General features: G+C 33.0%; 1 long non-coding RNA gene and 3 pseudogenes across 1 annotated transcript; 2 read left to right on the top strand and 2 right to left on the bottom strand.

The window, feature by feature from the left end:
• The first annotated feature begins 18,277 nt into the window (after window positions 1-18,277).
• Window positions 18,278-18,396, top strand: LOC120612643 (uncharacterized; annotated as a pseudogene).
• A 9,711-nt stretch (window positions 18,397-28,107) lies between these two features.
• Window positions 28,108-28,226, top strand: LOC120612732 (uncharacterized; annotated as a pseudogene).
• A 14,109-nt stretch (window positions 28,227-42,335) lies between these two features.
• Window positions 42,336-45,063, bottom strand: LOC120612535 (uncharacterized). The gene is made up of 2 exons (XR_005655477.1): window positions 43,524-45,063; window positions 42,336-42,445 (listed from the first exon to the last, which is right to left on the bottom strand). It is a non-coding gene; the product is annotated as an uncharacterized LOC120612535 (long non-coding RNA).
• A 6,233-nt stretch (window positions 45,064-51,296) lies between these two features.
• LOC120612533 (tubulin alpha-1D chain-like) lies at window positions 51,297-56,997 on the bottom strand (annotated as a pseudogene).
• Between the last annotated feature and the right edge of the window lie 15,092 nt (window positions 56,998-72,089).

The following is a 72,089-nucleotide window of genomic DNA, read 5'->3' on the forward strand; positions in this document are numbered from 1 at the left end:
AAATATAAGACCTGAAACAATAAATTGCATAGAAGAAACAGGTACTAAACTCATGAACCTTGGTTTTAGAGAGGATTTTATAAATTTAACTTCAAAGGCAAAGGAAATAAAAACAAAAATAAATGAATAGGACCGTATTGAACTAAAAAGCTTATGCATAGCAAAAGAAATCGTCAACAAGACGAAGAGGCAACCAACTGAATGGGAAAAGATATTTGGAAACAATGCCTCTGATAAGGAGCTAATATCCAAAATACATAAAGAACTCATACAACTCAACAACAAAAACACAAACAATCCAATTAAAAATGGGCAGAGGACCTGAACAGACACTTCTCCCAAGAAGACATACCAATGGCCAATAGTCATTTGAAAAGCTGTTCAACTTCACTAGCTATTAGGGAAATGCAAATCAAAGCCACAATGTAATACTGCCTCACATCCATAAGAATGGCTATTAACAAGACAAGTGACAAGTGTTGAAGAGGTTGTAGGGGAAAAGAAACCTTCATACACTGCTTATGGGAATGTAAGTTGCTATAGCCCTACTAAACAATATGGAGGTTCAGCATTATTCCAGTGGCTAAGACATGGAAACAACCAAATACCCTTTGTTAGATGATTGGATAACAAGGATCTGGTACATGAATACAGTAGAATATTGCTCAGCTTTAAAAAAGATGGAATATTGCCATTTGCGACAACATGGATGGACCTTGAGATTGAGATATTCATGTTAAGCGAAGTAAGTCAGACAGCAAAAGTTGAGAACTATATGATTTTGCTCATATGTGGGATATAAAACTGAAGCAATAAATGAACAAGACAAACAAACAAAAACTCATAGGCACACACAACAGTTACCAGAGGAAAGGAGGTAGAGGAGAAGGTAGATAAGGGTAAAGGGAGTCAAATATATGGTGACAGAAGGAAATTTGACTTTGGGTGGCGAACACACAATGCAATACACATATGATGTATCATTGAATTGTACACTTGAAATCTATATAATTTTGTTAACCAGTGTCACCCCCAATAAACTTAATTTTTTAAAAATAATAAATTACAAAAAAAAAAGTCTTAACACACCCAAAATAATGTTTGACCAAATATCTGGGCACCTCATAGCCCAGTCAAATTAAAACATAAAACTAACTATCACAGCAGGCAAGCAGCTAAAAACCAAACATTCTATCAAGTAGAAAATATAGGACTCTCATATACACATGTAATATTCTTTAAAAACTTTTTATTGCTGCTACATAAATTGATATAAAAATCAGGGTTTTAAAAACTACTTACACAAAATATATAAGAGAGCTATTCTTACACTAGAAAACTAGAATTCAGTGTTAGGATTAGTATTTCCTGAAGCTACAAATACAAATATGTAAACAAATATATGTATGTCGGAAGGCAAAATTTACATAGGGCTTCTTGAAAACAATAGGTTACATACTAGGTTACACTCTTTTCTTGAAGGTATCATAAAGTTGACCACACCAAAACCCATTAAATTCAAATGGAGTCTACTATTTAATAAATTATTATTTTGTTTTCAACTAACACTCCAAACACTTTGCATAATTATTAAGGCCTAGATATAGCTACAGTATAGATCGTCTTACTTTTCTCCTTTACTATAAAATCTTAGTAGGAAAACATGTTTTAACCTTGTAAAATATCAACACCAGACTATTCATTAACTGTTTCCTTAATGTTCACCTTTTAATGTGTTTATTAAACCAATTCTTCACCTTTGAATACTTTAGAGATAATACTAAGGTACTATGATTATAGAAACTAATGAATTATAGACAATTTACTGTAAATCTTACCACTTGATAAAAGATTCTATTGTAAATCTTACTTTATTAAAAGAGTGTTTTTACAGTATTACAATATTTTCTGCTCTACTTCTTTGAATCCAGCAGAGTAAATACAAGCTAGGAAATTCTATTTCCAGAGACCTGCTAACATCACTGATCACTGTTTTATATTAAAAAAAAATACCTATTAGAGTTGTATACTAAGACCAAATATCAAATAGTTGGAGGCGCCTAATAAACACAACTTTTTAAAGACTCTGCTTCATCTCTGTTCATCACAATAACAACAACAACAACAACAACAACAACAACAATAATAACAACAGACAAAATGTCACATCTGTATTTCTGGAAGATTAGTGGTCCAATCTGGAATTTCAGTAAATAGTTCTGACAGGCTACCAGAAAGGGTTGTGAATAGATTTTAGTAACCTCAAAAAACTTGTTTTGTAGGCTGTCAAGATCTGTTAAGCACCTTCTAAACACCAATGTTCATTTTAAAACTCTTTCCTGAAATTTTGGGAATAGATGACTTTTCACAAGTATTATGTATATTCTAAACTTTTTAATGTCTGAATTTAGCAAAACTCAAAACACATTTGGCCAAAGCTCATTTTATATCATTTCTCAAATTTTATATACAGGAATATTTCAAAGGCAAATTATTTTGTGTGTTTCTGATTCATTTAAAGTTTGCTCACGAAAAGTTTATTTTTTATAAGAGTTCTTCTCTAAGATGCCTTATGAGATTTGGTTTTATAACACCTTGAAACACTTATTTTAAAGAGAAAGTTGCTCTAAAAACTTGTACCTCAAAATTACTAATTTAATTTGAACAGAGTCTACACTTGGCAAAACATTTCCACATGATCAACTAATTTTTTGTTAACATTTTTAATAACTCTATTGGTCCCAATACAGCTACAATGTAACTAAATTATATATATGTATATTATATATATACGTATATATATACGTATATATATAATAAGTGGTGAATTAAAAGTGTAAAATATAGTCATATATATACGTATATATATACGTATATATATACGTATATATATATATGTATGTATGTCACCATTATCTAGGCAGCATTTCCAAAATTGTGTTTTGTGAGACACTAGTGTCTCGAGAGATGTCAAGAAACGTTCATGGGTAGAAAGTAGTTAGGAGTGGTAGTCAAGTTAAGTGTGGGAAATGCTGAATTAAACAAAATTACACAGGTTTGTTTACTATAAGATTTCTTAGAACCTTTATGTACATAATGAATATTCAAGAGAAATATATAGGAAATAATGTTTTCCAAACTTATTTAACAATAGAACTTTTAACAAACCTCTTACCATACTGTAGGATGTTAATGTTCTGTATGTGGTCTCAAACACTAAGAAAGTGATTGCATTTACAATGTTCCACACCTTTATCTGTCACTATCAATCTGATAATTTTGCCAACATTTTTCAGGAAGGTGATAGCCTAGTTACTTAAAAATACTTCTAACTGAGGCAGAATTACTAACAACTCCTTTTCACAAGGTAGGAACAAATTGTAAACCTGAGTTTTGATTAACATAATGATGACAACCTGACAACCACGTTAAAAAGACTATCTATTTAATTTACAAAAGTTTTTTAGAGAAGATCTTTTAAAGAAAACTGACAGCTATTGATTCTTGGTGAATTAAAAGTGTAAAATATAGTCATTTCTTAATTATGACTACAACAAATTTTAATTCTAAATTGGCTTCTCCCTATCATTGAGCAGATTTCAGAATTATTCTTCCTTTTTCCCTATGAAGCACATGGGGTATACTCAGCACATACAAGTAATTTAAATGTTTCCTTCTAACATATAATTTTGATATTGTTAAGCACACTTGAAGGCAGTGGGCCCTCAACTTTGCTTTTGGCTAAAGTTTCTGAAGGAAAGGTTTTCATTGATATGCACTCATAATTATAAGGTAATTCTACTGTGCCTCAAAATCACATAATGCATTCCAAAGACCACTGGAAATTGATTGAGAATTATTTAGTGTTTTATATAATGTATACCACTGCTTGCCTTCGATTATAAAGAAAACTGAAAGTTACTGCTATTTAAAAACATACTGATTTAAAACAATAAATTATACTACAGTACAGATTATACTATAACTTTGTTAAAATTCATAGGCATGTTTAGCAAAATAACAAAAAATGATAACACAGTTACTCTTAAAGAATATTAATAAAACTCTTTGTCAACAAATTGACAAGAACTTCCACTTCCACCCATGAACATTAAACTGCCATGAGAATTGCCCTCCAATTATAAAAATTAGAAAACTGAATAAAATATATGAAACAAAAGTTTTCAGGCATTGGGTAACAGGAACCATGGTTTCTGAAAAAGGACAAACTAACTAGCTGAGCCCTCTGGGTTACTGCCTAGAAGCGTTTTCCAGGCTACAGAGCTGAGATGCAGAATTCAAATAGGGCCCAGCAGTCACAGTGAGCTTAGGAGACAGAGATAGCCATCTGGGTAAGCTGACACAGCTAGAATTTGTGGAGAAGATTATTAGACAGGAGGTGGCTAAATAGAAAAAGAGTTCTGAAGATCTGCAAAGAGTCTTTTCAAATCTGTGGTTAAATATTTATCTTCACATGCATGAAGTGAAACTCCTCAAGGTTGAGGAAACACCAGAAATCAGTGCTCAAACAATTCACATAGTCATACTGAGTTAAGAATAATTTGCATATGCCAGAGTGGAGAGATATCATAATACATGAGGTATTAGTAGAATCTGCAGTGAGACTAATGTAGCTTTTCAAAGTTAATGAGAGTAATTTAGCTATACTAAAGGCTAATCTGGAAGCTTATAAGCAAACTATGAAAGTGTAAAACTGATCCCAAGTAATTTAATTGCATACCAGAACAAAGTCCAACATTCTTTGAAGGAATGTAACAAAATCCAGCACCCAACAAAATAAAATTCATTATGTCCAGCACCTGATCAAAAAAGATTGCAAGGAAGCAGGAAAATATGAACCATACCAGATAAAAAGTAATCGATAGAAACCTAAAGAAAAATAAACCAATAGAATAACTGAGATGGTAGAATTAAAAGAAAGGGAGATTAAAACAATTATCATAGATATGTTCCATATGTTCAAGATTATAGTGGAAAACACAAACATGTTGAGAAAGAAATACAGGATATAAAAACAGACCCAAATTCTAATGAAATGAGAATTATAAAATCTGAAATGAAAATGACAATGGGTAGGATAAACAACAGAATAAAACTCACAGGAAAAAAAATAGTAGTAAACTTGAAGACAGCAATAGAAGCTGTTCAAAATGATGCATAACTAGAAAAAAGACCCCCCAAAGTGAATAGAGTCTCAGTTACCTGTAAGAAAATATGCAGACTAATATACATGTAATTGGAGTACCAGAGGAAAGGGGAGAGGAGAGAAAATTATTTTTAAATAATGACCACAGATTGTCTAAATATGGTGAAAAATATAAATCCCTAGATACAAGAAACTCAAGAAATCCTGAGCAGAATAAACCTAAAGAAAACCACACACAATCATAACAAACCACAACTTAATCAAACTGTCAGAAATAAGAAATAAAGAGAAAATCTTTAAAGCAGACAGAGGAGGATAAAAAGATATTTTATGCAGGAAAATAAAGACATATGCTCTAACCACTTCTATTCAACATTGTGCTGGAGTTCCTAGGGAAAAAATAATAACAGGCAGACAAATTAGGAAGGAAAAAGTAACACTGCTTTTTTGACATATGACATGATTATGTATCATTATTCCGCTATAAGAAATCTACAAAAAACAAACAAACAAACAAAAAACTACCAGAACTAATCAATGAGTTTAGCAAGGTCCTAGGAGTCAAAGTCAATGTGTAAAACTCAATTGTATTTCTACATACTAACAACAAATAATTGGAAATTGAAATTCAAAAAGCATTGTCATTTACAGTAGCAATAAAAAAATTGGAAATAAATTTAACAAAATGCATATAAGACCTATAGAGATATATATCAAGAAATATACCATGTTTATAGATCAGAAGATCCAATACTGTTTAAGATGTCAGGTCTCTCCAAACTAATCTATAGATTCAAAACAATTTCAATCGAAACTCTAATAAGCCTTTTTGTAGAAATTGGTATTCTTATTCTAAAATTCATATGAAAATACAAAACAATTTTGAAAAAAAGTTTGAAGAAGATTTATACCATTTTATTTCAAGACTTACACTAAAGCTATCATAACCAAGATAGTGTGATACTTGTTTTAAGAAAGACATAGAGCAATGGTACAGAATAAAATTCAGAATATACCTATGATCAGCTAATTTCTAACAAATGCATCATACTAACATAGTAGGGAAAGAGTGGTCTCCTTAACAAAGACAGCTGAACAACTAGATATTCACATGTAAAAAAATGAAAGTCTACCCTTACCTCATACTTAGATAAAAATAAGAAAACAATTTTTTTAAGTAGACAAAAGATTTCAACAGACACATTTAAAATATATATATATATATATATATATATGAATAGAAAACAATCCACATGAAAGGATGCTCAACATCATTATTCACTAGGAAAATGCAAATTAAAACCACAACAAGATATAACTACATACAATGTATTCACTAGAGTGGCTAAAATTAAAATATTAATAACACCAAATAATAACAAGACTGTGGAGCAATTGAACTTTTGTACATTGCTAGTATTAAAGTAAAATGATACAATCATTTTGGAAAACAGCTTAGTTATACATTCAAAATTGGTGAACTTTATGCAATTTATACCTCAATAAAGCTGAATTTTAAAAATTAACTTGACAAAACATTTTTAAATTAGTAAAATAAAATTTTGATAATTTCCTGTAATGGTTTAACATTTTTTAAATACTAGCCAAGTTTTTCCCCTATTGTTCTTAGATACTTCTTCCATTCAAGCAGTAGATAAGCTTACCTTCAGGAAAAGCAATGACAGCAGAAAGCTGTCACTATGAATTTCAAAATCCTGGGCCTTGAGAATAATGGAAATGACCCAGAACACATGCTTACCAAAGCAGGCAGGTGAATAATATAAAATAAAAGAATGTGAGGACTAGAGTAAACAATCCCTTTGGAATGTAGTTCCAGTGTTACCGGATCATTTTTCCCCCAAAAGAAATCTGGAAATTCAAAAATTCAAAAATTGAAATATTTCTCAAGCTAAAAGCACTTCTGTGGGTCAAATTCAGCCCATCAATTTATAACATCTGGCACAGAACACAGATTTAGAACACCTTAAAAAAAGAAAAGACTTTCTCATTCTCCGGACCTGATAAAATTTCCTGGAAGGATGAAAAGAGTCAAAGGAACAATGCATAGACATTTTTTTACAAGAGAATGGTGGCGATATGTGTCTCATTTCCTAGGTACAGACTCAGGGAAGCAGAAAGATCTCATAGAATGGGATGGATAATGTGAGAGGCAAACAATGTTTTCAGCCTCAAAGTTTACCAGGCCCCATCCAGCCCCAGAGAGGCTCAGGCAATTGGCACTCTCAGAGAATTCTCTTCATCTTGGTGCAGTTTGGGGACCACAGGAAGACACAATATAATCAAAAGCATGAAAATTGCAGCAAAAGTTGCTTTACCAGCTTAAATTGTGTGGATGGGCATGAGGGATAAGTCAGCAGTAACGTGTGATGATCAACTTCAGAAACAAAATGAAGGATAAACATTTCTACAAATGCTATCAATGAGGAAAGATAAAGATATCTAATAGGACCCACCACCTCCACCCAAGGATTAGCAGAGCACTAGGAAGAGGTAAGAGATCCCAAGTTAATATTAAAATTTCAGCCATCTGGGCAGAATAGGGGCTACAAACAGAAACTGAGTTATAAAAAAATTAACAAAAAGTTTACTCCTTGAACATGTGACACTGTAGACTGAGATGTACTTCCATAGTCTGCTGTAAGCAAGGAGGTTATCCAGGGAAAGGAAAATCATTTTATTTTTTTCCTTGCTTTAGATTAATTATGCCAAATAAATCCTGGATTTGGTAATATGCCCCACAGATAGGCCACTAGAACATAAGATTTCCATGACTACAACATAATAGACTATAGAATTAAGTTCTTCAGATGACTTCTGTAACAATTTTGCTCAACAAACTCAATTATCAAACACGCTTATTAAGTTTCCCAAACTCGTTTTCAAGTAATAAACTGTCTTAAGGCAAGTCTAAATGACTGGTAACACTGGACAAAGTGAGTGAAACTCACTCGTTCTGCAACTATTTATATAAATACAATAACAATGCCACCAAAATCCATTGGTTTACATGAGAAAAGTGTAGGTCTGAGGCATTAAAATGTAGGAAGCAGAGAGGTTGTTACAATGTGTGTGTGTGTGTGTGTGTGTGTGTGTGTGTAGTGTAAAACTATATTTTCCAATTTTTCTAAATTGACCACATAGTCCTTTAATTTCCAGAAATATTAGAAAATATGTTTTAAAATAGAAGACGTCTTTTAATTGCCCCTTTAATACATTCTTAGAAATTTAACAGCACATCACCTGCACAGCACTGTTGTAATTCCCCCAATAATTCAGGCAAAGTGCCTACTTTAGTTTGAATATTCAGATAATTAGCCACATATTTCCAACAGCTGTGGCACAACAAGACCTCTGAGCTTCAGTTTTCTTCTCTGTGAAATGGGGAGATATACCTGCAAAGCCTCTCACATTTGCAAAAGTATCTAGCCCAGTATCTGATACATAATAAGCCCACAAAAATATTTACTGAATTAGCCACTACTAACTTCACTTCTACTGACCTCTGAACAGGTTAATCAATGAAATTTTTTCTAGGAAAAGTCACCTATTCAATCATGGTACTGTATTTCTCTTCCAAAGGTACAATAGACCTTCAGTAGTGTTATCCCACGCAAGCTGTTCCTGAACAACCACTTCCCATTCCTACCATTGTATTTATATTAATAAATGCAACTGGGTAATTACCTAAAAATTCTCCTGATACCTTGTAGCTCCACTTTCATCTCAGAAAGTATTCCTAGAGTGAAGTGAGTCCACATTGCCTCTCTGCTCTCATCCCTCTAAGTGCAATGATTTTCCAACACACTCAATAAAATCCAAGGATTTCACTGTGGCCTATAAGCTTTTTTGTGACCTGCCTCTGCCTGTCTTAACCTCATTTCCTACAACTCTCCCCTCCACTAGCTTCTTGCTGATCATTGACCACACCAAACATAAGCCTTTGTACTTGACTCATCCCACTGCCAGGTATATACTGCCCTGAAATTCATATGGTTTGTTCCCTCACTTCATTCAGATGTCACCTCCATAGAGAAAACCTCCTTGACTACCCTTTCTAAAGCAGCATACTTTGTTATTCTCTGTCCCCTTCACCTGCTTTTTCCACCATAACAAATCAAATATATATTTATTCATCTGTTGCAATTGAAGCTCCATGAGGATCGAGACTTCATCTCATTGACTATTATATTTCCAGAGCCTAGAATACTACCTGGTATAAAGTGACACTAAATTACCATTAACAGTGAGTCTGTTTGAAGTAACTAAGTGAGAGATTTGAATATTCCAAAAAAGCTTTGAGAAAATGTTACTGACAGTGGAATGAGGAGTAAAAAGACCAGTGATAGTTATGGTGACCATGTGAACCTAGAACACATGCTGATGGAAAAGGTAAAAGCCTCAAGGAACTGGATTAACACCAGAATTGGGATAAGATTTTTAATAGCTGGAGTATGGTAGGCAGAATGGAAGCAAAAGAAAGCCTTTGGATGGCTGAGGCCTGAGCAGTAGAACGAAGAAAAATTTCTTTTATCCCACCTACTGTCCATCCTCATCTTCCTTCCCTTCATGTTTCCTCTGTCAGTATCTACCCATGTTTGCCATCTTTTTCTCCTTCTCTTTTGCTTCCTCTGTCATAAATTGTTTTTCAATTGTATATTGCCCTCAAAGAGTTTTTTTTTCCTGTGAATCAGCAGCCTCAGTAAAAGAAAAGCTCTCTAATGAGAAATTATTAAGAGTATATTTATTATTCCTTTAAATGCCAAAGAGAATACCAACATCATCAGTATCAAGTACTCATCGTGAAGGCAATAGACTAAAACAAAGACTCATGAAGCCATTCCCTTTCACCTCCTACATCAAGAATTCTGAATGCTTTGGGACTTTGCTTAATTTTCTTCTCTTCCTTCTCCAGAACATAGCTTTAAAATATAATCAACATTTTTTTGGCTTTACTGAGGTATAATTGACATATTTTTGTTGCACATATTTAATATATACATCTTGATGAGTTTGGACATATACATATACCCATGATACTATCACTACAATCAAGCTACTATAAATATATCTATCATCTCCAAAAATTTCCTTGTGTTTTGTTTATGTTCTATAAGTGGTAAGTGGTAACACAACATGAGATCTATCCTCTTGATATATTTTAAAGGGCACAATAATGTATTGTTAACTACAGACACTGTGTGGTACAACAGACAATATCTTTGACTTCTATCCTCACATTCCATTTAAAAAATCATGACACATTCACTAAAGTATATCTGCAAAATTCCTAAGTCTGGCATTACCTTTTTGTAATTAACTTGATCCTTGGTGCTTATTCATGTTAAAATAAATGAAAACTGGCAAGCAGTCCTATCAGGCTTGTAAATGTGCATATATACCTCTTCCCACCCTTCACCAAAAGACATTGGGCTTGGTGTTCAACTGGACTCTTTAAAGAATAATTTCTAATACATTAGTAGCAGCTAACATAATAATATCTATTAATTTTAGATAAGTACCTCCCAAAATATCATACCCCCAAAGGTCAACCTTAGTCATTTTGAAATCCCTTCATAAGAGTTTATAGAACATGATCTCTGTTCAAAATGAATCTTAAGAAAGTAAACTGTATATCAAAATTTTAGGAAATATTCATAGTGAAGTTCACATTTTGCTCATTAATCCTAGAGAGCAAAGAAAAATCAAAGCAAGGATAAATGGGTTTAATTTTTTAAATATCAGGCACATTTATAAGTGACAAGGCATTAAAATTTATAAACTACATGATGACCTACTTAGAGCTAATCAATATATTCAATAACAAATAAGATACCCAGTCTAAAATGATTTATTCCATTATTTTGGTAATTATGCTTAAATTAGTTCCAATTACACCATAAGCTCGAGACATAAGGAAAAAAATTCATTATTCAAATTAAATATCAAAAGCCAAGAGCATTAACCTTCTCTATGTCTTTCCCTGTTTCATCTTTCTAATTCTCCATGCCCACAATCCCTTTCTCTGTCATTGTACCTTCAAGTCTAGAATAGTATCAACTCTGATAGGATTAGTATAAAATATGTATAACTAACAGTGTGACTTTATTGTTTTTCTTAATTCTAAGACTGAAGGATGCTAATACCAATGTAAAAGGGTGATTGCTTGTGTATATATGTCTCTCTCCCCTCCCCTCACCAAAGCTGTTCCTTCACTGACATATATTCAATAGAAAATGTGAAAGTACAGAATAAAACAACTGTTTGTATACATCTGTATTAGTACCAGGACATGTTTACTAATAGTAAAGGGATAGGTCCAAATTTAGGTTAGCAGCCTAATCTGGCTTAAAACAAAATACATCTCCCCAAAGCACTTCCATTCTGAAATAACTTATAACCATAAAAGGTATTTACAAGAAAAAAATCTAGAATAATAGTAATAGCAGCAAAATAGTCACTTTTCATTTTCACTAACTTGGTGTTAACTAAATGAAATCTGGCATTGCTATCAGCATAGTACAATAAACTTGAAAAGGTACCCAATGTACAAAGAAAATATGAAACTCCCTAATGACAACAGCAAAAACAAAAATTGTGTTTTCTTTTTTCCCTTCACATGCCCTTTGTGTTAGCTTGAGAGCATATAATCTTGTTATCTACATACTATAATAAAAATAAAATTGCCAGTGTGCCTAGATGGAGGCTTCAAAAATAACTAAAGAAAATTATATTTCTCTATATCCCATAAAAGATCCATCATACAGGACCCAGTTCTCATTTCTTTATGTTAGAAGCTGTTACTAAATGCAGCTAAACAAGAGAAAAATATCTAAATAACTCTCAGAAGTAGCATACACAGATATTATATCTTTCTTGAAATCTCAAATCTTACATTATCTAAAGATTTAAATCACCTTTAAAACAGAATTTATTAAAATTCTAAACTCATATTGTGTTTATCTTTTTTATAAGTGGATATATTCCTAGTAACATGTTTGTATCTGATGTTACTCATACAAATAAAAGCATATAGTCATTTTAGGGATTAATAGAAAAACAGACATCTGCATGGAACATTTCCCTCATTAGATATTATCGTGTTAGCATATTTTTCCTATTTATGATTTTACTACAAAATAAAATGAGCTGATTTTTATCCTTAAGTTTCTCTATAATGTATATTGCCAATAATGCAAATACTTTAATTGCACATTAGAAGAATCTCACGTTCCTATAAAAATTGCTATAGAATTAGCCCTGAAGAGACCTCATAACGCAAACAAAAATCAAGATATGACTATGTCAAATTGGCAGACCAGTTACTACTTATACAAAATATTACTTTAAACGTTACTTTTAAATTAAAAGTTATCTTTTTGAAAATCCAAAGTGATTTCACATGGTTCATTAGAATGTTATTTGGCCTCTTCTTAAATTAATGTCAAATTGAATTACTTAATGAAAATTAGTTAGCAAAAAACTGTACACTAATCAACTGACTTAACAAACTAGCCAAACTGTATACTCAAAAAGCAACTCATTCTTTTTTCAGAAATACACATTTGGGGCTAATGAAACTTTTCTGGAAAGCACTTTGAGGTAATACATATCAAATGTTAATGTTCATTCTCTTTGACCAGTAATTCTACTCCTAAGAATTCTCCTAAGGAAAAAATCTGAAATGCAAATAAATTTTTATATATAAAGATGTGCATTCCAACATTATTTATTAGAGCAGAAAGAAAAAATACAACCCCCAAGAAGAGCTTAGTTTAAAAAATGAACTATGAAGTCATTTGAATCACTGTTATGAATAAAATGTAATGACCTAGTAAAATTCTCAGCACATATATATATAATACACCAAAATATTTACAATGATTACCTTTGGTTGGCATAATTATAGGTTATTTTTATATATCCTTTTCTTATTTTTAGAAGCTAATATTGGTATTCAAGAATATTTAAATGTTCCACATTGAACTATTGTAAACAAAGGGTTTTGGTTAGAAGCCATTTCATTGAGTGATAGCCATAAAATATTTCATATGCAAGTGAAAAAAGAATTGCTGGTCATAAGTAGATGATTGTCACCAGCTGGCTTCTCCTGAAGGACAGTGGTACAGCTCCCCTATTAATATCAAGGACAGTGGTACAGCTCCCCTATTAATATCTATTAACAATCAAATTAGTACAGCATTCATGTTAACAATTTGTATTCCCATCTAAGGGTGAATTTACTTAACAGATGGTTTTATTTCTCATTAGGGTCAGTCAGTACAACAAAACTGTTTGAAAAAGGGATAGGAGCCAATATTTAGTGAGTATATAATGGACAGGGTGCTAAACCCTTTACATATTTCATTTAACCCTTACAACATCATAAGGTAGGTATTATTATCCCCATTTTTCAGAAGAGGAAACCGAAGCTCAGAGAAGTATGTTAATTTATCTAAGTTTACAAAGTTAGTAAACTGCAATACTGAAATTTGAACCCAGCTTTTCTATATGCAGAACCCCTAGTGATATCGGTGAAGGAAATTACTGATGGGATTGTTCATATTGCATATGATAATGGCTTTGAAAATATTTCAATAAATAATTTTGAAAAAGGCCATCACTAATTTACTGATCGTTAATAGTTTTTAACAGATTCCACATAGTTAAAAGAAAGACAAATAAATGTTTTAATTAATGTTCAATAAGATAATGCCTAATATTAACTGTTTCTGTAAATAATAGGTGTTAATAAATATTTGTGGTATTGAACAAAACTAACCTGAGACGGCCAATGAAAATAAAAATAGAAACAAATAAAGAGATATCTCCCTTTCACTTCCAAAAGCTACGTGAACAGTCTCATTCAAGTTAATAAAAAATTAAATTTACTAAATTATAATATATAACTAATGTTAGAGAATCATTGATTATTAGGTCAAAAATAGGGGAGGGGTAGTTACATATACACAGAATAAACAGAAATCCCACACACAGAGTGGTCTCTTTAGTCCCTAATAAAATCAATACTATATTAATTTAGAATCTAGAAGTGGATGAAATAATTTTAAAGTTTCCATTTAACTCTTAAAATTCGAGAATTAAAAAATTTAATCTGAAAGTTACTTTCCTTTAAATGAAGCATTGCAGTCATTTCTAGAACTTTACTATTTGTTGAAAACTATTTGAAATCATAGCTCCTAATAATTTAATCTATTAAAATGCTGCTAACCAGGTGAAAGTTAAATGGCTATTATTTAGATTCATAAACATATAATCTGAACAATTTTTGCCTATTTTTACCAATATATAAAACCTACACCATCTATACCATTAAAATGATGAAACCAAGTCAAGGCTCATCTGTCCTGTAAATTTCCAAATAGAAATTTTTGTTGCTGGTAGCTGCATTGAGGGTCAACTTTTAATAAATTAAAATAGACAAGGGAATTTAATCTGCTACAAACAATTAAGGAGCAAATTGGGACTAAAACACGTACATTAAGTATGTAAGTATGCTTAAATATATATGTATCTATGTTTATATATGCATATATATATTTAAATATATTTAATATATGTAACAATGCTATAGTATATTCTTAAACACCAAACACACACACTCACACTCACACACACAAACACACACATAATACCCATTTTAAGATACAAAGGAATTAAGACTACTTGGTAGAATAACAGACTCTGGGTGTGTTAATATTTATGAAAAGTAGACCTAGCTCAGGCACTGTTCAAATTTAAACCCCAGAATAGCACAGATAACCTACTCACGGAAAATCGAGAAATTAATTAGCACCACCCCCAAGATCATTTGCACAGTTTATTTTAAGTGTAAATGACACTAACTTATAAAAATTATATCAGTATGCCTTATGTCTTCTTTATAATTATAAATATTATATTTTAAATAAACAGAACTAAAAGATGGATCAAAATTATAATGTTAATTAATATTACCTGAGATTGTTAACCAAAACAATTATAAATAAGATGGAAAGGACTAATGAAATCTGTTGTTACACTTATAAAATCAATCTCCTCTGATGTTTCAATAATTATATTCAGGCAATTTTTTTATGTAAAGTTGTCAATCTTATCACATTTATAACTTGTACAAAGATTTGTAAATACAGATCAAATTTTAACCAGTTCAGAGAGTAAAAAGGGTTTTTTAAAATGAATCACATAGTAATTTCTGAAAACATGTTAATAATATGTCACAGTGACTCAGATGGTAAGGTTGCTCATCTTACTCACTGTTATATTCCCAGAACCAAGCATAGTGCCTGCAACACTACAAGTAATCAATTATATCAAACTGAGGTTACACCTTACAGCAGGCTGTGCCAAATTATTTTTTAAGAAGTTAAGATTTCCCATCCTGAACATTTTAGTACATGTATGCATATGTAAATTTTTCCGGGAAGAGGATTAATATCTTTCATCACAGACTCAAATGACTTTATGGTACTAAATATGTTAAAAGCTATCAGTCTGAACAAAATAAGGACATGCTGAATGTCAGCTATGTCTCTCAGAGTAGAGAGATAGCAAAGGCACCTCTAGAAATAGTTCAGAGAGGTCAACTCTGAAAGAAAAAGGAAAGGGGTTTTTTGATTGCATTTTTTCATTTGTTTGTTTGCTATCCTTGTTGTTTTGCCTATGTTAATCAAAATTAGATTACTACATTCTTCATTTAATTCAATTGACACAATGCAGCCACTGATACAGTTACAGTATAGCACACTTTAGAAAGAAACATTACCACTATTATTAAATTAAATATATCTATAGCAAGATGAACAAGTATGAGGATACATAAAATACATTGCTAGATAATTCTCTTTGGAATCCAGAGTTTAGCTTATTAAATATTCTTTATTAATTTCCGTGATCCTTGCTTGCTATAACTCAGTAAAACAGTGGCTAAATTACATAATAAAGTAAGCTGGATTTCATATTAATTTTCCTTCTATGTTTCACTTAAAATCTTCTATTAATTTTGAGCATACCTATTTATAGATGAACACCACATAGCCCTGCCCCACCAAGTTCACTGTACGTGCCCATCCTTATACCGAGTGCAACTAAAATGCTATCATTTCATTACATTAAGCAAGAGCCAAGTTTCAGATTTCACACTGTCTGATTGCTAAGATCACATTAGCTCACTAGTAGTTGTTTAGTCAGTGTATCACCTCTATTGGTATTAAATCTTTGGATACAATGAAAGTTAACAATGCTATTTTTATGTTGTGCAAAAAAAATAAAAAACCATTCAGTCTGTTTTCCCTTTTTGATTACAGTTCATTTAAGGAGAAAATGTTGCTGTATGGCTTGACAATGTTTTATGTGTCTTCGGCTGATAGAACACACAAAACGTTTGAATAGGCCCATTTATTTGAACAGACGTATTAAATAATACTTTAAATGTGAACATGCATGTCATAAATTTTGTAGTCTCTTTAAAGTAGGATAAATCTGGTATTTAAAATAGTCTTTGTTCAAAGCCATGTTTTTTTCTAACAGTCATAAAAGGACTCTGATTTGTGCTGCATGAACAATGCCAGCATCATCATTTTAATTTTATCCATATGGGCTTCTAATAATAGATAAGAGTCTACATTTGTATTATATGTCTTAGAGACATTTAAAATCTAGATAAGGAAAGGCTGATTTCATTGGACCCACAGTTAAAGGAAAGCAGACCCTAATTAAAAGAATTCTGTTCTGAATTAACTAGTTTGACATGTGCTAATTGACAGTTCCTGTGAAATGGTTCTAATTAAAGTCAATATGTCTTTTTCAATTAAAAAGAAATTAAGAATATACTAATATACATTAACAACTTAATCTGCCTTCAATATCCCATACATCAGCTGCTTTTTCCCCACTAAGATTATTGGAGAACCATCTGACACGAATCATCTACTGTTTGCTTATGGTATCTCACTATTACTTCACACGAGCGCAGCAGTAGTTTACGTCCCCTTGAGGAAGAGGATAACCTGCACATACTTTAATTTTCAGAACTCTCAAGTTCATTAAAAATAAACCTACCTTTCTGAATTTAAAAAATGGACATTCTTAATAAGAATCTTTGCTAACTGAAAACAAAGACAAGTGTTCTCAATTAGTGGTCTTTTTACTATAAGCCTTAGAGGTAATTGCATTCTTCTGGAAAGAAGGCTGGACTATGTTTTCATCATTTGGCTTGATTCAAAGCAAAGCCTGATTTGAGTAACATACAACAGAAAACATCTTTCAAATCATGTTTTGTTTCCCAAGTGAAATTTTGGGGAAGTCTCAGGTGGGAATACTTCACTTTGTTTATACAAGAGAAAAATAGAAAGCAAGATTGCTTAAATACCAGCACTAACAGAAGGCCCATCATACTCACTGAAAATGTAGCATTAGAGAAGCTGTTTTTAGCAACGTGATTAAATATTCAAATGTGTATTACCAAAGCTATGGTGTTAGCAATTTTAATGTTTTAAACTCAAGCATCAATACTAATGTACACAGCATTAACATCACATGGAGAACTATGGAAAAGATTAAAACTGTTTCTTAGTAGATGATTATAATTTAGACATTTTAATTGTAATTAAAAAATTTTAAAGAAAGCTTTTATACTATCAATATACTATAAGCAATCCTTTCATATGATATAGCTTATATTTTGATAGAAGTACCATCACAAATGCCCCTTTTCCCAGAGTTTAAAAATATCATGCTAAGTGAAATAAGTCAGACAGAAAAAGTTGAGAACCATATGATTTCACTCATGTGTGGTATATAAAACTGAAAGCAACAAATGAACAAGACAAACAAAAGCTCATAGACACAGACAACAGCTTAGTGGTTACCAGAAGGAAAGAGGGGAGGGGAGGGAAGAGGTAAGTAAGAGTAAATGGGGTCAAATATATGGTGACAGAAAGAGATTTGACTTTGGTGGTGAACACAGTGCAATATACAGATGATGTATTATTAAACTGTACACTTGAAACCTGTATAATTTTATTAACCAATGTCACCCCAATAAATTAAATTTTTAAAAAGTTTAACTTTGTCTATGTCCATGCTACCTTGAACAAGCCCAATCCCGTCTGATCTTGAAAGCTAAGCAGGGTCGAACCTGGTTAATACTTGGATGGGAGACCACCTAGGAAGACCAGGTGCTGTAGGCGTAAAAATTAAAAAAAATAAGGGATTGTAAACTGAGAAGGTCCTTGCAATCTGTGAGGTCAACTAAGGGTTGCCTCACCTAAAAAAAAAAATTAAATTAAATTAAAATTAAAATTAAAAAAAGTTTAACTTTAAAAACATCAACCATAAAACGTGACTACTTATGGAAATAGGAAATTATTTTACTTCATTTTACGAAAACACTCATGTTTAATACAAGTTTAAAAACTAGACAAGTCACTTCCACTTTTCCACTTTTATTCGCTTACATTTTAAAAAGATTAAATTTGCTATCACCTGTAGCATTCTGAGTATGTGTGAGACACCAACCAATTAACCTAAGATCTCTCATTGAAAACATTTTTTCCCAAATGTACCATATTATTCTTTTCTGAGTAGTTACCAAAAACTTTAATGAAAATTTTCTTAACTGGGATTCTAAAAGCAGCTGAAATCTAGTGAATTTCCAGAAAAAGTAAATGGATATTAATCTATAATCAAAAAAGTACCTCCACACAATTAAAAATATAATCAGACTCGATAGTCAAAATGCAGTGCTATTTATAACCATGTGGAGCCCCTAGTTTGATTTTCAGTCTTAGGATCTTGTTCCTCGAACTGGCATATACTGGAAATGCTGCAGTAACAGCGTGTACTCAGCTTTCCAAAATGGGAGACAAGCCAATGCAGTAACTTTCCTGCCCAATTAAAGAGCATTGTCTATAGCAGGCCTATACAACATTAGGCCTGCATATTGCATACATCCATGAAGCAACTGTTCATGACCCACCCACAGTGGGGAGCAAGTAGAAAAACAGGCAATATGGCACCCATGTCAGCAACAAGAGGTAAGGCTATTCCACTTCACATCTCAGTTGACATGTTACATATCCAATGACAATATCCCATATCCAAACTCAGGATGAAAATCAATGTGGTCCATCAACCCTTCCAACAGAGGCATTCACTGTACCAATTCTGGACTAGTATAAAAACTTCCTGAACAGTGGAAACAATATTGAACTGAAAACAGGAAAAGCTTGTAGCATTCACCTGACAGCTTATATTCTTGCAGCAGTCAGTAAACATTTATTGATGATTCTCATGGTTTATATTTTCTGTAAGAACTTGTTTTCCTCTCTTTTTCTTGTTCCTATAATTTAATTACCAATAGGTGACCATAAAACTTATTGTCCAAACTGGAAACTTTTAATAATGAACATGGAAGGGAGAGATGTCACAGAAGATGGCAGAGTAGGAAGTTCTAGATTTAGTCCCTCTACCAAAACAACTATTGAGCTAGTAAGAAGTATTAGAATCAACTATTTCAAAAAAAGAGGTCCAGTTGAATACTTGTAGCATACAGGGCAATTGACAAAGAAAGAAACAGACTAGTAAATTTTGGTGAATTTCAACATTACACATAGTAGCCACAATCCTCAAGCTCCACTAAAATTAACCATGGGGACAACGGTCTGATCCTGATGAAGCTTTCTGGAATCATGGCGGATGATAGGAAACTTCTCCAAAACAACAGGGTTCTGTATTTTGATCTACCTGGAAGTTCACTGAGGGGCCAGCATAGAAGCTGACCATTGGTTCAATCCTAAGGGGTTGAAGAAGAATCACTGGCATTATAGAAATAACTTAGTCAACATATCCTTTTTAAAAAATTTTTTTTTCTCTTATTGGATCTAGGCCTTTAAGGAAATCTGTATGAGGGCATTGTCTGACCACAGAAATAAAAGATGTAGACCTCAGCCACCACACATGACAGAGAAGATAGTCTTTGCAAAAACAATTTAGAAAAGTCACTAAACAAATGAATAACTGCAGTCTTCATTAAGTAACAACAGCAATCTGGTGTTCAGGGGAGAATCTGATTTCTAGATTTACATTATAATCTTCAAAATGTCCAGATCTTGACAAGAAAATTGCAAAGCATACAAAAAAAAAAGGAAAATATGACTCATTACAGGGAAAAAAAATTGACTGAAACCATTATGAGGAAGCCCAAATGTTGAACTTAGTAGACAAAGACTTTAAATTTATAATCTTAAATATGCTCAAAGAGCTGAAGAAAACTATGGACAAAGAACTAAAAGAAATCAGAAAAACTATGTATGAACAAGTAAGGATTATCAACAAATAGACAAATTATTTAAAAAGATTAAAGTAGAAATTATGGAGCTCAAAAGTACAATAAATAAAATTAAAAATCCACGAAAGGTATTCAACAGCAGATATGACCAGAGAAAAGAATCATCAAATATGAAAGTAGGGCAACTGTTAAGTGCCCAGTCTGACGAACAGAAAGAAAACAAGAAAAATGAACAGGGACTAAGAGACCTATGGGAAACCATCAATCATACCAACATACATATTATTGGAGTCTCGGGATGAAAAGAGTGAAAAAGAGGCAGAAAAAAGAAATATTGTTCAAAAACTTACCCAATTTGATAAAATACATGAATATACACATCCAAGAATCTCGACAAACTCCAAGCAGGACTAACTTAAAGAAATCCACACCACAGCATATTATTATCAAACTGCTGAAAGACAAAGACAGAGAGATTCTTGTATGCAGCATAAGATAGGAATTCATCACATACAAGTCATCCTCAAAAAAATTAACAGCATATTTTTCATCAGGAACTATGGAAGCCAAATGGCAGTAGGACATATTTAAAATATTGAAAGGAAAAAAAAGTCAACCAAGAATTCTATATTCAGCAAAACGGTCCTTCAAAAACAGAGAAATTACAACATGCTCAGATAAACAAAAGCTAAGGGAATTCATTATAAGTAGATCTGCTAGGCTGTACAAACAAATAAAGATCACTGGTAAAGGTAACTACATCAGTGAATATAAAAACTAGTATTATTCTATTTTTAATATGTTACTCTTCTTTTTATTTCCTATATCATTTAAAAGATGAATGCAGATTTTCTTTAAAATGTAAACTTCAGGGAGGTAATTCTTATCAAAAGAAAAAAAAGACTGGAAAACGAGGTGAATGTAAAATCTTAAAAGTCTTCACAAATATTAGTGAAAAGTGTACCATCTGAGCAAGAGTTTGGAGAAACATGGTGGAGAAAGAGACATCCCCAGATCTCTCCCCTTGAAACAACAATAAGCAGAACATCTAAAACTCAAAAAAAAAAGCACTCAAACTGCACACCAGCACATCTGAATGTGGGATCTGCACATAAGAGCTACCACAGGTCAGAACCCCGGGAGTTGGGTGGTAGACTGGGAGAAACAAAGAAGCTGCTTCTCCCAGCCAGAGCTCCCTGTAGGAGGAGGGGGAAGGGAGAAGGAGCTGCGAGTTCCCTGAACAGCCCTGCCTGGAAGAGCTGTGAGCTCCACACGGCCAGAGACAGGGCCCAGTCATCAGGGCAGAAAGTAGAGAAGCAGGATGGCAGAATAACAAGAGTTGATTTCTACCAGCCTCAGTTGTGAAACCAGGGCTAAGCCACAGCCCACAATCCCCAACCCAGAAGGCCCCTATCCCCATATCCTCCGAAACCAAATACTGTGGAGCCGCAAAAGAACTGAGCAAACACCACCAAAACTGTTGCTAACACTGAAAGGAACTGAGACTGAGGGTAGCGAGCATGATTAAACTCCTATAAGAGAAAAAAAAGACATTATTAAGACTTTATATAAAACAGAGATCCAAGAGGCTTAGACGCCACCTACTGGAAACCAAAAGAAAAGTGCCTTCTTTGCAGCAGGCTAAAGAGAGACCTTCATATAATAAATCTTCTTTCTGGAAAAAAAACAAAACAAAACAAAACAGAATACACTTCCATTAATGCCCCAGAGGAGAAATAGTCCATTAAACACTATGAACAACCAAGGTGACAAGGCATCTCAGAAAGAAAGACAAAAATCTCCAGAAAATAAGCTTACAGACGTAGAAATATGCAACTTAAATGACAGACAATTCAGCATGGTACTTATGAAAAAACTCAATGAGAGCCAAACGAGTCATATCAACAATTTCAGGATGTGAAAAAACAACTAGATGAGCAGAATGAGTTCTTTAGCAAGGAGACTGAAACCCTCAAAAAGAACAGAATAGAACTTCTGGAGATGAAGAACACACTGCAAGAGCTGAAAAATGAAATAGCAAGCTTGGGAAATAGAGTCGACCAAATGGAGGAAAGGATCAGTGATATCAAAGACAGAAATCTAGAAATAAATCAGAAGGAAGAAGAGAGAAGCTAAAGAATGAAAAATAATGAAAGAGAAATACAAGAACTAGCTGATACCATCAGGAGAGGAAACATAAGAATAATCGGCATTATCGAAGGCGAGGAAAAGGAGCAGGGACTAGAAAGCATTTTCAGACAAACAGTGGACGAGAATTTCCCAAATCTAAGGAATGAGCTGGAGCTTGGAATTCAAGAAGTCAATAGAACACCCAATTATCTCAACTCAAAAAGGCTTTCACCACGACACATTGTATTAAAGTTATCGAAAATCGATGACAAAGACAGAATTCTCAGGGCAGCCAGGGAAAAGAAGGTGGTAATCTATAAAAGAAACCCCATTAGATTATCATCAGACTTCTCAGCACAAACCTTACAAGCCAGAAAGGAATGGAATCAAATATGTAAACTATTAACGAAAGGAAATACCGGCCTAGAATAATGTATCCAGCTAAGCTCTCCTTTTAGATATGAAGGAGAAATAAAGACCTTTCCAGACATTTAAAAATTGAGGGAATTCTCCACTATGAGGCCTCTATTACAGGAAATACTGAAAGGGGTCAGCTCACATATAATGACAAAAAAAAAAACAAAAAAACACATAATTAGGAGTAAGGTGACTAGCAAGCGAATAGAAGCAGAGGCGTGCAACCCTTACTAGGAACAGGGCATTCTAAGCTTAAACAATAAGAAGAGATTTGCTATAGCAAGATCATAATGAATGTTCAGCATACATAGGGATAAAGTGAGACAACAATGACTGAAAAGCAGAGGATTCAAAGATCGAAATTCGCAAAGGGGAATGGAGATAAGGCATGTGCAGAAGAAAATGGACGACTGTATATATATTACTATCCTTTACATATTCATAATGGTAACCATACACCAAAGATTAACAACTGAAGTATATAACATAAAACAAGAAGAACCAGAGGCAAAACCCACAAAAGCCAACCAAAATAAAGAAAACAGAAACACAAGGACAAGGAAGCAATGGAAACACCAAGCTACCAGAAAGCAAAAGATAAAATGGCTATAAGAAGACCTCATATTTCAATAATCACCCTAAATGTAAATGGACTGAACTCACCAATAAAAAGTTATGCAGTTGCAGATTGGATCAAAAAACAAAACCTAACCATATGCTGCCCCAGGAGACACATCTCAGCTCCAAAGACAAATATAGACTCAAAGTGAAAGGGCAGAAAATGGTATTTCAAGCAAATGGCATTCAGAGAAAAGCAGAAGTAACAATACTAATAGAGGACAAAACAGACTTCAAAATAAAAAGGTAAAGAAAGATACTAAGGGACACTCATAACGATAAAGGGAATCATGCACCAAGAAGACATAACACTTATTAATATCTATACTCCCAATCTGGGAGCCCCAAAATATGTAAGCAATTACTAACAGAACTAAAGTGAGAAACAGACCAAAACACTGTCGTAGTAGGGGACCTAAATACCCCACTGTCGGATATGGACAGATCATCCAAACAGAAAATCAATAAGGAAATAACATCCTTAAATGACACATTAGACCAACTGGACATAATTGACATATACACAGATGGGGTAAAAGGGGTCAAATATGTGGTGACTGAAGGAAATCTGACTTTGGGAGGTGAATACTCATCATAAATATATATATGCCTTACTGTTAAAGTGTACAGCTGAAACTTACTAGATTTCTTTAACCAATGTCACCATAAAAAAAATGTATAACACGATAATTATAAATTGATGTTAATGAGCATACAAAGCATAAACATGCAATTTGATGCAATTTGTGACAATAACAACATAAAGAGGAGGATGGAGCCAGACAGGAGTAGAGTTAACATATGCTATTGAGTATAAGTTAGTATCAATTCAAACTAGATTTTCATAAATTTAGGAAGTTAATTGTAATTCTCATGTAAACACTAAGAAAATAACTAAAAATATACATAAAAAGAAATGAAGAGGGACTCAATATGGTATACCGGAAAAAAATCAAACACAAAAGAAGGTAGTATTGGTGGAATTGAGGAAAGAAAAAGACATTGGTGGAATTGAGGAAAGAAAAAGGCAGAATTAATGTTTTAAAAACATTATACAACTGTATGCTGCTTATAACAAACTCATTTTAGACCCAAAGACACAGACAGGTTGAAAGTAAAAGGATGGACAAAGATATACCATGCAAATAGTAACCAAAAGAGAGCCAGGCTGGTTACACTAATATCAGACAAAATGGATTTTACATCAAAAACTGTTGCAAAAGACAAAGAAAGATATCTTATAGTGACAAGAGAATCAATTCACCAAGAAGATATAACAATTATAAACATGTACACACCAAACAACAGAGCCTCAAAATGTAAGAAGCAAACAGTAGCAGAATTAAAGGGAGAAATAGTCTACAATAATAGTTGGAAACTTCAACAACCCACTTTCAATAATGGATAAAACACGTAGAGAAAAAATCGAAGGCTATAGAAGACTTGAACACTATAAACCAACTAGAATTAACAGACATATACAGAACATGTCACCCAACCACAGCAGAATATATATTCTTCTCAAATACATGTGGAACATTCTCCAGGATATACCATATGTTGGGCCAAAAAAAACAATTCTCAGATTTAAAAATATCTAAATCATACAAAGTATCTTCTCTGACCACAATGAAATGGAGCTAGAAATCAATAACAAAAGGAAATCTGGAAAACTCTCAAATATAAAAAAATTAAATAGCACATTCTTTTTTTTTTTTTTTTTTAGCTTCAACTATACAGTACATTGGTTAGACATTTATATAGTTTATAAAACAATCCCCCTAATTGCTTTCTCTCCTCTGGCTCTCCATCTAGCCATTACATTAATGCTAACTGCATTCCCTATGCTATGTTCCCCATTCCCATGATCTATCTATCAACTGCTAATTTGTACTTCGTTAACCCTTCACCCCTTTCTCCCAATCCCCTACCCGCTTCCCCTCTGGCTGTCACTAGATTGTCCTCTATATTTGTGAGTCTGTTTTTGATTACTTTGTTCTTTTCGTTACTTAGATTCTAAATATAACTGAAATCATATGGTTATTTATCTTTCTCTTTCTGACTTATTTCACTCAGCACAATAACCTCTATGTCCATCCTTGTCGTTGCAAATGGTAGGATCTCATTTTTTTAATGGTCAAGTAATATTCCATTGTATATATGAACCATAACTTCTTTATCTAATCTCTTGTTGATGGGCATTTAGGCTGCTTCCATATCTTGGCTTTTAAATTGTAAATAGCACATTCTTAGATAACCAATAGATCAATAAAGGAATCACTAGGGAAATTAGGAAATACTTTGAGATAAATGCAAATAAAAATGCAACATACCAAAACTTACAGGATGCAACAGAAGCTCTGAGGAAATTTATAGCTGTAAACATGTATATTAAAGAAAGATCTCAAATCAACAATCCAACTTCACATCTTAGGGAACTAGAAAAAGAAAAGCAAACTAAACCCAAAGCCAACAGAAGAAAGGAAATAATGTAGATTATAGCAAAAAATAAACAAAATAGAGAAGAGAAAAGCAATAGAGAAAAATCAATGAAACCAAAAGTTGGTTCTTTGGGAAAAAATTAACAAAAATGATAAGCCTTTAACTAGACTGCCTAAAGAAAAAAAGATAAAAATAAGTAAGATAAGAGTTGAAAGTGAGACCATTACTACTAACCTTACAGAAATGAAAAGGATTATAAGAAAATATTATGAACAATTTTATACCAACAAATTGGACAGCCTAGATAAAATGTACAAATTCCTAGGAACACACAAAAAATTAGCAAAACCGAATCAAGGAAAAGAAAAATCTTTACAGAATTGTAACTAGAGACTGAATCAGTTAATAAAAAAATCTCCCAACAAAGAAAAATCAGGACCATACAGCTTCAATGATAACTTCTATCAAACTTTTAAAGAATTTACACAGCTCCTTCTCAAACTCTTCCAAAAAAGCAGAGAGAGAACACTCTACAACAAATTTTATGAGGTTAGCATTAATCTGATATCAAAGCCGGACGGATATCACAAGAAAACTACAGATTAATATCTTATAAATAGATACACAAAATTCCTCAACAAAATATTAGCAAACCAAATCCAACAGCATGTTAAAAAAATATATATCATAACCAAGTGAAATTTAACTCAGGAATGCAATGGTGGTTCAACATATGAAAATCAATCAGTGTAATAATACCACATTAACAGAATGAAGGAAGAACTACATGATCATCTCAATACATGCAGAAGGAGCATTTGACAGATTTCTACACCTGCTTATTATAAAAACACTCAAAAACTAGGGTAGAAAGATACCTCCTTAACATGATAAAGGGCATTAATGAAAAATGCATGGTTAACATCATATTCAACAGTGAAAGAATAAAAGCTTTCCCTAACATCAGGAACAAGACAAGGATGTCCACTTTGATCTCTGCTAATCAACATGGTAGGAAGTTCTAGCCAGAGCAATTAGTCAAGAAAAAGATAAAATGAATCCAAATTGATGATGCTTTTTAGAAGTAGAAAGAAATAAAGCTGTATTCGCCAATGACATAATTCTAGTTTTAGAGCTAACAAGTGAATTCAGTAAAGTTGCAGGGTACAAGGTCAATACACAAAGTCCAGTTGTGTTTACAGCAGCAAAAAATAATCTAAAGAGGAAACGAAAATAATTCCAGAGTTCGATCAGTAGTGGAGCAAAGAGTAGACCCCAGAGATCCCTGAGCTGTCCCACCACTGCTCCGGCTTAGTACTAGGGTGCAGGAGAACAAGGTAGACCAGTGAGATAGAATATGTATCGGGGCTATAGACCACAATTCCACAGCGGCCCTCTTCGTCAAAATAGAAAGGACAGCAATGAAGAAGATAAAAAACAATCAAGGAGATGAGACCCAGGGTCAGCAGCCACCCCAACATCGGTACTGCCATAATTTCAATTACCAGACACAGACATCCAGAGAATCCTAAACAACAAGAGGGCAGAGACAAAAGCAGCTGATCCATCAGTTACATTTGTCTGATCCAGAGGCTAAGCAGGGCAAGGCTGAGTAAACGCCAGCTTACCATCTCTACCATCAACCAGTTTAGTCATCTGAAAAGAAGAAATGAATATGAAATTTCAGCAATAAGAAATAAACAAAAGATTGGAGCTAAAGATCTTGTTTGCTTTTTGCCTGTTGACCAGATAACTAAAACTATCTGCATCACCTATGTAGGGTTTTTATTATTTTTTTATTATTTTATCTGCATCACCTATGTAGGGTTTTTATTATTTTTACCTAAAGATGTCTATTTTTGGTAATGACAAACATGTTTGTTTGTTTGTTTTTAAAAAAAAAAACAGTCCTTCTTGATTTTTCTTAATACACCTTTAAAGGATTCTAAATTGTTTCATATCTGGTCAAGTTCAGACTTTTAAGAACTTCATTTTTTTTTTTTTTGTCTACAGCCATGCTACCCTGAACAAGGCCGATCCCATCTGATCTCAGAAGCTAAGCAAGGTTGGGCCTGGTTAGTACTTGGATGGGAGACCACCTAGGAAGACCAGATGCTGTAGGCGTAAAAAATTTAAAAACTAAGGGATCGTAAACTGATTAATTTGTAATAAAAGTTTACAACTTTATTTTTTCAAAAAAGTCAACAAGCTGCAAACACCTGTTAATAAAGGTGATAAATAATTGTCAAAAAAAAAAGAGGAAATAATTCCATTTACAATAGCATTCAAAGAATAAAATACTGAGAAATAAATTTAACCAAGGAGGTGAAAGAATGATCCATTGAAAACTACAAAACATGGCTGAAAGAGATTTAAAAAGACCTAAGTAAATAGAGATACATCCCAAGTTCACGAATTGGAAGACTTAATATCACTAAAATGAAAATACTCTGCAAAGTGAACTATACAGTTCCTCAAATTTATATGGAATTGCAAAGGACCTCAAATAGCCAAAATAATATTGAAAAAGTAAAAAGACTCATACTCCCTAATTTCAAGTTACTACAAAGCTACAGTAACCAAAACAGTGTGATACTGGCATAAGGAAAGATATAGAGATCAACAGAATAGAATTGAGACTGCAGAAATAAACCCAATCATCTATGGCCAACTGATTTTGGACAAGACTGTTCAAGAGAGAAAGATAGTCTCTTCAACAATGGTACAGGAACAAATGAATAATCACATACTAATAATGAAGATGAACCTAAACTTTATTTCTTATACAAAATTAACTCAAAATAAATCAATAAACTAAATATAAAAATATCATAAGGAAATACAGAGGTAATCTTCATAATCTCAGATTTGGCAATTAAGTCTTAGATTTGACACCAAAAGTATGAGCAATAAAAGTAAAATTAGACAAAGTAGCCTTCATAAAAATTAAAAAATTTTTTGTGCATTATCAAGAATGTGAAGAAACACAAAAGACCCCAAATCACCAAAGCCATCCTGAGAAAAAAACAAGGCTGGAGGCATCACTCTTCCCAATTTCAAATTATACTACAAAGTGACAATCAAAACAGCATTGTATTGGCAGAAAAACAGACACACAGACCAGTGGGACAGAATCAAGAGTCCAGAAGTAAACCCATGTTTATATGGGCAAATAATTTTCGACAAAAGAGCCAAAAACAAACAATGGAGAAAGGAAAGCCTTTTCAATAAATGGTGCTGGGAAAACTGGAAAGCCACTGCAAAAGAATGAAACTAGACTGTTGTTTATCACTACACACCAAAATTAACTCAAAATGGATTAAGGACCTGAATATAAGACCAGAAACAATAAATTGCATAGAAGAAAACATAGAACTAAACTCATGGACCTAGGATTTAAAGAGGATTTTATGAATTTTACCTCAAAGGCAAGGGAAGTAAAAACTAAAATAAATGAATGGGACTATATCAAACTAAAAAGCTTCTGCACAGCAAAAGAAGGTAAACAAGGTAAAAGAGACAACCATCCTAATGGGAAAATATATTTGCAAGCAATGCCTCCGATAAAGGCCTAATATCCAAAATATACAAAGAACTCATACAACTCAATAATGACAACAAAAAATCCAAATGGGCAGAGGACCTGAACAGACATTTCTCCCAAGAAGATATACAAATGGCCAACAAACATATGAAAGGATGCTCAACAGCATTATCTATTAAGGAAATGCAAATCAAAACCACAAATGAGATATCATCTCACACCTGTTAGAACAGCTATTATCAACAGGACAATAACACTTGTTGGAGAGGATGCGGGCAAAAAGGAACCCTTATACGCTTCTGATGGGACTTGCAAATTGGTTCAGCCACTATGGAAAACAGTATGGAGGTTCCTCAAAAAACTAAGAATTGATCTACCATATGATCCAGTAATTCCTCTACTGAGTATTTACTCCAAAGACTTGAAGACATACATCTGAAAAGATATTTGTACACTGATGTTCATACAGCATTATTCACAGTGGCCAGGACATGGAAGCAACCAACGCGTCCTACAATAGATAACTGGATAAAGAAGTTGTGGTACATATATACAATGGAATATGACTCAGCCATAAGAAGAGATGAAATACTGCTATTGCGACAACATGGATGGACCTCGAGATAATCATGCTAAATAAGCCAGAGAGAAAAAGTTGAAAATCACATGATATCACTTATATGTGGGATATAAACCCAAAAGCAACAAACAAATAGAGACTTATGGACATCGACAATAGACTAGTGGCTACCAGAGGGTATGCAGGGAGAGGGAAGGCAGATGGGATAAAAGGGGTCGAATATGTGGTGACAGAAAGAAATCTAACTATGGGCGGTGAACACACAATGTATATGCCTTATTGTTGAATTGTACTCTTGAAACTGGATTTCGTTAACCAATGTCACCATAAAAAAAAGAAAAAAAAAAAAGAAAGAAAAGAATATGAAGAAACAACCTACAGAATGAAAGAAAATTTTTGCAAGTCATATATCTGATAAAGGATTAATATTCAAACTATATAAAGAAACATTACAACTCAAGAAACAGACAAACAACCTGAATAACAATGAGCAAAGGACCTGAATAGACATTTCTCTAGAATATATGCAAATAACCAAACAAGCACTTGAAAAGATTTCAACATCACTGGTCATTAAGAAAATGTAAAAGGAAAAAATACTTTACACCCACTAGGAAAGCTTTAATCAAAAAAATTTAAAATAACAAGTTTTGGCGAGGATGTAAAGAAATAGGAACCCTTCTACTTTACTAGTGGGCATATAAAATGGTACAGCTGCTGTGGAAAACAAGCAATTTGGCTGTTCCTCAAAAAGTTAAACATAGAATTACAATATGACTCAGAAATTCTGCTCCTAGGTATATACCTAAGAAAAATGAAAACATATATCCACATAAAAACTTGTACATGAATGCTTATAGGAGCATTATTCATAATAGCCAAAAGATAGAAACAGCTCAAATGCTTATCAGTGGTAAATGCATAAACAAATTGGGGTATGTATGTGTTATATGTATATATGTGTGTATATACAAAATGCAAAAAGAGTGAGAACCTCTCCCAAAATTCTAAGATGCAAGTCTTGAAAGTGCAGAGTTTCTATAATGAAATGTAAATGTTTACAGACTTTTCGCCAAGAGACAGGAGAACCTAGGCCTGCTCAAGACATGTAATGGAGGTAAGTTAAGAATCCTAATACCTCCTTTTTATTCTATTTGGAAAAATAATTTATTCGCAAAGTTTTTAATCTTTAATATATTTATACATGTACTATATGAAATTTTATAATACAGTATATTTATATATACAAATATGGCTATTATTGGACATCTAATTTTTAAGAGAAAATAAATTTTAAAATGGTATTTACTTAACTAGTTATGAATTATTTTGGAAATGTTCTCCTCAAACAAATTTTCTGAATTTATTTTACAACTTTAAAACCAGAAAAGAATGTATTTTGGGATACTATAAACTAAATATAGTATATACTTCTAAAAATTGTTGTAGAGTATAAATGGTATTATTGATAAACATCATGCCTATCATCTGAACAGAAAAAATAAACTCAGTATCCCCATGCTGAAAGATTAGAAGAAAAAAAATGAAAGAATTATTTTTCCAAGACTAAGTATGTATTTTTCAAATATCATTAGTAGGTACCCCTGAAAGGTAATAAAATCAAAGTGAAACAAACAAAAAGAAACTGAATTCCTTTCCTCAATCATAGACAGTAATATGAAATAAACACCAAAACTCACATTTCATCTTTGTCTTTATGTAAATAATTAGCAAAGCATTCTGTTTATGTTTTGCTATGATCAAGCGGGTTTGTCCGTGAGGAAAAGAAACTACTATGTTGTTAATATTAGCTAAGCCATGCAATAAATTGCGGAGTCCAGGGTAAATATATTTTGCAAGAAGTCTATTTAAGATATCAGAACTGGGGACATGGCATGGCTTGGCCCTTGTAGGAGGAACCCCCTTCGTCAGAATTGCTTTTATTAATGTAGTTCTGCTACTATTCCCTTCTCTCACCATGTCTCCCTATCTTGAGTTCTAAAATAGGCACCCTCTTTTAATATATGCATTATAGAAACCGTTTGCTCTGTGAAACAAATAAATATGTTTTCTACATTTATTTGTTCATGAGTTGAAAACAAAAACAAGATGTTTTTAATGTCTTCCTGGCTTTGCCATATAAAGTAGTTGCTCCCAGGCATTATTAATTTATATATCATGACTTTTGTGATGTTTTTCTCTTATTGTTCTTGTTAATTGAATATTCATCTTTAGTATCTCAAAGCACAAAAATTTTTCTCCTGTTTCTGATCTTTTTATAGGATTCGAGATTCCTGGGTACATAATAAAAATAAACAGTCATATCCTTGCCAGCAAAAAAAACAAAGACATACTACATGCAGGTACACAGGTCACTTTCTATGTGATTGCTTTAGTTAGCTTCCTCTTTACTGTAAAAACAAATATCTCCATTAAATGGTACAAATTTTCAATAATGCAGCTAACATACTAAGAAATCCAATGACCCTGAAATATTCTGCCCAAATGAGTAAACCTCTAAAATGTAGCCCTTTCTTAAATTTTTGTAATATATTAATAGAGTACTGTTTTGAAAGATATCATTCTTCCACATGCTTCAGTGACTAGTAGTAACTTTATCTAGTCATTCCCATAGACTGTGAGAGATACCAAATAACTCAAAAGCCCAGCTTTCTGGTTCAGTTTCTATTAATGTAGTGTGTGGGATGTGCATGAAGAATGATGAAGCAGGAAATGACTTGGATAGCAATGGAGATATTATTCTGTGTTTGTTTAAGTTGCTGTGTGAAAGGCAAACCTTCCCACTCCCTCATCACCAGAGCTGTGATTGAAATTCTGGCTGCCTGAAACCAAATATAAGGTTGAGTTCTCTTTACCCAGATGTCAATCTTTCAACTAGTTGGTTTACAGGTTCTGAGAAAAGACATCCTCCTCTTTTAAACATGTGAATGAAATTTCTCCTTTGGCAAATTCAATTAGATGAAAAATTGAACTTACTCTCTTAATTCCACATCACTGTGAAACAGTGACAACTACAGGACCTTGGATTATTATCTTGTTGAACACTGTTTTTACTTATCAATTGATGTGCTTTATTGTCTCCACCTATAAACTCATATTTAATTGTATATACTTTACTCAAGCACATGTAATGTAATACATACTTATAAATCTAAGTTGTAACTTTGACAGAGATGACATCATGAATGTGTGAGGAAAATGATGGCAAATGTCATAGCCTGAAATATCAGAAAAGGTCAGCATTAAGATTCTCATTAGCTTTATCGCATTCATGTTTTCACTAAACATGTCAGTAAATGTCTACATTGCATGATCTCATATAATTTGAACCAAGATCAATTAGAAAATTTTCACTTTTAGTTAGCTGATCAATGCACAGGTTTAAATAGCATGTATGCTATTTTTGCACTGAATTTTCTAAGTACTTTTTAAAACAATAACTGAAGTATTATACTTCAAAGTTTCTTCAAAAATAAGTCTTATAACAAAAAAGAAAAACATAATGATAATTTCTTTAGGGGTATTTGAAAAATTAACTTTCCTTGGAGCCACTTAAAGTAGTCTAAAGAAAGATTTAATATTCTTTCTTGCATTGTTTTTCTCTCTGGTTAAAGCATTATACATAATATAAGTTAAAAGTCAACAAAAGCAATTAGAAACAAAACTACTATTATTTTTATCACTTAAGAAACTCAAAAATGGTTGAAACGATTTTTCTCATACTTTTTCAAAATTCTTATTGCTGCTCAAAGTTCCAAGTAAGTGTGTCATCCCCAAGGGAGAATTTTTCTGAAAACTACAGATCTCTTCAAGGAATCTGAAGATTTAACTAAGACTTGTACATTACCTAGCTATTTACTGCATATTAATATTACCTCCATATTTTAATTTGCAAAAATGCACAGCCAAAGATCTTGAAATACATGAAATTCAAAAGTTTCTTTATGTGGCATACCAATAGTAGAAACAGTTTTAATGAAACACCTCACTGTAAAAAGAAGAGTGTAAAAGAAAATAACAGGGAAGATACAAGTTAGAGGGCAGCACAAGTGAAAAAAATATATAAAATCAAACAGTAATGAATATTATTGGATAAAGACTTAAAAAATACACTGAACCACTAGTGTCCACAAATTGTACTTAGGCAATTTTTTTTTCTTTCACTAAAAAGACTTTATACCCACTGTAATGTTGTTGTCTAAAAGCCTTATCATTTTCTTTATTTTGAAATAAGCACTAAGATTAGCTGACCTGGGCTCCTTACGTAAGTTTTTCTTGATTAAGAAAAAATAAAAAAAGAGGACAATAACCAAGACAGAGAGGAGAAAAGGGAAGAGAAGCATCTTAATATAAAAATTACAGTAGATCAATAATCTTTTCAAGTGAAAAGGTAGGAAATGTTGTAATTTTAGTGATAAAATATATCTTGTAAAATTGTTTCATACGTGTAAATGTATATGTGTGTTCTTTCAGGCAGTTAATTACAGAAAAGGGATGACAAACATGGGTGACAGAAATAAATGTCATTGATCTACTACTTCTGGCAACGTAACAAAGTGAACTGTTCCTGCTCCAAACACAAAGAAATGCTGGAAAATACAAAAAAAAAAAAAAGTGATACATATTTTAGAAATACCCAGGCCCTGGAAACAAAGAGAGAACTCTTTCAAGAGTATAAGTTGACAGCATGACAATTTAGGAAACTCTACAGAGAAGAAAGAGGGCCTTACAGCTAGTAGCTGAGGTGTTAATGTCCATATGTAAGGACAGAATATATGGTTTGAGATCACACAAGTAGAAAAGTTAGAATGAAATAACTAAAATACCTGAATAACAAGTTCAGATTATCAAAAGGTTGCTTGTTCAATAAAAAGGAGTATTAAAAACAAAAACAAAATCTCTGCTCACAGCCCAGGGGAACAGCAAAGAAGTTGGTTTTCTTCCAAAAGCTCTACGTAGCAAAAAAATTCCCATGAAAGAGCTAAACTTAAACATAGGTTTGGGGTACAGATTTACATTACATGCGTGGTATGATAATGTCATGCCAGATGAAAAACAGATCCTAATAAGGAATTTTTATATACTATTATGGTATAATCTCAAGGAAATAGTAAATGAAAAAGTCTGGATGAGGAACACTGTGAATAGTATGCATGTATTTAATCTAAGAAAGAAAATACAAATATATAAATATACATATTTAGTTCCATTTAAAAAAAGGAGATAAAAAAATCAAATGCTAATTAAATTACTGACCTGTGGGAAGGAGAGTAGAGGGTAGAAGAGAGAAGAGTAGAAGTTAGACTTCTCCAAATTTATCTTGTTATCCAGATTTGACTTTGAAATTATATAAATATCTAACATAATTACAAAACAAAATTGAATCAAGAATTTAAAAGTGATTCCAAAAATTTGAAAGTAAAATAAACTAATTTATGCATCAAGTTGATGGCTTACAAACCCAGATAGGAATTATTTCAAGTGACTTGAAAACAGAGTAATTTAATTGTAAACACTGAGTGGGATATACAACAAGGACCAAAAGAACTGCAAAGAAATTTTAAACTATTTCAGTAGCCATATTATTAGTAATGACATTGGTGTTGTTATACTGATTAATATACAGAGAGCAAATAACTGTATTAATGATACTAGGAACCAACATTTTCAACATAAGAAAAAAACACACAAAACCAAAAATACTTAAGTAAAAACCCTATAATCCCAAATTTAAATTGAAAATATCAAGATAAACTCATGAAGTATTTTTTATTTTTAAAAAGTTCATATTTCCTAGCTATTCATATTACCACTGAAAAGGCTTAGAAACAATGACAAATCCACAGCATTGCGCACCCCATCATCCAGATTGTGGTCTCTAAATATCATTTTTGCAATGAAAGCAACTAGGATTACTTGGAAGAACAGCTGATTCCAGATCTGGGGCAGGAAACATACAAGATGAGCCTGAAATATCTTGCTGTACCAGAAAACAAGGAAATTATCAAAGGCTAATGGGGTTGTGTCAAAAGAGCTCAGTACCTGACTTGAGATGTCAAAAGATGGCACAATCTTAGGAAGACGAATTCAGTTTCAAGTTCAATGTTAATATTAAATTGTTTAAAATCCATATGTTCATAACAATAATAAAAAATGAAAACTCGTAATTGTCTTTGGAATATGCTAGGGAACCAACTTATTACTCTGAATGCTGAAAGTAAAAGGAATTCCGAAAGAAAGAATCATGCATTTTTCTCTATCTTTTCTTTATTAACTGTATCTCAGAGTAAATGAATAGTTGATGGAGGCAAGTTCTTATTTATAGAAATATTCCAACTAATAAATGAAAAAGGCAGTTAGATTTTACAGTTCTGAATGACATGATGAATCTGGGCAATGATCATCAAAGGATGCTAAAATCATTTGGTAGATAGCAGACGGGGAACTTTATAATGCATAAATCAGATAGACAATATCTGAAACTACTGATAATGCATAAATCAGGTAGACAATATCTGAAACTACTGATCAATCTTAACATCACACACACAAAAAATAGCAACCAGATGTCATATGTCTCCTGATAAGATGCAATAGAAAGTATACAACACCATCTATGAAATATTCTTGCCCCACCCCCGCCCCCCCAAAAATATAAAACCTGTGTAAGCCTCTAGATCTAACTATTGGTTTACAGGAAACAGAGGAGATGGTAGCATATTTTAACAACACCCAGGATGCAATCAGCAAAGTCTTGAATGTAGGCGTGCAGAAGAGTTAACATAGCAGGCCTGAAACTGCTGTCCTTAGAAAAGCCTGTTTGCAAGGCTGTACCTTGGCTGGTGTCTGGGAACTTGGATTTCAGTAGGGTTCCCACCATTCCAGGAACTAAGAAGAGTGCTCAAAGTGCCTAAACTGTTTGTACAATGTGATTTATGCTGAACACTTGCTTTCTGTCTGAAAGTCTGTAAGCTGGGAATATGCCAGGCAAAGGGTGCCTATATAACTAGCCTCCAATAAAAACCCTGGCCACTGGGTCTCTAATTAGCTTCCCTTTAAAACCCTTCACGACTTATGTTGTCACAACTTGTTCCTGAGGGAATTAAAACACATCCTGTGTGAATCCACTAGAAGACTCTTAGAGACTTGTGCTGGGTTTCCTCCAAACTTCACACAATTTGCCTTGTTCCCTTACTGATATTGCTTTGTATCATTTTGCTCAAATAAATCATAGCCATGAGTACAACTATATGATGAATCCTATGAGTCCTCATAGTAAATCACTAAACCTGGGGTGGTCTTCAAAAACCCCAAAATAATGGGAAACTTCACAAATTAATATGCTGATTTCTTCGACAAATAAATTGCACAAGAAAAAAAGGTAGAAAACCTGTAAAAAATTTAATGTTTAATTTTAATTTCTGTTTCAGTTTCTATGACTAAAGAAGGCAAACACTGATTGAAAAAAATTGTTAATTTAAATAAACTTGCAAATAATTGTTGTATAAGTCTGTGTGGCATTTATATTCTTGAAGTTATTCAAATTAAATCAAGAGTCAAATATCTATCCACAGATAGCACCAGGCCAAGGTTGTTTATACACAAGTATTACCAAATCTTAAATAAGATATTTCCGAGAATAAAAGAATTGAGAAAGCTATTCAGATCATTTTATAATAGTATAATCTTAATGCTCAAAATGACAAAAACTGTATAAAAAAGACTATAGCCCAGTCTCATTTACTAACAAAGACAAGAGAAATTCTACACAAATATTTAGCAATAGCAAATTTAATCATACGTTGTGTATATCTGCATTATCTACATCTGTGTATACATACATACCTGTATCTATAGAACTACAACATGATCATGTAAGGTTTATCCAGGAGCTCAAGGATAGACTGAAGTTTAAACTTACTAATACAATTTGCCACATATTACAGGAGAAAAATCATAATGATTTTTTAAAAAGATATAGGAAAAAATTTAACATCCATACATTATCATTTATTAAAATCCTCGTAGAAAGCTAAGAATACAAAAAATTTCCTTAGCCTAATATTTAATGGTAAAACTTTAAAAGCATTTACTTTAAAGTCAGAAACAACATAAGAATGTTTATTATTGATTACCGTTTCTATTCAACCTTGTACAGGAAATCTTAACCAATTTAGAAAATATTAAAAGTATAAAGATTTAAAAATAGCCATTATTTGCAGATAATATTACATAGAAGATCTAAGAGAATATACAATTTGTCAAAAGTAATAAGAGTTCAATTCAATAAAAATCCCATGAGGGTTGCTAACAGAATCTATGACTACGACCCTATAACTCACATGTAAGAGAATAGGCTGAAAATAGAACTTTGAAGAAGGTGAACAAAGTGAGACGACTTACCTTAATAGCCATTATCATATCATAAAACATTGATAATTTAGATGGCACAATACTGGCACAGAGATAAACAAATCAACTGCACAGAACAGAAAACCCAGACAGACCCTTCTATACATGGCAATTTGTTAGATGAAAAAATTGGTCACACAAATTGCTGAGGAAAGGAGAAATTATTCAAAACTTGATGCTGAGAGAATTAGTTATACTTATGAGAAAAAAAATTAGATAATTGTCTCAGAAAATAAATCCAGGTGGATTTAGAAAATCTAAATCTAGAAGCAAAATTATAATACTTTTAGAAGAAAAAGCAGGAAGTGAACCATATGGCATCAAAATAAAAAAAGCTTGCCTAAACAAGACCTAAAAAAGTACAAGCACTAAAGAGAAAGGCTGAGATATTATACACAATAAATTTGAAAACTTCTACACATCAACACTCCATGAGCAAAGTAAAAATACAAGCCACAAAATCTATACTACATAACCAAAAATAAATTATTATAAAGAACTCCTCAATCAAAAAAATTTTTAAAGGACTGTAAATAGACAATTCACAGTAAAGGAAATCCAGGTGGCTAATAAACATGAAAAGTTGCTCATCCTCACTAAATATTAAGGAAATAAAAATTTTAAAAAAATAACATTTGACACTATTGTCTAATAATAATAAGTATCAGCAAGTATATGAGGAAAAGAAAACCTTATATACTGTTGGTTGAAGCTTAAATTGGTATAGCTACTTTAGAAAATTATTCGGTCACATCATGTAATGTTGAAAATGTACAACCAAGATACAGTATCCATTTATAATTAAAACACCTAATAAAATGGGTATAGAAGGAAAATACCTCAACATAATAAGGCCATATATATGACAAACCATCAGCTAATATCGTATTTAATGGTGAAAAATTGAAACATTTTCCTCCAAGATCAGAAATAAGACAGGGATGCCCGCTCTCACCACTCTTACTTAATGGAGTATTGGAAGTCCAAGCTAGAGCAATCAGGCAAGAGCCAAAAATAAAAGACACCCAAACTGGGAATGAAGGGTCAAACAACCACTTTTTGTAGATGATATACTTCCTTATTTGGAAAACCCTAAAGACTCCACCAAAAAAACAATTAGAAACAATCAACAAATAGAGTAAAGTGGCAGGATACAAAATCAATGTACAAAAATCCATTGCATTCCTATATCCTAATAGTGAAATTTCAGAAAAAGAACTGAAAAACACAATACCTAGGAATAAACTTAACAAAACATGTGAAGGACCTATACACTACAAGACATTATAAAAAGAAATTGAAGAAGACACAAAGAAATAAAAATATATTCCATGCTCATAAACTGAAAGAATCAACATAGTTAAAATGGCCATATTGTCCAAAGCAATATACAGATCTAATGCAATTCCCATCAAAACCTTAATGATATTTTTTAAAGAAACAGAACAAAAAAATAACAGATTTGTATGGAATCACAAAAGACCCCAATTAGCCAAAGCAATCCTGAGAAAAAAGAACACAGCCAGAGGTAACACACTATTGGTAGAAAAACAGACACACAGATCAATGGAACAGAAGTGAGAGCACAGAAATAAACCCACATAGAGATGTACAAATAATTTTCAACAAAGGAACCAAAAATACATGATGGAGGAAAAAAAGCCTCTTCAATAAATGGTGCTTGGAAAATTGGAAAATCACATGCAAAAAAAATGAAACTAGACTTCTATCTGTCACCAGACACCAAAATGAATTCAAAATGGATCAAAGACCTAAATGTAAGACCTGAAACAATAAATTGCATAGAAGAAAACAGGTACTAAACTCATGGACCTTGGTTTTAGACAGGATTTTATGAATTTGACTGCAAAGGCAAGAGAAATAAAAGCAAAATTATAAATTGGTGCAGCCACTATAGAAAACAGTCTGGAGGTTCCTCAAAAAATTAAAAATATAACTATAAGTCCTAGAAATTCTACTCACGAGTATTTATTTATATGAAGAAAATAAAACACTAATTTGAAAATAAATAAATAAATAAATAATAGAATGAATCGGACTGTATCAAACTAAAAAACTTATGCATAGCAAAAGAAATCATCAACAAGATGAAGATGCAACCAACTGAATGAGAGACGATATTAGCAAACAATGTCTCCAATAAGGAGCTAATATCCAAAATATATAAAGAACTCATATAACTCAACAACAAAAACACAAATAATCCATTTAAAAAATGAGCAGAGGACCTGAACGAATACTTCTCCCAAGAAGACATACCAATGGCCAATAGTCATATGAAAAGATGCTCAACTTCACTAGCTACTAAGGAAATGCAAATCAAAACCACAATGAGATATCACCTCACATCCGTAAGAATGCCTATTACCAACAAGACAAGTGACAAGTGTTGGAGAGGTTGTAGGGAAAAAGGAACCTTCATATACTGCTGGTGGGAATGTAAGTTGCTTCAGCCACTAAACAATATGGAGGTTCCTCAAAAAATTAAGAATAGAATTGCCATACGACTCAGCAATCTCTCTTCTGGGTATCTACCTCCAAAATTTGAAAACATTTATTTGTAAAGATATGTGTACCCTGATGTTCACTGCAACATATTCACAGTGGCTAAGCCATGGAGACAACCGAAATGCCCTTCGACGGATAATTGGATAAAGATGTTGTACACATATACAATGAAATATTACTCAGCCATAAGAAAAGATGAAATACTGCCATTTGTGACAACATGGATGGATCTTGAGATAATCATGCTAAGCAAAATAAGTCAGACAGAAAGAGTTACGAACATATGATTTTACTCATATGTGGGATATAAAACTGAAAACAACAAATGAACAAGACAAACAAACAAAAACTCATAGACACAGACAATAGTCTAGTGGTTTCCAGAGAAAGAAAGTGGGGATGGAGGGAGGAAGTAGATAAGGATTGAGGCAGGGTCAAACATATGTTGAGGGAAGGAAATTTGACTTTGGGTGGTGAATATACCATGTAATATATAAATGATGTATTATTGAATTATATACTTGAAACTTACATAATTTTATTAACCAATGTCACCACAATAAATTGAATTTAAAAAGAAAATAATTACAACCAACAAATATACATCCTAAAGAAACTTTCATACATATGCGTAAAAAAAAACAAACAAGCATAAAAGTGCTTGTTACAGCATTATTTTAACATTTAAAAACTCGAAACTAAATGTCCATAATTTAGTGTGTCATTGTAGATAAATCTTAAAATATAATACTGAGTGAAAAAGACAAGCTCCAGAATATCGATAGTATGATAGCATTTGTATGAAATTCAAAAACATGCAAACGATGGTATCAGAACTTTCTGCAATGATGAAAATGTTATGTGCACTCTCTAATACAGTAGCCTAAGCCACATGTGGATACTGAACACTTGTAATACAGCTAGTGCTCTTCAGGAAGTAAACATATCTTATTTTATTTTAATTAAGTTAAATTTTAATAGCCAGATGTGGCTAGTGGTCCATACTGGCAGAGCAAGTATATATATAATATATATATATATATATATATATATATATATATATATATATATATATATACCCATAAATACACACCAAATACACACACACACACACACACACACACACACACACACACATATATATATACCTGGAGAGAAAGAAAACACACCAACTTCAGGATAGTGGTTACCTCTGGAGAAGTGTATTAGGCAGAATGGGATGTGAAGGGATTTAACAGTCTCTGTGACCTTTTATTTCTTTGAAACAAGAAAAAAAAAAAGCAAATATGTCAATATACTAATATTTGTTAAAATTGATTAGTCTCTTTTTTCCACTATGTTTGGAATATCGTCCAATTTAATTTTTTCTAATATCTCCAACTATAAATATTTCATTTTAGTTTTTGAAACATTTACTAACTTAAATCCTTAAATAACTTTTTGAAAGTAAACAGTATTTAAATCTTTATTATACTAGTAGAGCTCAACCCAGGGGATCAACTCTCATATGTATAGTCTCGATGAATACATATAATATTAAAAAAACAGATGAGAGCAAAACCTGTGACATTATATACTTGTACAATTCCTAACACATTATTTTTATAATTAATTTTCAAAGGTCCAGCAAAGCTATTTCAAAAATGTGTCATTTTACTTAGACTCTAAATATAACAAATGAACCATGTGTTTATCTTACAGGTAAATTAGAACAATTAAAAATATGTTACGTAAAATATTAAAAATAGCACCAGACCAGAGGTCAAGGCAGTTTACATTAACTTTCTAGTACCAGTTTATATTAACTTTCTGTGTTCTATTCACCTAAGTTTCCTCAATTTGACAGAATGAACTAAGAGTCTCTGAATGCACTGTCAATTTTTTTAAGATGGGAACTTTTAATCGAGTTTCATTTCCTCTTTCAAATACATACTTAGTAACTTATTTAGAATAATCATTCCTCTGTATCAAAGTGTCAAAAATCTGCACATCTGAAATCAAAATTTGCTTATTGCTGTCCAACTCCTACTTCTCATCCATAAAACAGAAAAAGAAAGGAGAAAGTAAATATATAATCAGCTAGTCAGTGATGCATGGGTCTCAAAGAACCTAATTTTTCAAAGGTGGAAGCTTTTCTACTAGGTGGTTGATTTTCTTGTGGCTATTCTAAAATTCTCAACAGAAAATGTGATTCTCTATATAAGTTGCATCTTTGCTCACGTTTTTAATTCATAAAAAATTTAAATTTATACATAGTTTCAGTGTATATTTATGCTTCATTTTATAAAAATATCGAAGATCTTTCTAAGAAAGAAAGGCAAATACAGCTACTCACATTTATAACATTAGCCAGATATCTCAATTCATTCAGTATTCTGCCCATGTCACCATGCATCCAAAGAATGCAGAAGAATTGAGTCTCTCTATGCTATTCATCAACACAACTTTTAGTTAAATCATTACGTGTGTGATGGAAATGTCCAAAGGAGAGAAGTTTAACTGTTTGTGATCTGTTCTAACTGACCTGCATTACTGTAATTATAGTGAGGCTTTGGAGTTATTTTGGATGGTGGTACAAATGGCAGAAAATTATGGTAATTATCTCTTCCTTTTTAATTTATTTGGGGGCAAAATTATTGAGACATTTCTGACTTCTATCATCTTTCATAAAATATGTATAGAATTTAACAAATGTCTCCTGTGATTAACTTCTCCCCTTGATGCAGAAAGAAGGCAGCACTCTTACTGAACATAAGTACTTTTTTTTTGGCTATAGGCAAAAATTCAAGTTTGGAGAGTGCAAGGATTGAGAAATAGGGAACAGAATGCCCTCATCTCAAGGGGGGAAAATGCATTTTATGGTTCATTAAGCCTAATTACAACAGTTGACCCTCATAGAGACTACCATAAACCCGGAGTTGATAGATAAGACTACAGTGTATTTTAGCATATAATTACAGTGCAGTTTGAAACACTCAACTTTTCTTTCATGTTCTATTATATATTCAAAGCCAGGATAACACTTCTGGATGTTAAACACAGGGTTACTTACAGGAACACTTTTTTAAAGTCCAAGAATTGAGAAAAAAGAGAAAAAAGTATTTTCAGCTTGTATTTTTAGTAATAGCCGGACTAAATATTCTACACCAGATACTAAATATGCAATAAATTGTTAACTCTGACAATCTAAACTGAAAATAGCCAAACAAGAGTGAGAAAAAATAACGTAAGTGGCACTATCCTCATGATTAAAATATATAACAAAAAGACATACATTTTTCTTCTCCCAGCTTCCAACCCACCAAGGGACTTTACCTCCAATACCCATTTAAAAATGAAATTTACTCAGGGAGCTCTAACAGTGAAGTGAGAAATGTTTTCATAAAGTCTGGCCACTTTCCTTGCAAACTGAGGAAAAACTTATAATGAGATTATTTGTAAATTACCTGCCATTCAGTAATCAATAAGAACTTAAATATTAAAATCATTTATTTCATTTAAGCAAGATAATTATTTTACTTGGGGCAATTCTTGCCAATATATTGAATTAAATACTTAGAGAATCAGTTCTAACATTATACAACAGTATAACTAGGATTCAAGAGTTTAAATAATTTTAAGGAACATTTTTTTTGCTGCCAAGAGATACTTTACTTTTTGTTATTATTTTATATTAGTTTCAGGTATACAGTACAATGGTTAGACATTTATATAACTTATGAAATGATCTCCCCGATTACTCTGGCACACGTCTGGCACTACATACAACCATTACAGTAATAATGACTATATTCCCTATGACCCCCCAATCTCCCTCCCCTCTGGCAATCACCAGTTTGTTCTCTGTATCTGTGAGTCTGTTTTCATTTAGTTTGTTCGTTTCTTTGTTCCTTAGATTCTGCATATAAGTAAAATCATATGGTATTTCTCATTCTCTGTCTGGCTTATTTTACTCAGCATAATACCCTCTAGCTCCATCTATGTTGTGCAAATCCTAAGATTTAATTTTTTTAATAGCTGAATAATATCCCATTGTATATATATACCATAACTTCTTTATCCAATCATCTATTGATGGGCACTTAGGCTGCTTCCATATCTTGGCTATTGTGAATAGCACTGCCATGAACACAGGAGTACAAAGATCTTTACAAACTAGTGTTTTAGTTTTTTTGGATAAATATCCAGAAATGCAATTGCTGGGTCAAAAGGTAATTCTAGTCTCAATTTTCTGAGGAACCTCCACATTGTTTTCCATAGTGGCTGTACCAACCAACAGTGTATGAGGGTTCCCTTTTCTCCACATTCTCGCCAACATTGGTTGTTTTTGATTTATTGATGACAGCCAATCTGACAGGTGTGAGGTAATATCTCATTGTGGTTTAAATTTGCATTTCTCTGATGATTAGTGACCTTGAGCATCTTTTCATATATCTATTGGCCATCTGTATGTCCTCTTTGAAGAAATATCTATTCAGGTCTTCTGTCCATTTTTAATTGGAGTTGTATGAGTTCTTTATAAATTTTGGATATCGCCCCCTTGTCAGATGTATCATAGGCAAATATCTTATCCCATTCAGCAGGTTGTCATTTTGTTTTGTTGATGGTTTCCTTTGCTATGCAGAAACCTTTTAGTTTGAAGCAGTCTCATTTGTTTATTTTTTCTTTTGTTTCCCTTGTCTAAGGAAATATATCAGAAAAATAATAATAGCAATATCGGAGAGTTTACTGCCTGTTTTCTTCAAGAGGTTTTATGGTTTTGGATCTTACATTGAAGTCTTTAATTCATTTTGAGATTATTCTTGTATATGGTATCAGAAGGTGGTCCAGTTTCATTTTTTGCATGACCTGTCCAGTTCTCCCAACACCATTTGTTGAAGAGACCATATTTACCCCACTGTATATTCTTGCTTCCTTTGTCATAGATTAAATGACCATATAGGTGTAGATTTATTTCTGGGCTCTCTATTCTGTTCCATTGATATGTGTCTGTTTTTAGGCCAGTACCATGCTGTTTTGATTACTATAGCCTTGTAGTATAGTCTGATGTCAGGTAGTGTGATACCTCCAACTTTGTTCTTCTTTCTCAAGATTACTATGGCTATTCAGAATCTTCTTGGTTCTATATCAATTTTAGAATTACTTGCTTTAGTTCTCTGGAAAATGCCATTGCTATTTTGATAGGGATTGCACTGAATCTATAGTTGGCTTTGGGTAGTGTGGCCATTTTAATGATGTTGATTCTTCCTACCCATGAGCATAGTATATACTTCCATCTATTTTTATCTTCTTCAATTTCTTTTTTCAATGACTTATAATTTTCTGAGAACAGGTCTTTTATCTCCTTGGTTAATTTGATTCTTAGGGGTTTTTTTGTTTTTTTTTGTTTTTGATGCAATTGCAAATGGGATTGTTTTCTTAATTTCTCTTTCTGACAGTTCATCATTACTGTATAAAAATGCAACTGATTTCTGAGTATTAATTTTATATCTTGCTACTTTACTGAATTCATTTATCAGTTCTAACAGTTTTGGGGTAGAATATTTAGGGTTCTCTATATATAGCATCATGTCATCTCCAAATAATGATAGTTTTACTTCTTCCTTTCCAATTTGGATGCCTTTTATTTATCCTTCTTGTCTGATAGGACTTCCAATACTCTGTTGAAGAGAAGTGGTGAAAATGAGCATCATTGTCTTGTTCCTGATCTTAAGGAAAATACTTTTAGTCTTTCCCCATTGAGATAATGTTAGCTGTAGGTGTGTCATATACAGCCTTTATTATGTCGAGGTGTGCTCCCTCTATTCCCAAAAGCTTTGCTGAGAGTTTTTATCATAAATGGATGCTGGATTTTGTTGAACATTTTTTTTTTTGCATCTATTGATATGATCATATGATTTTTATCTTTCAATTTGTTAATGTGGTGTATCACATTATTTGATTTGTTGATATTAAACCAACCTTGAATCCCAGGAATAAATCCAATTTGACTATGGTATGTGATCTCTTAAATGTATTGCTGAATTTGTTTTGCTAATATTTTGTTGAAGATTGCTGCATCAATGTTCATCAAGGATATTGGCCTATAGTTTTATTTTTTTGTACTGTCTTTGTCTGGTTTTAGAATCAGGGTAACAGTAGCTTTGTAAAAAGAGTAAGGAAGCCTTCCCTCTTCTTGTATTTTTTGGAATGGTTTGAGAAGAATAGGTGTTAACTCTTCTTTGAATGTTTGGTAAAATTCGTCTATGAAGCCATCCTCTAGGACTTTTGTTTTTTGGAAGTTTTTTGATTAGTGATTCAATTTCATTGGTGGTAATTGGTTGGTTCAGATTTTCTGTTTCTTCTTGATTCAGAGATTGTATGTTTTTAGGAATGTATCCATTTCATCTAGATTGTCCAATTTGTTGGCATATAATTGCTCATAATATTTTCTTATAGTCCTTTCTATTGCTATGGAGTCTGTAGATATTTTTCCTCTTTCATTTCTGATTTTACTTATTTGAGTCCTCTTTTTTTCTTGATGAGTCTGGTTGAAGGTTTATCAAATCAATTTTGTTTATTCTTTAAAAGAACCAGGTTTGTTTCATTGATTTTTTTGTATTGTTTTTCTAGACTCTATTTCATTTCTTTCCAATCTGATATTTATTATTTCCTTCCTTCAATTCACTGTGGATTTTGTTTGCTGTTCTTTTTCTAGTTCTTTTAAGTGGAGGTTAGAAAAAAATTTTGAGATTTTTTTTCTTAATTTTAAGGAACTTTAAGCTTAATTAGGCTTTGATTATAAAAAATAAAGAACAGGAAATTATTACCTTATAAAACTGAAAATCTCAATTTTAAAAAATTTTTCATAAGTTCTGCTATTCAAACAATAGTGTGAATAGTTCATATAACAAAGCAAACTTAACAAATTTAAAGTGAAACTAATGAGTCCCTTTAAAATGTTAAATTTCTAAAAGGAAAAAATACCAATAAGAAATAATATAATTTCTTAATGCTTCCATTAATATCTTATGAAAAGAACTTCTAGTTTCACAGTTTCCAAAGCTGTATTTTCCTACCTTTCAAGGCAAAGAACACCATGTATAAGAAAGAGTGACCTGTATAGGGAGATAATTTGACATATTTATTTATTCCACCAATTCCAAGCATATAAAATAGAACCATGGAGTTTTTCTCTAATGTTCCAGTTTTTATGTTTAACATAATTTTTACAATCTATTTCATATAACATCTTTATAACATCAAAATTATTTAAGTTCACCTAGCCAATGAAAAATTACTCTCACACATAATTTAATCAAAATTCCTACCACTAGAACTCTATAGTATATGATACATGTGACAATACTGTTATAGGTTACTATGGGTAGTTTCCTACTTCTTTTTAGCATTAAAATATATACCTATAACTTTTTCTATTTCTCTCAAATGTTGTGTGTTCTCATAAGATCACATACCTTTCCTTAATATTTATGATTGTTTTAACTTTAAATCTAATTCTGAAATTATTTGATTAATGTCCATCTCCTCTACTAGATTACAAGTAATTATAATTTACTCCTATTTTATCCTCAGCATCCAGCATAGAGTCTTACTTAGAGTAAATGATCAATGAATATGTATTAATCAACAATCAATGGATGATATTAATAAAAATATGTTTCTTTCATTTTAGAACATCTCTCCTATCTACTATATATGTCAAGCCTCAATAAATAGGTGATTGAACGGGAATAATTCCAGAAGACCCTCCAAGTGTATGTGTACACTCAGAGTAGTTTCAAACTGCAGCTTTGTACCTAAGAAATATGGCATTTTTATCTCTTTTGTATACCAGTTTTGTCACTTTAATCTACAGTTAAAGTAATAAACTGAAAACATAATGCATCCTTATCAATTTCTACATTCAGTGAAGAATTCAAGGATTTACTGAAAAGGCAAATATGAACAGAAACCAATAATCATGCAACCAACAAATTCACAGCCAAATCTTCGTAATTAATGTAGTCAAATAATGGAGCCAGGACAATTAACTTGTACCTGACACAAATAACAGCACGAAAATGAATAAATGAACAAAGTGTTCTCCTTAAAAGGAACTATCTCTTAGTATGCCTACTACAGTATTTGGTACACCCAGACACAATATACATATGCATTACATGTAAATATATTGCATACAAACACACACACTCGTAGTATTTTCATATGTGGTATTCAGGTAAACAACAAGGTCAAAATATAAGATTACAAGACTCTAGAGCTGAAAGAAATTTTAAATATAAGAATATACATGACTTGAAATCTGTGCCCTATATTAAACTTTTCTCTAATCTTCCAATAACAATAGATAAAGCAATTGACCCTTCTGGAGTAGTCGCCTTACCTAATAAGGATTTTAATGGATACCTCTCACATGAATATTAGTAAATAGAAATAATAATAAATAACTTATATTTGTACTTTTTTCCTTTACGCCCCTTCTCATTCAAAGGAAAGTATTTTAGGTGGTATATCTAACAGCACTTTACAATTGAGAAGAAATTTCCAAATACATTCTCATTTAAACTACACGGCAACCCTGTGAGTTAAGAGAAGTTAAGTGAATTGTCAAAGACACAAAACTAGTAAATAAAAAAGCCAGGACTATAACCCAGATGTTCTGACGCTTCATCTTTTCATTGCACCACAAATAGCAATATAAAATTAGAGATTCTCAAAATGTATAGCAGCAATACTAAGTATTAAACAAGCAGTATACCTCGATGAAGTTTAGAAATCAGAACAGAATGATTTGAGTCCTTTGAATCATCAAGAAAAAGATCTCAATATTTTATTTAAAATTATATTTCTATCACCATACAATGAACCAGTTACCAAAATATTCCCTAGAATGGTAATGGTCCGAAATAAAGAACACATTATCTGAGATGAGAAGTATATTAAATGGAATAAACAAAGGAATAAACAAAGTGAATAAAGAAAAGGATCAAATGACATATTTAGAGGACAAGAAAGCCAAGGACACTCAATCAGAAAGGCAAGAAAAAAGATGCCAAGACTAAAACAATAATTTAAGGAGCATATGGAACACTATTAAGGGTCAAAATATCCATCTAATTGGTGTACCTGAAGGAAAAAATGATGTTGAACAGCTGTTCGAAGAAATAATAATGGAAAACTTCTCTAACCTGGTGAAGGAAATCGCAAAAACCAGGGATACAAAGAGGCCCACACCAAGACATGTCATAATTAAAATGCCAAAGGTTAAATACAAAGAAAGAATATTAAAAGCAGCAAGAGAAAAGCAGATAGATACCTACAAAGGAATACCCATAAGACTGGCAGCTGATTTCTCAACAGAAACTGCAGGACAGAAGGGCTTGGCACAAAATATTCAACATGATGAAGACCCAGGATCTACAACCAAGAATACTTTATCCAATTAAGCTATCATTTAGAGTTGAAGGACAGATAAAGAGCTTCTCAGACAAAAATAAGCTAAAGGAATTTATCAACACCAAGCCAGTATTACAGGAAATGTTGGAGGGACTTCTTTAAGGAAAAAAAAAAAAAAAACATGTATCAAAAACAGGAATAAAGAATGGTAACAACTACATTCCTATTGACAAGAACCTCAAATGGAAAAGAATTAAGTGCTCCAACCAAAAGACAGAGTGGCTGAATGTATAGGAAAATGAGACCCCTACATGTTGCCTACAAGAGAATCACTTCAGATTAAAAGACACACAGAGACTAAAAGGAAGGGGATAAAAAATGATATTGCTTTGATGGACCTAGAAGGTATTTAAGTCAGACAGAGAAAGATAAATACTATATGATTTCACTTATACGCAGAATCTAAAGAATAAAAAGAACAAACTAATCAAAAACAGACTTACAAATATAGTGGACAATTCTTTGACGGACAGAGGGGAGGGGGATTGGGAGTCTGGGAGAATACGGTAAAGGGTTAAAGAAGTACAAATTAGAAGCTGATGGTTGGGGAGCACAGCATAGGGAATGCAGTCAGCATTAATACGTTGGCTAGGTGGAGGGTCAAGGGAGGGAGGGTGCAACTGAGGGATCATTTTATGAACTATATAGATGTCTAACCAATGTACTGTATACTTGAAACTAATTAAAATAAATAAATTTTTAAAAATCCACACAGAAATGTAGGATGGTAGCAGTAAAGAAATTGGGCTTAAGGGGATCAATATCAAAGCTGATAATTAAATCCACAGTTAGTATGTTTTGGGGGCTCCCTATTAAAGTAGATTAAAATAGTCTAGTAAACTATTAAAATTTTAATTTAAAAAAATCACTAGTTAAGTTATCTCTTTCTCAGAGATTAGGAACTAAACTCAGCACATAAGGAAAATTTTCATATGGTCAAAATCCTTTAGGGCAATGGCACACTGAAGACCAACAATACTTTCTCTCGTAGCCAGTTGTCTTTTTTCTTTGGTTGAGTATCATATGAATTAGTTGGAATGCATTTCATATTATATTTTATATACATGTAATCTTTATATATATACATACACATATACATATACACACATACATAGTCTTTAAACTCTAGAACTATACTTAGCCCAGCACACATAAAGGAGCTAAGGCTGACAGGAACAGATTTACATCTCACATTCACTTTCAGTACACATTTATTGAGGGGAATACTTTAATTTCTTTCTTTGGCTAAATCTGTATATATGTATTTAAGCAAGGTAAATGTATGGTGTGAATTCATTGTAGAAGTAATTAAAATAGAAAACATGAAGACATTTATCCACACTAATATTCATACATGTGTGGAAATCAAGATATATTCAAAAAACTACCCACACTTTATGATGCTGAGAAGACCCTTAATTTCTATTCCTACACTGTATATTTTGGTAATAACTTACTTGTTATTCAATATCAATCACAACCCCATAAAGAACATGAAAGAATATGTAAATATATATTAAAATTTCCAAAGGAAAACCCTCTAAAACAATGCTATTTAGACATGCATGGTAGAGCCTCATGTCTGTTGCTATTGCCTGGTAATTCTTAATGTTTGACATAAAGTAAAATATCCAACTTGATTACAAGAAATGTGTGATCTTTTATAGGAAAGGACTTTACAACAACTGCTACTACAGATTGTGTTGAACATAACACTTAAAATACTATTGTATTTTTCAACTACTGTGGTTGAAAATTAGACTAAAATAACATTTAGAAGTCTAAACTAAAATAAAGAATTTCTTGAACATTACTCATCTGTGATGACTAAGTACAAACTGACATTTCTCCTAGCCAAGGTTTTAAAAACTCCTCTCTTTTTATAGAAAGACAAATTGAGTATGACTGTATCTAAAGTCTCAGTGTTAAGAATCATAGGGTTTTTAAGAGATAAATTCATAATCACTATCATTTATAGTAATATACAGATCCTATTAAACTCCATGTACAACACATAATTCAAAAAGAAAAATGTGGTCTACCTATTAAAGTTGTTTAGTTGTTTACTTTTGCATCTTTAAAAGTTGGAAATAGGTTTGTTTTGGCTAGTCTCCACTTTTTTGTTAATAACACTTCCATATTGTCCTATTTCTAAAGGAAGAATGACAAATGCACTCGAAAAAGTTATTAAATCCAGTCTCATCTTCACATATTTAACCACACCCAATTATCCAATGGAAAGTTCCTAGACAAGTAGACTAATCATTGAGACTTTAATAAGATCAAACAAAATAATTTTATTGTATTAATATTCTATTTCATTCAACCAGAATATATACAAGTTCTACTGAATGAAAAATATAAGTTCTTCTGAATGAATTCCTTGATCTAAATTAGAAAGTATTTAATCTAGGGCCAGACTCTCATCCTATGAACTTCAAGAAATTTTTCAAGATTAACACAGTGCATTCTTAAGTAGATTTGTACCTAATGTGATGGCAACTCAAATGAATCTAAATAAGTTTTCATCCTTCATCAAAAACAAAAGGAATTGTTTCAATGAGCAAAATGTAGGTAACAGTCATAGCTGAAACACCATAATAATATAGTACTCCCCTTCTGTGGCAAAATGAAGCTTCTGTGGCAAAATGAAGCTTCTGTGGCAAAATGGCTTATGCCTAGTTCAAAAAAACTATGAATTTTATATTTCTTTGACCAAAATAAGAATTATAAGAACAAAATCAGCATTTGGAAAAGTTTCAATACTTCATCAATAAACAAATGAAATAGTAACACAGTTGACCCTTGAACAACATGGGTTTAGACTGTGTGGGTCCACTTACATGTAAATTTTTTTTCAGTAAATACCATCAGCCCTCCATATTCTTGGGTTTCATATCTGTGAAGTCAACCAACCATGGATGGAAAACAGTATTTCTAATCATGTAGAGGGCTGACTGTATGCATGGTTCTATGCCGTTTTATATGAGTGTATTGAGCGTCCTTGGATTCTGGATCCAAGGGGGGTCCCAGAACCAATCCCCCACAGATACTGAGTGACAACTATAGTTTAGTTTTTAGGGAGTCAAAAGTTATACATGGATTTTCGACTGCACAAAGGTTGATACCCTTAACCCCGCATTGTTCAAGTGTCAACTACATTTATAAATGTTTTATATTCTGTATCCTCTAAGTACCCATTGAGAGGGAAGAATTTAATAGTATGAATTTGTAATATTCTACACTTCATTTATTTATGAACTCAAAGTGAATATAATTAATTCAATATCTTAAAAAATATAGCCACCAGTAAAAAATGAAAAGCATGAATAACAATTCTTGTTTTTGCCTTATTTCAATTCAAAATATAATATGAGTAATGAAGAAGAGGAAAAGTAAATGTATGTATGTGCGTATAGGTATATGTGTGTGTGTCTGTGTGTGTAGTTATTTCTCACATAATGAAATGACAGTTGATAAAGCTGCTATTATTACTGCTGGAAAAATGAGAAGAAAATAAAATTTCCTGAAGCAGTCCTATATTAAAAGTATAGAGCTCCCAAAGTTACTAGTAACTATATGAATGCTAAAAAGAGCCAGATGCTAATATCTATATGCTAGATGAAAGACAAAAGCTCTGAGAAGCTTAAAATTGATTAGTACCTACCACTAACTCAGCACAGATTATAGAAATAGTGAAAAATTTGGCGATTATCTCAATTGACAAAGAGATTATACCAAAAAAAATTAAATATCCTCCTTTTTTGCCTTAATAATTTACTTCAAAGTACCTATAATTCTCTTCTCTTTTTCTGGGAGTCAAGGCCAAAATGATCATAGGTGAATTATTAAATCACACAATGCCTCATTTTTAAAAACAGAAATTAATTCGTGGTATGGAGATGTTATAGATCCACGTGTCCTAGCTTCTGGTTTATAACTGATATTATATATACTAAAACTCTAACCTCGCATTTATTCATGTATATCTGTTAATATAAATAATAAGTGGTTATATTGTAGAAAAAGAGAAAAAATTATTTTCTTTAAATAACTTTCTTTAAATAACTTTAAATAACAACTTTCACACTTAGCAAAGGCAGTAGGTAACCTCTAATAAGCTTTATAGCTTACCAAGTTATTTCACATAAAGTGACTCGTATTATTACATAAGCGTTATATCCATTTTACTGATTAAAAACTTTGGCTCAAACATGCTAAATGATTTGCCCAAAAATAAATCACAGAAGTCATAAATCACAGACTGAAATTCAAATTCCAATATCTGTACTTTTTTTTTTTTCATTTAAGACAAGGAATATTTTATTCAAACCCAACAGAGAAATGGACAGTTTGGGTCTGTATCAAGGCATCATGTTTTAAAGTATAGACTAGTAGTTATATATGACAGTATACACTGCTACATACAAAGTAACTGATTAGATCACAACTTTTCAATATTTAAAACAGAATAAGCTTCCCTGTAAAAGCAGCACCTTTGTGATTCTAACTTTAGTATTCCTCTCCTTTTTTCCTCATCCTCTCCTTCAACAGAATCTATACCAATCTCCTCATAATCCTTGTCAAGGGCAACCATGTCCTCACAGGCTTCAGAAAACTCCTCTTCCTCCATGCCCTCCCCCACATACCAGTGAACAAAGGCACATTTGGCCTATATCAGGTCAAACCTGTAGTCCAGGCGAGTCCAGGCCTTAGCAATAGCTGTGGTGTTGCTCAGCACCACCATTGTACTTTGGCTCGGTCTCCACCAAGTACTACAGTGGGAGGCTAGTAATTAATGCCATCTTTGAAGACAGTGGGGCACTAGTCCACAAACTGGATAGTACACTCGGTCTTGATGGTGGCAATGGCAGTATTGACATCTTTGGGAACCACGTAACCCATGGTACAAGAGACAGCAAGCCATGTATTTACAGTGGTGAGGGTCACATTTCACCATGTGTGATATGTGCTTAAAGCATGCACTGGTGATCTCTGCTACAGAAAGCTATTCATGGTAGTCTTTCTCAGCAGAGATGACAGGGTCATATGTGGCCAGAGGGGAGTGGATGCAGGGATAGGGCACCAGGCTGGTCTGGAATTCTGTCACATCAATATTCGGGCACCATTAAATCTCAGGGAAACAGTGATGGAGGATACAATGCGACTAATCAATCTATTCAGGTTAGCATAGGTTGGTGCTCAATATAAAAAAGTTCCTATGACAGATGTCATAGATGGCCTCATTTTCAACCATGAATGCAGAGTGCTTCAGGGTAGTGAGGGTGGTGAGGCTGGATTAGTAGTGCTCAACTACAGCTGTGGAAATCTGAGGGGCTGGGTAAATGGAGAACTCCAGCATGGACTTCCTGTCATAATCAACAGAGAGATATTCCATGAGCAGGGATGTGAACCCAGAACCAGTTCTCCCACCAAAGCTATGGAAAACCAAGAAGCCCTGAAGACCTGTACACTGGTCAGCCAGCTTCCGAATGTGGTCCAAGACAAGGTCAATCAATGATCTCCTTGCCAATGGACAAGTACCTACAAGCAAAGTTATGGGCAGCATCTTCCTTGCCTGTGGTAAGCTGCTCAGGGTAGAAGAGCTGGCAGTAGGTGCCAGCACAAACTTCATGAATGACTGTGGGTTCCAGGTCTACAAACACTGCCCTGGGCACATGCTTGCCAGTGCCTGTATCACTGAAGAGGGTACTGAAGGAGTCATCACCCCTTACCGCCAATGGTCTTATCACTTGGCATCTGGCTATCAGCCTGGATGCCATGCTGTAGGCAGCAGAGCTCCCAGCAGGCATTGCCACTCTGAACACCAGCTTGGCCAACATAGATGGAGATGCACTTACACATGGTTGCTGCTTTATGGCTGCCAAGCAGATAGCTGAGAGGAAGAGAAGAGACTGCTGCTTCTTATAGCGTGGCTCTTAGGCAGTCGATGTAAGAGAACCTGCCTATCTGTACTTTTTTCTAACAGTGTTATAAATTATAGTCATTATGTTTTAAATTATCTTAGATATTATACATCTTTTGGCTAAATGTTTTGCCCTTTTACCTACCTCTCCATATTTCTCCACACCTCCCAGCTTCTGGTAACCACTTTTCTACTCTGTTTATATTAGCTTGAAGTTTGTTTGCTTATTTATTTCACAGATAAGTGATACCATAAACTATCTGTCTTTCTCTGTCAGGCTCATTTCATTTAGCAAGGAGCCCTCAAGATTCATGTTGTCGTCAATGGCAGGATTTCCTTCTTTCTCATCGCTGAATAATATTTCATTGTGTGTATATAGATATAGGGACAGATGTTGGATAGATATAAGTATTGATACAGATGATATAAATGATATAGATATAGAGATAGAAATAGAGATAGACATCCTGTTATCTTCTTTATCTATTTATCTGCTGATGGACACTAAAAAAACAAACAAACAAACCAAAAAAAAAAAAAAAAAAACACTGAGTGTGCTACAGAAGAACTACTGACCTGGCCAGAACTGCAAGCAGGTTAGGATTCCTAATGCATATCATGTATATGATGTCCAGAACCCTTACTTTAAAATTTATATCAAAACTTGCTTCTGAGGGGTAAAAAAAATGGTGTAGATGATAGAGGCTTTGTTCATCCCTCTTGAGGCCACATCAAAGTTGTGATAGAAACATGGAGCAAACTATAAGCAAAGTCACCTGGGATCTAGGTGAATAGAAACACAACTAGGGAGAGAAATAAAAAGTCACCCTGCAACGGAAGAAGGTAGGGAGAGGCGAAGACATGAAGCTGCCCAGTATTGAGCGGCTGAGTGGGACAGAGGCAGCGGCAGCCAGAAGCTGCAGATGCCACTTAGAGGGGCCATGTCCACAAGTGGACTTTAGCAGTGACAGGCATGCTTGCTCTGAGCATCAGTGCCTGGTCGGCTACACGGGGGGCAGCAGGAACTTACAGGGGGACGCCTCGTTGTCAGAGTGAGGGCCAGAGGCAAGGCTTGCTCCCAGGCAGAAGTGCTGGCAGTATCCATTGTTCTTCTGTTGAGCCCTCCCCACTCCCAGTGTTCAGACTCAGCACCCTGATAGCTGAGACATTTAACTGGATAATAGAAGTCAATCTGCCCAGAAGACTCCCTGAAACTCTACTTCCCCCAACTCATGGCCCCACCTAAGCCACATCTAGTTGTGTCCTCTGCGAATCTGGTGCTCCTTCCTGAGCAGAGCCAAGACTCACACTGGTGGCAGCTAACCTCGGTTTCTGGCATGGCCTCTTGAGGCAACGATAAGCACAGCATCTGTGGATTGCTTGCTGAATCTTAACAGATGGCCCCGGAGGGGCAGAGGCTTGGGCTAAATTTGGCCTGCAGCTGAACCCCTCTCAGGACTATACAAAGCCACACTAATTAGACTGGGAGACTTAGGAGATTCGCTTAGTACATAGAAACAGACACAGAAAGGCAGCCAAAATGGGAAGACAACGAAGCAGAAGCCATATGAGAGAACAGAACAGAAATCCAGGAATAATGGAGTCAAGAAATCTACCAGATACAGAGTTCAAAACACTGGTTATAAAGATACTCAAGAACTTAGGGAAATTGTAAATGAACTCAGTGAGAACTTTAACAAAGAGATTAAAAAAAAAAAAACATAAAAATGGAAATGGAAATTATAAAAGGAACCAGTCAGAAATGAAGAACACATTATCTAAGATGAAGAGTATATTAGAGTGAATAAACAGAGTGGATAAAGAAGAGGATTGAACCACCAATATAGAGTATGAGGAAGCCAAGAACACTCAATCAAAATGGCAAGAAAAAAGAAGCCAAGACTATAAAAATTTAAGGAGCCTATGGGACACAATTAAATGTAAAAATATTCATGTCATATGGGTACCTGAAAGAAAACAAGAAGCTGAAGAGCTATTTGAAGAAATAATGATAGAAAACTTCCCTAACCTGGTGAAGGAAATAGACGTACAACCCCAGGAAGTTCAGAGGGTCCCAAAAAAGATGAACCCAAAGAGGCCCACACCAAGACACATCATAATTAAAATGACAAAGGTTAAATACCAAGAGAGAATCTTAAAAGCAGCAAGAGAAAAGCAGTTAGTTACCTACAAAGGAGCACCCATAAGACTTGCAGCTGATTTCTCAAAAGAAACTATGCAAGACAGAAGGACTTGGCACAAAATATTTAACATGATAAAAACCCAGGATCTAAAACTAAGAATATTTTATCCAGCAAAGCTATCATTTAGAGTCGAAGGACAGATAAGAGCTTCCCAGACAAAAATAAGCTAAAGGAATTTATCAACACCAAGCCAGTGTTATAGAAAATGTTGGAGGGACTTCTTTAAGAAGAAAAAAACATGTATCAAAAACAGGAATAAAGAATGGTAATAACTACATTCCTATCTACAAGTACCTCAAATGGAAAAGAATTAAGTGCTCCAACCAAAAGATAGAGTGGATGAATGGATAAGAAAACAAGACCTCTCCATATGTTGCCTATAAGAGACTCACTTCAGATTAAAAGATACACACAGACTAAAAGGAAGGGGAATGGAAAAGATACTGCCTTGATGGACCTAGAGGGTGCTGAATGAAATAGGTCAGACAGAGAAAGACAAATACCACATGATTTCATATATATGTGGAATCTAAAGAACAAAATAAACAACAATAATAACAAATAAACTTACAGATAAAGAATATTTGAGGGCTATTAGATAGGGGGGCGGGAGAATGGCAAAAAAAGGGCAAAGAGATTAAGTACAAATAGATAGTTACAAAATAGACATGGAGATATAATATGTAGCATAAGGAATATAGTTAATAATATTGTAATAAATATGCAGGGGGAAAGATGGGTACTAGATCTAGTGGCGTGATAACTCTGTGAATTATATAGATTTCTAATCACTATGCTGTACAACTGAAACCAATATATTATTGTATGCCATAAAAACTCATTAAATTGTACAATGTAAATATGAGCAACTAATTGTTCATTACATGTCAATAAAGCTGGAAAAAAATTTGTTTCTGAGTTCCAGTCCAAGATGGCAACATAGGAGGCTCCTGAACTAATCTCCTCCCACAGGAACACCGAATCTATGGCTATACACACAGCAATTACTCTGAAAGAAATTCAGAAATAACCTGAGCAAAACTTACAAATTGAGCAAACAAGAAAATACCCATATCAAAACATATTAAACACTCTTGGCACACCTTCAACTACTAGGAGCCACTAAGAACAAAGAAGGCAGATTGGACAACCAACAGCTCAGTCCAGGCTGAACAATAAAGTTCATCTCCTACATGAAACCACTCTGTCAAGATTGGGATAGGTGGCTGTTTTATCTAATACACAGAAACCAACACAGAGAATCAAGGAATTGAAGAAATAAGAATGTTTCAAACAGAAGAACAAAATCTCCAGATAAAAAAATGTTAATGAAACAGAGATAAGTAATTTACTTAGTAGAGTTAAAAATAATGGTCATAAAGATGCTCACCAGGGTCAAGAGAACAATGCATGAACAAAGTGAGAAATTCAACAAATAAAAAATGTAAGTAAGTACCAAACAGAAATCACAGAGTTGAAAAATACAATAATTCAATAGAGGAGTTCAACAGGAGACCAGATGACATGAAAGACAGAATCAGTGAACTGAAGACAGGGCAATGAAATTCATTCAATGATAGGAACAAAGGGGGAAAAAGACTGAAAAAAGAGTGAAGATAGCTTAAGGGACTTATGGGATCCATCAAGCCAACCAAATCAACAACCTAACTTTATGCCTTAAAGAACTAGAAAAAGAAAAACAAAGTAAGTCCAAAGTTACTAGAAAAAAAGTAAATAACAAAGATCAGAGCAAAAATAAATGATACATAGAATTATAAGACAACAGAAAAGATAAGTGAAGCCAAGAGCTGGTTTTCGAAAAAAAAAAAAAAATAGACAAATCTTTAGCTAGACTTATGAAGAAAAAAGAGCACTTGAACAAATAAAATTAGAAATGAAAGAGGAAATATTACAACTGATACCACACAAATACAAAGAATCCTAAAAGACTACTTCGAAGAATTATATGCCAACAATTTGGACAATCTAGAAGAAATGGATAAATTCCTAGAAACATACAACTTACCAAGACCGAATCATAAGGAAATAGAAAATCCAAACAGACTTATTACTAGCAAGGAGATTAAATCAGTAATCAAAAACTTCCCAACAAACAAAAATCCAAAACCAGGTGGCATCTCTGGTGAATTCTACCAACATTAAAGAAGAATTAATACCAATCTTTTTCAAAATCTTTCAAAAAATAGAACGTCATTAACCTGATACCAAAACCAGACTAGAACACTGTAAGAAAAGAAAATTACTGCCCCAAATCCCCGATGAACATGGATGCAGATATCTTCACCAAAATACTAGCAAACAAAATTTGACAATATACTGAAAGGATCATACACCATGATCAATTGGGATTTATATATATATATATATATATATATATATATATATATATATATATATATATATATATATACACACACACACACACCACTTCTAATATATCCAATCATCTATCATAGGACACTTCAGTTGCTTCCATGTCCTGGCTACCATGAATAATGCTGCTCTATGAATATCAGGGTGCATAGATCTTTGCAGGTTTTTTTGGGTAAATACTCAAAAGAGAGATTGCTGGATCATATGGTAATTCAATTCTCAGTTTTTTGAGGAACCTACATACTGTTTTCCATAGTAGTTGTACCAATTTTCATTCTCACCAGCAGTGTATGAGGATTCCTTTTTGCCCACAACCTCTTCAATACTTGTTACTACTTGTCCTGTTGATGGTGTGAGATGGTATCTTATTGTAGTTTTGGCAAATCATACATCTGATAAGGGGCTAATATCTAAAATACATAAAGATCTCACGTGACTCAATAACAGAAAAACAAACAATCTAATCAAAAAATGGACAGAGAAACTGATTAGACATTTTTCCAAAGACATACAAACGGCCAACAGGTACATGAAAAGGTGTTCAATATCAGTAATCATCAGGGATATGTAAATCAAAACCACAATGAGCTATCATTTCACACCTGTTAGCTGAGCTATCATCAAAAAGACAAGAAATAACAAATTTGGGGCAGAATGTGGAAGAAAGAAGAACCTTATGCACTGTTAACAGAAATGTGAATTGGCACATGGAAAACAGTATGGAAGGTCCTCAAGAAATTAAAAACGGTATTACCGTATTAGCAATCCTACTTCTGGATATATACCCAAAGGAAATGAAAATAGGATATCAGAACTATCTGCACTCCCATGTTCTTTGTAGCATTGTTCATAATCACCAAGATATAGAAGCAACCTAATATCTGTACTTTTAATTTAAATCAGAAAGCCTGACAGATTCAGAGGTTTTTAAATGGTCGTTTTATTCACAGCTCTTAAGTAGAGATTTCTGTGCCAAAAATGTAAATCTCCAGTTCCACCAGGAGAGGGATCAGTTGGCCCTCTCCTTTAGGCCTTACGTCTTGCTGGTCTCATCAGCCTACTCTTTGTCTCTCATTCAAGACAGCAGCAGCAGGACCAAAGGTAATAACTTCAATAGTAGTAAAAGGAGAGTAGCATAGAAGGGTATACAACGCTAACTACCCTTTTAAAATGAATTCACAGCATCTTTCGTACCTCAAGAGCCTGACTTACTTTCTCCCAGACACTGCAATTCACTGAGAAAAATGACAGAAATACCAAATTTGATAGCAAGTTAGAGAGTTTTTCAGTCCTAGAAACCATATTTGACCAGATACAATATAATTTGGAGCTGGGAGAAAAACCTTAAAGATTGAATTCTAGCCTTCATTTTATATATAAGAAAATAGATTCAGAGAGGCTCAGTGATTACCCAAGGTTAATTAAGTTTAATTTTTAAAGAGCTGTAAACATTTTTTCAAGCTTCTCTTTAACAACTTTTGCATGGGAAAAAGAAGTTAAGATCTGCCCAACTTTTTAAATGAATTCTTTTAAAAGTTGCCATTTTCTAATTTGTCCAACACAGTCTGGCTGGAAGTCGATAAATAAAAGAAAATGAAATTATTATTGTTTAATGAAAACAAACAGAGAAGAGAAGCCTGTTTATCGACATATATAATACCCTACACTTGTAGCAGTGTTCTTGATATCAAGAAGTTCTAGGAAAGGAAAATAATGGAAAATGACTTCCCAAACTTCAAGGAAATATTTTTCTTTTAGAGTTTCTGAAGAAAGTAGATAAAGACAAGACAACCTGTGAATTAAGATATTCTCAGAAAATTGTTTGAAAGACAAATGTGTTTGTTTCATTGTCGTACAAGGAAAATAAATCAGACTTCATGAAATATGCTTGAAAGTTCCACCCTTTCCACACCTCTCTTCATTAGTACGATAAAATATAAAAGCTAAGGTATCATTGGTTATGATGAAAACTGCATGCTTTTGTTTCCACTAAGACTTACACTAAATTTCTTACGAAATATTTATTTTTCCATTTATCTAAATGATTTCTGTTAATTTTTACCATCTCAAAATAGCATATTTACAGTTAAAATGACCCATAGCTCATACTTTGTGTTTGAGAATGTGTTTTGCCATCTTTTCACTGTTCCTTACCCCACTTTTTTACCATAAATTCCAGTGTCCCTCATCTTTATTAACAAATTATTTCCAATCCAAAGATAAAAAATATAAAAACTTACCAAGCTTTTTAATAGAAGTTGTAACTCTGTAGTAGTGAAAAAAAAAAAAAGAGAAAGCAAAGTAGTAACACAAATATGATAGCAAGGAACTGAAGAAGGCTTTTCAAGCCAAGCTTTAATGCCAAAGAAGGTATATCTAACATTCACCTTGTTTTTTTCTATTCTTGGAATGAATTCCTACTCTGAGCAAGAATAACAATGACAATAAATCTAAAAGGAAACAAGAAATTTTGAGGAAGCCTATTTATACCTTTTTCTTCATAACATACAGCAAATCTTAACACTCAATAGCATAACATATAATAGTAGAAGAGCTCATTAATTAAAATATCTCACTAGACTATTTAAAGACCTCCGCAGCCTCTGGTGGTTTAAGTGAAACAGATATTTATTGCCTCTTAGAAAAGCCTACAATTGCCCTGAGTTTTCTGTCAATATTTTTAACCTTCTTTGTTATTTCGATATACTTACTCTTTTTCTAAAATGTACTTTGCAATAAATTTGCAAGTATTTATCATAGTAAATTCAATTTAAACCTCTGTCCCTAAAAGAAAAATCATTCTATATTTATTTTATGTTCAACAGAAATCTGTTTGGTTGCTTCACTTAATATACTTAATTTTTATAAAATTCCCTGCATTTTTATAAATTTCAGACAGCAGGACACAAGATAAAGTGAAAGAAAGTGAGGGAGTAGATTTTGTAATAGAATCCTGCCTAAGCCAATTCTCAGTAGTCTTTTGGCAAAAGGCTGTGTATGAACTTTTTCCAAGACCTCAGTCTGAAAGGCAGCCAAAGACCCCACAAAAGAACAGAACCAAAATGGCTTATTACCTTTTACCTTTGACCTTTTACCCAGTTGCCTCATGCTTTGTGAACTTGAAATCTTGTGAGAGAATGTTTAGCCATCCTGTTTACAAACAGTCTATTTATTCCACAGGAACAGCTTAACAGGACATATCCAGGTCACCTGACCTTGAGATGTCACAGAAACCATGAGCCTCAGACTCCTCTTGTAATTAAGCCAAAACTGCAATATTTTAACTGGTTGAAATTACTTTTATGTTGTACACTTCACCAAAGTATTAACACACAAAACGTGAAAGCAATCATATTTGAACTATAAGTAGAATAAGTCATAACTTCCATGGAAGAGGGAAAAAGCACAGATTTTTAGCCTTATTACAATTAATCTCAACTACTACACTACCCTAGATCTCACTAAATTTGGCAGTTCACAACAAAAATCACACAATCTTTTAATTATTCATGTGTTTTCAAAACTCGTTTTTCTTTTAGTCAGACTTTACCTTACATTAGCCATTTACCTGAAGAAATTACTTTATTAAACTCATTATCTCCAGAACGTTTGAACTAATCCTTCAAGGCTGCTGCTTTGATCATTTTGGTGACTCTTTTGAAAGAGATTATATAACTAATTAATTCTCACAAATTATTAGTGAATATAAGTATAGCCAGATTTCTTTTTTTAAATGAAATTGATTTTAAGAATAAATAAATTAGTGAAAAATCACATTTCGAAGAGTCCTTTATTATCCGATGGGTTTATTTTCAGGAGTTACTTTTTTATTTCCTTACTGTTCTCAAAATATAATTACAACTGCCAAAATAAAATATAATTATATGTACACAACTTATTAGAAATATGTTATCTGTAATAAGTACAATGTCAATGAATTTTCTTACCTAAATAAAACTGTATAATTGTATTTACCTATGTAGTCACCACTAAAGAAAAATTAATTACATTGAACCAATTACTTTGAAACAATGAAGTTGATTTGATAATTTATCACTTGATAAATAGTAATATGGTTTTTAATTTAGGAAAAGAGCTTCCTTTCTTTAAAGATGATCATGATGATGATGATGATAGGTAACATTTATTGAATGGGCTAAACACTGTTGGAATTACTTTACATGAATTGTCTGACTTAATCTTCTTCACAACAACCCTATGAAATAGATACCATTATCATTCTCATTTTGTAGAAGAGTAAAGTGAGCCTAAAGAGGTTAGGTCACACCTCTAGTTAGAGGAAGATTTCGAATTTGAACTGAAGTAATGTGACAACTTTACTGCTTCTCAAACCTTGGATGGCCCTTAGAAAATAACTTACCAAACATACAAGTAAAATAACATTATTATTTATAATTATAATATTTGTAAATCACTTTATACTTTATAAAGCACTTTCACAAATATCTCATTTGAGTCTCATAATAATCCTGTGAGGTAATATCATCATTCATATTTTACAAATAAAGAAGCTAAAGACAGGTTAACTGATTTTTCCAAGGTCACCTGGCTAATAAATTAATAGAGTAAGAATGCCAATTCAGGTCTTTTAATACCAAATGTTTTTCATACTATAATGAGTCTCCTTATTTCACACTAAACTCTTTTTATCATTCACTCAATGACAAGTAAAATAATTTCCAATAAGATTAATATAAGAAATAAGAAAGTATTCTCAATTTAACATTAAAAGAAAGCAATTATAATGAAGCATTTTAGTGAAAATAAATCCCATTTCCATATTCTAAAATCATGTAATTCCTAACAGTGAGGTTTTTATTTTTCTTATTTAGTATCCATAAATATATTCTTAATCCAAGCAATGAGAAAAAAAGAGGTAAGACATGCTTATAGCAAAAGACACTCCCATGACCGACCCTGCCAGGAATAGAGGATTACCTAGGAAATAACCAAGTTAGGACCAGATTGGCATAAAAACTATACCAAGAGTTTGACTTAGAACCTCTACTGGTCCACCTCCCATAAACACTAATATAGGCTTTACCACTGCGTGGATTATCAACAAGGTTAGGTTAGGCATATTACATGGAAAATCATTTCCCAAACGGGACTCTCTTAACTCGTGGTTCTCTATTTGTCCCAAAGCCAACAACTATTCCAGAAATTACAGGTTTTAAAACAGATATCTATAAGAGTAGGAAGCAGTATTTTTTCCAAATGACTGAATATGACATCTGTACAGCAGGAAGTACATTAAGGAAAATTACTCCATGTGTTACTGGAGCAAGAGGTTTTAAGAGGCCCTCCTTCAACCTACCAAAAGACCTATTAGAGAGAAATTAAAGAAATAGGCCTTACCTTTGCTCATTTATGATAGATACTCTCTTTTTGGCTATTCCTGTAGCATAGCTATAGCCATTACAAATTTTTTTTTAAAAAAGTAAAGAAAAATATAAAAGAGAAGGAAAAAAAGAAAAAATTAAAGTAATGTGAAAATAAATATATAAGAGAAATTTTTAAATACTTGTTCTTTTAAAAAAATAAATACAAAATAATGATTTTAAAGGGAAATTAAAATGGAGATCCTTAGAAAGTTCCTTTTATGATTAATGAAGAGGAAAAATTTAAACAATCAGCATATAACATGACAACATGAAACTTTGAAACACTGTTAATAAGTTGGTATAAATCTGAAAAAAAAAGAATTAAAAAAGACAAAGAAAGAGAAAAATAAAGCAACTTATTTACAGGCAGGCCAGTGTCACAGGATCCTAAGACCCATATGGATTAGCCTATGGTAAGCTTTTTTGGCAAGCCTACCATGTGCAACCAAAAAGACAGATCAGTTAGTCCCTCGAATATGCCTCATGACCATAAATGTGCTCTGGGCTGCCAATTAACTTACTAAATTTATATGTGATAAGTTTATTCTTAATGTTTTAAAATCATCACTAGTATTATTTCAAAAAGTATATAATTGTCACTGATTTTATATATACACACACACACAAACACACACGTGTGTGTATGCAAAAATGTTGTTTTGGGGACTGTTGGTAAATGTGCCATGAAAAAGAAAATGGGGAGTCATCAATATTGGCTATTCTCTGACCAAGGCAGAATATGCTTGATGAGTGTGTGTTATCTGTTTAAAAAAGAATAAAAAAGGTTAGTGCTAAGGCCTATTCTTCATAAAGATGTTTCTGGATTCCATTTCTTTTTATTTCTTTGTATTCCAAGGGCTGTAGCCCACTCTGCAGATACTGCTTGCAAAGCCCATCATTCTTTGTAGCTCTAATGCTTTACCAAATAGGCTCAAGGGGCTGTCCTCATGGAATCCTATCTGACTGCCAGTATCCACTTACCGTTCTGACATTTCAGCACTAAAAATTGCTTTGAAGCCTTCAGTGTTTCCTCTATAATGCAAAAAGTAGTAGTTTTAATATGATTTCTGACACTTAACTCAAAAGTGACCTTTCATGGTTTTAGTAAAATTGTGCTAAAATCTAAAACAAGAACATGTCCTAGAAATGTGCATGCAGAGATAAAGAAGAATTTTTCCTTTTAAAACAATCTGAAATATACACACATACACTCACAAGTAGTCATTTTTTGCCCAATGGAATATATAATAAAATGGTTGTGATACAATTGAAATTGAGAGATTCAAGGTGGGGAGAGAGAGGGGAGGAAGCATGGGAACACCACTAAAGGAAGATAGTCACTCTATTCTACTGTAAATATAAGTACATGAGTGTTTGTGATGACATACATATGGCTGACTGGTTTAATAGGAGAAAATGGGTCTCTCACTTTACCAGTTTAGAAAAAATGCTTCAAAACATTTTCCAACATTAGTACTCACTTCATTTCTCCTGCTTCAGGTTTCCCCAACTCCCTGTAAGGGTTCACCAATGCCCCCACCTTCCATTTGCAGGCTCTGTTCCTACCCTTGCATCTGAGTTCATTTTAACCTAGGTGAGAACTTAGTACCTTTATCATTTAGTCATTCACCACCTCGAGGTGGGGAGAGCACAGGAGGTCAGGACGCAAAGGCTGACCAATTGATTTCTATGACCCTCACTCCTCCCATGTGATAAATAGGACTATAATGCCCAAGTTTCACTCCTCCCATGTGATAAACAGGACTATTCAAGTTTCTGAGGCTTCCCTTGTCGTATGTACCCCAGTCACAAAGAATGAGTTCTCACCATACTTTTTGTTCCTAGGAAAGGCATGTTAAGCTATGTCTTTCAATCTCCCTCAGCATAAATCACAACACTAATCCTACGAGCTAAAGTTTTAAGTTTGGTGGCTGTGCTTCCTCCCTTAAAGACATCAGTCAACTGCTTCCTATATGCCTGCTCCCTTAAATTGGAATTGCCAAATCAGTTTCTTATTGCTATGCTTGGTACAACTGTGGGACCTTTCTACTTTATCCTGAATTCCGTGAACAAGACTCTTTATTCAAAGTACAATTAGACATAACTGAATATTTGAACATCATACCATTGTCCCTCAGAACTTCCCCATTCCTATGATATTAGGACAGCAATCCTAGCACATGTCTTGCCCTAGAAATAAAATCTAATGTCAGCCCCAGCCTCTCCATCCTGTGTTAGCTATCTGGCCAGAGTATCTCACCAACAAGCAGGGCCAGGACTAAGATAAGAGGAGCTAGGCACTCCCCTTAGGTGCATATTTAAGAGGGTGGCAAAAAACTCAGCAATAAAGATAAGATTTTAACACAACATTTTAAACAATCAAAATTACTGCAAAAAATCTAGGATGAATTAAATATCTAAATTTTAAATAAAATACAAAGTTAACATTCCTGATTTTTCTTTTTGCCTCAGGTACCAAATAGGCGTACTTTATTTTATTGCACTTTGCTTTATTGCACGGCACAGATGTTGAATTTCTTTATAATTTGAAAGCAAGACCCTTTAACCAGCAAAAAGATTATGACTCACTTTACTGTGATACTCACTTTATTATGGTGGTCTGGAACCAAACCTACAATATCTCCAAGGTATGCCTGCATAGCACAACACTGTTAGTTATTCTGTCTTTATTTAAATTTTTGACATTCTATTCATTGTGGATTCTGTGCCTGAAGCAAGTGCATTGCTCACCTTACCCTAGCTACAACCCTGACAAGTGCAGTCATGTGCCACAAAGTGACGTTTTGGTCAACAATAGCCCGCATATGAGATGGTGGTCCCATAAGATTATAATGGAGGTGAAAAATTCCTATTGCCTGTGACATCATACTTGTCCTACTGTTGTGACACAATTCATTATTCACATGTTTGTGGTGATGCTGGCATAAACAAACACACTGCATTGCCAGTCATATAAAAGCATAGTGCATACAATCACAGTAGTAGGCTATACCATCCAGTACAACTATATGGTATTCACACAATAGTGAAATCACCTAACGATGCATTTCTGAGAACATATCTTTGTCATTAAGTATCGCCTCATTGTGCTAGTATAAAAAATATTATATGAAAAAATGTGATCTGAATAGTAATATTCATGAATAAAAACTGAGTTAGGAAATTTTCTGTAGTTGTAATATAAAACTTGATATAAATTAGTATGAAATAAAATTTGTGAAAATATGACAATTTATTCAAACTTCCAAATTTTAAATTATAAACTATCTTCTTGAACTTCTATTTACAGTAATGAAAGGCTAAGTTATTTAGACATTGGCATTATCAGCATTTGGGGCTAGATAATTCTATATTGTGGGAGGCTGTCCTATGCACTGTAGAATGTTTAGAAGCATCACTGGTTTCTACTGACTAGATGCCAGTAGCTCCCCCAACCCCAATTGTAAAAACCAAAAAATATCTCCACACATTGCCAAACATCCCTTGGGGGAGCAAAATCATCCCAGCTGAGAAATACTACTTGAGACCATCCCTCCTACTAAAAACTAAAAATATAGAATGTTTTTAACATGCAATCACCTTAAATCACTGAGCTGACATAATGGGGAACCATCGGGCCAAATTCTGGGTGAAATATCAAACCCAATGCTATCTCTCTAGTAAGCTGAACATCAAACACCTAAGCCAATTTTGCCCCGAAGACATTTGTTAGTTGGCAAATTTAAGCTTCAATTTTAAAACATCGAAGGCATAAAAACCTCATGTAAGGTGGAATGTCTAATAGAAAAACCTCTCCATATTAAGTTGAACCTCAAAGACAATATCTAGAATGAAACCTGTCTCCCTATTCCCAACCTCACTCCTAGGGCTTCAGGGAAGGTTGCTTTGGCACTAAGAGCCACAGAAGGAAAAAAGAAAAGAGTGGGAACCTCTGTCATTAGATGGAAAAGAATGAAATTGGACCCCTATCTTACACCATTCATAAAAATTAACTCGAAATGAATTAAAGGTTTAAATATAAAACCCGAAACCATAAAAATCCCAGTCTTTTATTATTAAAACTCTTTGGCCCTTATGGGAATTTGCTGACCAGGTTGTCATTAACCTGAGTTGACTAGGGAACTTCAATCTGTGAGTTTGGTTGAATGTTCCTAGATTCTTTGGCAAAAGCAAATGCAAATCCTCCCTATTGGAATTTAACTTTGTTCTAAGCCTCTAGGACTTTCCAAATAATTTTGTAACATCCATGAGAAAGATAATCAAGCATGCAGGGAAACAAAGAACCATTGGCAAAAGCCTGCATGTATGAAAGACAACTGAGAGAGACCCATTAAGACTTCAAATATTAGACCTATTAGACACAAATTATAAAACTATGCTTACTACATTTTTTTAAAATGGTGTGCTTAAAAATATCTGCATGTCTAGGAAACTACAAAAATTGAAAAAGCAGATTTAAAAAAGAATCAGAGAGAATTTCTAGAAATGAAAAATATGATTGAAATTTAAAACTCAATATTTGCAAATTATATATCTGATAAGGGGTAATATCCAAAATATATAAATAACTAATACAATTCAATAGCAGTAAAACAAATAACCTGATTAAAACATGGGCAAAGGATCTGAATATACATTTTTCCTAAGAAGACATACAAATGGCAAATGGATATATATAATCATCAGGAAAATGTAAATCAAAACCATAAGATATATCACACCTGTTTGGAAGACAATTATCAAAAAGACAAGAAATAACAAGTGTTGGAGAGGGTATGGAGAAAAGGGACCTCTTGCACATTGTTGGTTGAAATATAAATTGATACAGCTATTATGGAAAAAAGTATGGCAGTTCTCGAAGAAATTAAGAATAGGGCTACCACATAACCTAGCAATCCTACCTGTGTGTATATCCAAAGAAAATAATAAAATCTTTATCTCAAAGAGATATCTGCACTCCTAAGCTGATTGCAGTATTATTCAAAAATAGCCAAGATATGGAAACAACCTAAGTGTCCATCGATGGATGAATGGATAAAGAATATGTATGTGTATGTGTGCTTACAATGGAATATTATTCGGTCATTAAAAAGAAAGAAATCCTGTCATTTACAACAATATAGATGAACCTGAAGGACATTATGCTAAATGAAATAAGTCCGAGAGAGAAAGACAAATACTGTATGATCTCACTTACATGTAGAATCTAAAAATTCAAACTTATAGAACCAGAGAGTAGAACAGTGATTGCCAGGGGTGAGGGTGGGGAAAATGAAGATATGTTGGTCATAGAGTACAAACTTTTAGTTATAAGATAAATAAGCTCTGAGGACCTGATGTATAACATTATAGTTAATAATACTATATTGTATACTTGAAATTTGATGAGAGTGTATCTTAAGTGTTATCATCACAAAAGAAAAGGTAACTATGTGAGGTAATAGATACATTAATTAACTTGATTGTGGTAATCATTTCACAATGTATTCGTA

The sequence above is a fragment of the Pteropus medius genome, unplaced genomic scaffold (assembly GCF_902729225.1).
Source record: "Pteropus medius unplaced genomic scaffold, Ma_sr-lr_union100, whole genome shotgun sequence".
In the NCBI taxonomy this organism is placed as follows: domain Eukaryota; kingdom Metazoa; phylum Chordata; class Mammalia; order Chiroptera; family Pteropodidae; genus Pteropus; species Pteropus medius.